This window comes from Juglans regia, chromosome 3, assembly GCF_001411555.2.
Source record: "Juglans regia cultivar Chandler chromosome 3, Walnut 2.0, whole genome shotgun sequence".
NCBI lineage: Eukaryota > Viridiplantae > Streptophyta > Magnoliopsida > Fagales > Juglandaceae > Juglans > Juglans regia.
The window spans coordinates 9,067,269-9,128,216 of NC_049903.1; the positions used below are offsets into that span (position 1 = coordinate 9,067,269).

General features: G+C 36.2%; 7 protein-coding genes across 14 annotated transcripts; 2 read left to right on the forward strand and 5 right to left on the reverse strand.

The window, feature by feature from the left end:
* The first annotated feature begins 31 nt into the window (after window positions 1-31).
* Window positions 32-6,070, forward strand: LOC109008553 (protein STRUBBELIG-RECEPTOR FAMILY 8-like). Of its 3 annotated transcripts, XM_018988689.2 has the most exons (16): window positions 32-390; window positions 790-922; window positions 1,018-1,089; window positions 1,216-1,281; window positions 1,374-1,445; window positions 1,545-1,616; window positions 1,831-1,902; window positions 2,285-2,350; window positions 2,437-2,502; window positions 2,597-2,907; window positions 3,251-3,507; window positions 3,683-3,954; window positions 4,110-4,245; window positions 4,380-4,519; window positions 4,632-4,788; window positions 5,770-6,070. In XM_018988689.2, the coding sequence occupies exons 1-16, from the start codon at window positions 270-272 to the stop codon at window positions 5,920-5,922; spliced, it is 2,166 nt and encodes a 721-aa protein (XP_018844234.1). In that variant the 5' UTR covers window positions 32-269; the 3' UTR covers window positions 5,923-6,070. The 3 variants fall into 3 exon arrangements, with proteins under 3 accessions (XP_018844234.1, XP_018844236.1, XP_035544248.1); XM_018988691.2 differs by lacking the exon at window positions 1,216-1,281; XM_035688355.1 differs by lacking the exon at window positions 32-390 and having other exon boundaries at window positions 790-897.
* A 1,524-nt stretch (window positions 6,071-7,594) lies between these two features.
* LOC109008555 (O-fucosyltransferase 15-like) lies at window positions 7,595-13,885 on the forward strand. Of its 2 annotated transcripts, XM_018988696.2 has the most exons (11): window positions 8,013-8,184; window positions 8,279-8,341; window positions 8,755-8,841; window positions 8,967-9,066; window positions 9,245-9,306; window positions 9,416-9,504; window positions 10,239-10,359; window positions 10,446-10,589; window positions 10,772-11,106; window positions 11,390-11,630; window positions 13,412-13,885. In XM_018988696.2, exons 1-11 carry the CDS (start codon window positions 8,122-8,124, stop codon window positions 13,718-13,720), a joined length of 1,614 nt encoding a protein of 537 aa, XP_018844241.1. In that variant the 5' UTR covers window positions 8,013-8,121; the 3' UTR covers window positions 13,721-13,885. The 2 variants fall into 2 exon arrangements, with proteins under 2 accessions (XP_018844240.1, XP_018844241.1); XM_018988695.2 differs by having other exon boundaries at window positions 7,595-8,341.
* Window positions 13,886-17,634: 3,749 nt separating this feature from the next.
* On the reverse strand, window positions 17,635-24,411 carry LOC109008559 (chromatin remodeling protein EBS). The gene is made up of 5 exons (XM_018988701.2): window positions 24,026-24,411; window positions 23,594-23,936; window positions 22,938-23,006; window positions 22,089-22,227; window positions 17,635-18,008 (listed from the first exon to the last, which is right to left on the reverse strand). The coding sequence occupies exons 1-5, from the start codon at window positions 24,096-24,098 to the stop codon at window positions 17,982-17,984; spliced, it is 651 nt and encodes a 216-aa protein (XP_018844246.1). The 5' UTR covers window positions 24,099-24,411; the 3' UTR covers window positions 17,635-17,981.
* A 998-nt stretch (window positions 24,412-25,409) lies between these two features.
* On the reverse strand, window positions 25,410-30,403 carry LOC109008557 (50S ribosomal protein L4). 2 transcript variants are annotated; one of them, XM_018988698.2, is made up of 9 exons: window positions 30,258-30,403; window positions 29,782-29,938; window positions 29,590-29,651; window positions 29,295-29,421; window positions 28,697-28,845; window positions 28,062-28,169; window positions 27,839-27,958; window positions 25,979-26,152; window positions 25,410-25,828 (listed from the first exon to the last, which is right to left on the reverse strand). In XM_018988698.2, exons 2-9 carry the CDS (start codon window positions 29,891-29,893, stop codon window positions 25,727-25,729), a joined length of 954 nt encoding a protein of 317 aa, XP_018844243.1. In that variant the 5' UTR covers window positions 29,894-29,938; window positions 30,258-30,403; the 3' UTR covers window positions 25,410-25,726. The 2 variants fall into 2 exon arrangements, with proteins under 2 accessions (XP_018844243.1, XP_018844244.1); XM_018988699.2 differs by having other exon boundaries at window positions 29,782-29,969; window positions 30,258-30,387.
* Window positions 30,404-33,636: 3,233 nt separating this feature from the next.
* LOC109008558 (chromatin remodeling protein EBS-like) lies at window positions 33,637-42,370 on the reverse strand. Its single transcript, XM_018988700.2, has 5 exons — window positions 42,034-42,370; window positions 41,603-41,945; window positions 40,885-40,953; window positions 37,787-37,925; window positions 33,637-34,087 (listed from the first exon to the last, which is right to left on the reverse strand). Exons 1-5 carry the CDS (start codon window positions 42,104-42,106, stop codon window positions 34,061-34,063), a joined length of 651 nt encoding a protein of 216 aa, XP_018844245.1. The 5' UTR covers window positions 42,107-42,370; the 3' UTR covers window positions 33,637-34,060.
* Window positions 42,371-43,416: 1,046 nt separating this feature from the next.
* LOC109008560 (50S ribosomal protein L4-like) lies at window positions 43,417-48,850 on the reverse strand. 4 transcript variants are annotated; one of them, XR_004801125.1, is made up of 7 exons: window positions 48,684-48,850; window positions 48,221-48,380; window positions 48,029-48,090; window positions 47,740-47,892; window positions 44,857-44,963; window positions 44,004-44,759; window positions 43,417-43,750 (listed from the first exon to the last, which is right to left on the reverse strand). XR_004801125.1 is itself a non-coding variant. In XM_035688357.1 (7 exons), exons 2-7 carry the CDS (start codon window positions 48,294-48,296, stop codon window positions 43,744-43,746), a joined length of 534 nt encoding a protein of 177 aa, XP_035544250.1. In that variant the 5' UTR covers window positions 48,297-48,380; window positions 48,684-48,850; the 3' UTR covers window positions 43,417-43,743. The 4 variants fall into 4 exon arrangements, 2 of the variants coding, with proteins under 2 accessions (XP_035544250.1, XP_035544249.1); XM_035688357.1 differs by lacking the exon at window positions 47,740-47,892 and having other exon boundaries at window positions 44,004-44,137; window positions 44,640-44,759; window positions 44,829-44,963; XR_004801124.1 differs by having other exon boundaries at window positions 47,740-48,090.
* A 4,082-nt stretch (window positions 48,851-52,932) lies between these two features.
* LOC109008556 (homeobox protein SBH1-like) lies at window positions 52,933-59,882 on the reverse strand. The gene is made up of 4 exons (XM_018988697.2): window positions 58,026-59,882; window positions 57,399-57,642; window positions 53,668-53,912; window positions 52,933-53,512 (listed from the first exon to the last, which is right to left on the reverse strand). The coding sequence occupies exons 1-4, from the start codon at window positions 58,380-58,382 to the stop codon at window positions 53,309-53,311; spliced, it is 1,050 nt and encodes a 349-aa protein (XP_018844242.1). The 5' UTR covers window positions 58,383-59,882; the 3' UTR covers window positions 52,933-53,308.
* Between the last annotated feature and the right edge of the window lie 1,066 nt (window positions 59,883-60,948).

A 60,948-nucleotide genomic window follows, 5' to 3' on the forward strand; every position in this document is an offset into this window, starting at 1 on the left:
CAATTTTTCCTTTAATCTTGTTTGTTCTGTTTCGCCGACACACGTATTCATACTCTCTCTCTCTCTATTCCATAAGCTTCGAATCTCACTCTCTGTCCTTTTCTTAATGTCGATGTCTCTGACCACTTGTCTTGATCTCAGCCTCAACCTCTTCTTCATCTTCTTCTTTGGCAGCAGGACCATGCTGCTCGGTTGTTCTTGCCTGCGCTCGGCCACTCCTAAATCCAACCTTTGATCGAACCGCCCGTGGACACGCTACTCGAACAACGATGGCTAATCAACACGCTGCTCTTCCTGTATCTCTGACTCGCCAACTCCCTGAGTTTGTGTTAATTACGCTGATCTTTGCTGCTCTGCCTCTTGTTCGAGGCGCTACTGACCCTTCTGAGGGTACATTTCATTGTATCTATTTTTACTGTGATCAGTTTGCGTTCACTCCGTATTTATAATTATTGTCAGATTTTTTTTTTTCGAAACTATGAAGCTTTTAAAATGGAAAATATGGATTTAGATGTTGATAAGAGTGACATGAGATCTCAGGAAAACACGAGAAAATAAAAGAAGATGAAGTTGTTAGCTTATTTTTTTATTTAAGAATAATAATTCCGGTCTAATGAGGCCTGATACTTTATTAGCCTTGGTTGAGTTCAGGTTGAAATGGTGAATTTTCAGTGCCATTCAGTTTATTTTGCGATAACTTTCTCAGCTGCCTAATGCATTATTTATCTTATGCGCCCGTCTTTCTTTTTTTTGGTCTAAGTTTGATTGGTTGCTTATTTTGAATTGCAGTTCAACCTCTTCAGGTTCTGTATGCCGCGTTAAACAGTCCTTCTCAGCTAACTAATTGGAAAAGTAGCGGCGGTGATCCGTGCAGCGAGTCATGGAAAGGGATAACTTGTGAGGGCTCAGCTGTTGTTTCTATGTATGAATATCTTTGGAAAATGTCTCTATTTGAACAGAATTTGATGGTTCGATCAGTTTAAATTTAATTAATGGATCCTATTATTGTTGTGACAGCGAGATATCTGAATTGGGACTCAATGGAACAATGGGATACTTGCTTTCGGATCTTAAGTCATTGAGAAAACTGTGAGAATGTTATGATTTATTTTTATATATTGGTTGTGTGGAACTATATTAATTTTTCAGCTATGAGTTGTTAATTTTTTATTTTATTTTATTTTATTTTTTTATTTTATTTTTGGTGTTTGTTAGTGATCTGAGTGACAACAGCATTCATGATACGATCCCATATCAGTTACCGCCAAATCTTACAAGCATGTAAATATCAATGTCTTGCTGATTCTTTCTATAGTTTGAAATCTGTGATTTTGTTATTTTACGCAATACTTTTGGTTGATTGTATTATGCAGAAATCTTGCAGGCAACAACTTAAGTGGGAATCTTCCTTATTCCTTTTCTAGTATGGTTTCTCTAAGTTATTTGTGAGTAGCTTCTTTGGATGTTATGAGGTTTCAATCACTTGGCAATTCAGTTGCAATATGAGGCCTTCTTATTGCTTATTTAAGATTCTATCATTTTAGGAACGTTAGCCGTAATTCGCTTTCCCAGTCAATTGGAGACAATTTTGCTAATCTTGCTGGCCTTGCAACCTTGTAAGATACCTTTCTTCAAAACTTTTTTAATCATACAATATTCAATTAGCTTATCTTTTAGTAGAATTTAGTTGTCAAATGGTGCCTAGTGACTCCATTGTGATGCTAAAACCAAATATTTTTACCCTTTCGAGTTTTGAGTAACCTCTAATACTCGTCCTTATTCTCATATAATTTTCACTAATAGATTATTCCACCTTGCTTGTGAATGCAGGGATCTCTCTTTCAACAACTTTTCTGGAGATCTTCCTAGTTCCTTGAGTTCACTGGCCAATCTCTCTTCTCTGTGAGTATTTTAAAGTGATAATTTTGTTTTGAAAAGCCTTGTGGAAAGAAATGATCGGAGCTTTGAGGACTGCGAGAGGACAATGGAGGGTCTTAGGGCCTTTTCCCTTAGTTTTCTTTCTTTGAATGAATGTTCATGCCTGCAGTATATTTATTTTTCAAGACTTTCTTGATATTTTTCCTTTGTTTGCTGGGTAGATACCCTGTATACTCCCTGTGTACTTGGATAGCATCTTTATAACTTTCTATTAGTAAAATTATTAACTTATCCCAAGAAACAAGCAAGGATCTTTCTATAGGAGTATGTGGGTGCAGTTGGAAGCCTTGTGGAAAATATTGTGCAGTTTGTTTTTAGCTTCTCATGGTCTCTGAACTTGTGGCAGATATCTGCAGAACAATCAATTGAGTGGTTCTCTTAATGTTCTTACGAGCTTGCCTTTGACTTCTCTGTATGTTCCTTTCCTTGTGTTGGGATCTAGGGTTGCATTATCTACCTTAATTCCTCTTTTGTTCTTACATGCTGTCTTTTTTACAGCAATGTTGCAAACAACCATTTCAGTGGATGGCTACCTCCAGAACTTAAAGCGATCCCTAATTTTTTGTAAGTTTTCGTGCATATTGTTTCTTATACCCCAAGCTGTTTTGTAACACAACCTTTTGCAATATTTATAACTTAATTTCTGTAAACAAAACAGATATGGTGGAAATTCATTTGACAATGGTCCTGCCCCCCCTCCGCCACCATATACGCCACCTCCTCCAGGTGGATCAATTACTAATCGCACTCATACTGGGTCAGATGCACCTACCACACGAGGTTCTAATGGTGAATCATCCCATTCTAATAAGGGGTTGACAGTTGGGGCTATAGTTGGCATAATCCTGGGTTCCATAGTCATTGCTTTAGTTCTGCTACTACTTCTTGCCTTTTGCATTCGAAAAAATAAACGGAAGGACGCCGGTGCTAGAACTCCCAGGGGTAGTCTCTCGGTTGGAAGAAGTAATGGTAGCTTCTCTTTCCCTTGTTCTTGTTTCTCCCAAATGCTGTTTTTCCTTTTATTCTTCCATTTACTCACATTTATTGTAGTTGGGAATTTAGATTTTCAAGGGTTATAATTCTATGGAAGTAAACCTACCTAAAGGTCAAGAAACTTAACATCTTTTAGAGGTTTATGAAAATAACAAGTTCATTTTCTACTGATGCGGTTAAGTTAGGTGTTGTAAAAAATTTATGTAGTTTAATCTACTGTACTACGGACACATGAAAGTTATGGAAATGTAAATTTCTCCTCCTTTCAAAATGGTTTAAAATCCATCATTTTAGGTAACGTTGTCCTCTGTTTTTGCAGTAAATACTGAGGTGCAAGAGCAGAGACTAAAAAGCACGGCTGCTGTTACAGATCTGAAGCCCCCACCTGCAGAAAATCTGATGGTTGAGAGGCTACAAGAGAAAAACGGATCTGTGGAGAGAATAAAGTCACCCATCACTGCTACATCATATACTGTTGCCTCTCTCCAAATGGCAACGAATAGCTTTAGTCAAGAATTTCTAGTTGGCGAAGGTTCCCTTGGTCGTGTTTACAAAGCAGAGTTCCCTAATGGAAAGGTGATTTGCCATATTATGGTTTATATATATATAAATCCCTTGTAATATTTTCCTTTGTGTTGTCACAACATCACCCTTTCCCTGGGACCATGGTTAGGATATTTAATCTTCTAGCAGTAACATTGGATTCAGATGATAGCAAATGACTAATTTTTCCTTCCATTTTATCTAATAGGTAATGGCCATTAAGAAGATCGATAGTGCAGCAATTTCATTACAGGAGGAAGATAATTTTCTTGAAGCTGTTTCAAATATTTCACGCTTGAGGCACCCAAGCATTGTCACACTGGCTGGATATTGTGCAGAACATGGACAGCGTCTTCTAGTTTATGAGTATATAGGAAATGGGAATCTGCATGACATGCTCCATTTCGCTGAAGATAGCAGCAGGACCCTGACTTGGAATGCCCGTGTTAGGGTAGCACTTGGCACTGCTCGAGCCTTAGAGTATGTTATATGTGTAATTTTCACACTCTCTCTGTCTCTCTCTCTCTCTCTCCTTTTTGTCTTTGTCTTTCTGAGTGTATGTGTGGTGGAGTATGCATTCCCAAACCCAAACACATGCTCCAATTTCCTTTCTAAACAATAGCTTTGACTGTCAGGTACTTGCATGAAGTTTGCCTGCCATCTGTTGTACATAGAAACTTCAAGTCGGCAAACATTTTACTTGATGAAGAGCTTAATCCCCATTTGTCAGACTGTGGTTTGGCTGCTCCAAATCCAAACACAGAGAGGCAGGTAGATAAACAGAGCTATGTCATGCATGTGGATTGATTAACAAATTTTGTTTTCTTTGTGCATTTTGGTACTTGCATGTAAATGGGTTTTGTCCTGTACTGGCAGATTAATTATCTCTACTTCATGTTTCACAGGTCTCAACTCAGATGGTAGGTTCATTTGGTTATAGCGCACCTGAATTTGCATTGTCAGGGATATACACTGTAAAAAGTGATGTGTACAGTTTTGGAGTGGTGATGTTGGAGCTTTTGACTGGCAGAAAGCCACTGGACAGGTAAAGCTGCTCTACATTACCAAAATGGAATCATTTTGGTAGATTCTTCATTATCTTAGGGCTAATATCTTTGTAAAGTTTTCCACTTACCCCATATTCTTCTGTTGTTTAGTTCAAGAGTGAGATCAGAACAATCACTTGTAAGATGGGCTACTCCCCAACTCCACGATATAGATGCCTTAGCAAAAATGGTTGATCCTGCCCTAGATGGCATATATCCTGCAAAGTCTCTCTCACGCTTTGCTGATATCATTGCCCTCTGTGTTCAGGTAAAATTCTGTACTAATGCTAAAATTTATTTTATGTTGGGCGTAGATTTTGATGAACAAAGGACATTACGTATTTATGGCTTGTTAAAGCAGTTCAATGCTATTTGCTTCACGAAAGTTTATATTTTTGAAGAAGAAAGTTTAAACTTTACTAAGATTGACATGGATATCCTGGTCTTTTGTTCCTTCTATCGACTTGGGTGATCTATTTGGCACTTTTGTTTCATAAATTCCAGCATTCTTAGTTGATTTCATTTCTGTGGATTCTTATCGGATTGTTCCCCCAACATTTTTCACAAAGTCACATAAGAAATTTATTAAAAAAATAAATTTGGTCCAAGACTTTAAGTTCCTGCTGTTCCATGAATCTTTCATTCTTTATAGAATCATGACCAGTGTAAGAACAATATATGTAATATGCCAAACACCATTTATTTTAGAGGTAAAGATATACGGGAGAAGTAATAGTCACACTAAAGGAGGATAGTTTGTTAAAGAATATGATAATCTACTGCTCGATATGTTACCAGCTTTTGAAATTGCAGAATTTCCATTTAGAAAGAAGTTACAACAGCTTTGATACGCTTCTGCATTGCCCAGTTATCAAAACTGTCAGCTATCTTGGTCCTATTTCATTAACTGCCACATGATAGGCTAACCAACTGTGGAAAGCACAAGCCAAGATGCAGGGAACCATTTGAAAAGACCTTAGTTTGTATAATACATAAGTTTAGTTTTCTAGATAGTCGGAAACCACGAGCATTACTATTCATGTTGGAAACCACTATCATGTCTATCTTCATTTTAATTCATGCCAAGGAAACTCCCAACCTCTTTTTTCTTTTTCATTATTTTCAGATATTTCTTCAAAAATGAAAGTTCTCTGGTCAAATTGGCTTCAATTTAGTAGCATAGTTTTGCAAATAATTTGTTCTCATTCTTTAGAACCTTCGATTTACAATTTTTTGGTTTTGTGTATAGCCGGAACCTGAGTTTCGGCCTCCCATGTCTGAGGTTGTGCAAGCATTGGTGAGGTTAGTGCAAAGGGCAAGTGTGGTCAGAAGGCGTTCGAGTGATGAATCTGGTTTTGCATACAAGATACCCGAGCTTGAGGCCATCGACATGCCGTTATAAAAATGGTGCGGCTGTTTTGGGCTTACAAACAGCGTTGAAGTTTTGTATGAAGATCAGATCGGATGTGTAATTATTTCCCCCCAAGCATTTCTTTTATCTCAATTGAAGACTATATTTTGCAAATTAAGAGTGTATATTTAGCTGGAAATGGTGTTACATATTGCGGCATAACATAAATTTTTAACTAATTTGAGAGAATTCATGAAAATAAAGTTTTGGGTTCATTTGAGACTCAGATTAATCTCACTAATGGCAACTATCACCATTTTATTGACAGTATAGAAAATTAACATTGATTTCTCTATGTGTATATGTAAAATTACATCTTGTAGAGATTGATTTTATATATCCAGAAAAACTCTCACGTTGAATTATGTATCTTTGAGCTAAATAATAAAAAAATATTATTATTATATATATTTTTCCTCTTTTTTTTATTTTATATTTTGTAATTAGCACCATTGCAAATTTTATCATTTAAATTTTTTTTTTAAATTCTATCCTTTGGTGGAGAGAGAGAAAGGGGGAGGAGAGAGAACAAAGTAATAAAATAAGATTTAGAGAGTGAACAGTATATCTTCAAATTTATAAAAATACTGTTTATAATTATGTAAATTTTTGGATGTACATAATTTAATATAGCCAATTTAAGGTCATATTATAAAAATATGTAGATGCATATCTTGATGTATAATTATAATCCAATGTCAGTGCTCCGATGCCATTACGTATTGATCAGTTCTTCTATTAAAAGTTGGTGTGAATGTCAATTTTAAACCTTTTTAGTATCACTTTGACCCCAGAGATATCAAAGTGCTGACATGAGTAATGAGAAATCTAGCGAAATACACCATCGTCTAATAGTTTTCATGAGTCCACGGACTAATTTTCGAAAGTTTTATGGAAAAAGGAATGCAGTTTCATCGCTTTTCGGTAGCGAGCCGACCCTCTTTTAGTTCTTATTGCTGCATTAATTTAAAATGACCAAGATAATGGCAAAAGTGCACACATTAATTATGTGATTTCCTGGCATTGTCTCGAAGCAGGTTTTTGCATATTTTTGGATAATCAGATATCACATTTCATTGGGTGGAACCTATACGTTGTAAGTAATACTCCGTTTTTATTATTTTCAAATTCATTTGAGGTCCGCTACCGCGTCGTTTTGTGGTACAACTGAGTCGAATATGTATTTTGGATCTCGTTTGTACGTTGAATTATGAAATGAATTGAATTCTTTTTGGTTAGTAACGAGTTAAGATGATGAAATGAGTTTTATGAGGTTCATCTAAAATGAACTTGGATGTTAAGATAAATTTAAATATATTTATGAGAAATTAAAAAAAATTATGAGTCTCGCGTATAAATACGTGTTAAGTTGAAAAGAGTTATCAATCGTGCGTATAAAGAGATTTTAAATTGAGATGAATTTAATAATTTAAAAATTAAATATTTATATATTAAATTGAGTTTAAAATTAATCTGAAGTGAAACTTCCAAACGGGCCGCAATGTATTTTTATTTTATTTTTTTCATAAAATTTTTTATATTTTTAATTTTAAAAAATAATAATAATATCATTAAAAATATTTATTTAATCACAAATTAAAAAACTAAAAAAAAAAGTACTAGATAGAAATGTTCGGACCAAAATGGACCCAAGCATTTCTCGAGTTCCTGAAGACGAGGATAATGCCAGTACTCGAAAGAGCAGAGACAGAGAGTTCGGTCACGTGAGACGCCTAGAATACAGAGCGTGCGTTGGATCTGAGACAGTACCGGGAGTTTAGTACCGCCGGCGTTCAGTCAGTCACGAAGTCCGACCCTTCCATTTTTGGCAATTCCCACGTTAAATTTCGCACCCCAATCCTCAAATTTTAAAAATTTAAAAAGAAAACAGAATTTCCTTGCCTGGTATACCATGGCCTCAACCCCTACTACCCTCTCAGACACCGCTCTCGAATCCGCCGGTAAAACGAACGAGCAAGAACCGCCTGAGCTTGGCGAGATCGGGGTTTCTGATCGGGCTGAGCTTAACAAGGCCAGGTCCAGCTCGTTCCACGCCCGGTCCAACTCACCCACTTCGAGGAGCCGACAGCACTCGCCCAGTCACTCCCCAAGGTTCGGCCCGAGTCGGTTCTCGAACTCTGACCGTTCCCAAGCGTCATCTTTTTCGGATCTCAAGTTGCTAGGGTTTCTATGGGACCGGAAGCAGCAGTTGAAGGCTCAGCAAAAGGGGAAGAGGAAGGCCGCCAAATCATGGTATAGTAGAAAGCGTGTGAAAGGGCTCGTGGCCCTAATTGGATTGGTGGGTTTGTTTTTCTTGGTGAATTGGATTATGCTTTTGCGATTACAGGATCAAGCTGTTAATTCTAAAGTTGAGAATTCGAGTTCGGTTTCGTTCCCGCAACGTGAAGAGGTTTGTTTTTGTAGAAATGGAAAGTTTTTCGTTATTGTTAGACTTAGTAATGATTCGGAGGTTTGGGATTAATTTGGAGAAGACTCGAATTTTAGCATGTAAGTGACATTTATCCTACATTTTTATAGGAAGAAATATGTATAATGCTAATATTTTTCGATATAATCAATTAATTATTTCTCAGTGCGCATCAATATGAGAAAAATGTAATATGTATGTGCAATTTGTAAGAAAAATCTTTAAATGGTTACTGTTCATTGGCTTCTGGTCGTGTCATCTCGAAACCAGTGTGGTGCAATTTTAATATGGTCGTTTATGGAAGAGAAGACAGAGAAAAAAGATGTGGTTCAACAAATATCAGTGTCATGAGCTTCTTACTTTCCCTTTTGAGTTTTTACTTGAAATATTTGCAGGAAAAATGGAGGAATGGTAAAGGCAAAAGACCACGGAGAGGTATCTACGGCAGGATGTTGGCTTTGGCTGCCCATGCCTTGGCTGAGGTATTTGGATATTATTTTGTATGCTGACTCTAGAAGTCTTAGAAAGCAGATTTTTTTTTTTCTTTTTCTTTTTTAGAGTCAGTTCTTTTGCTTGATTTCATTGGCTTTGTATTATGACCACACAGAGACAGAATAAACCGGAGCCAAAAGACTTGTGGCAGGAGCCATTTGTTCCCGCTTCTGCTTGGAGACCTTGTGCTGAACAACGGAACTGGGAACCCAGTGGTCTCTCTCTCTCTCTCTCTCTGAGTGTGTGTGTGTGTGTTTTGGGGTGTTATATTTACACACACTACAGCTGTGCATGTGCTCGGGCATCTTAAAGTTTATAAAGAACATTGATCTAATGGTTAAACTAAAAGTTCAAGATGGTTCTAACTATGCATTTTTTGTGATACTGTAATAGATGGAAATAATGGATACATTTTGGTAACTGCAAATGGTGGGATGAACCAGCAGCGAGTTGCTGTAAGTAATGCTCTTTACAAAGGAAAGGGACTGTGAAGCTTTGCTTCTAAAGGGCTAATTTATGGTAGAGTGTCTTTCCGTTATCTGACATCTTTCTAATTTGCAACAGGTTTGCAATGCAGTCGTGGTCGCACGATTACTTAATTCAACTCTGCTTGTTCCCAGATTTTTGTACAGTAGTGTATGGAAAGATGAGAGGTGACATGCTTCTTTCTTTCTTTGTTTTTTGTTTGGGTGTTCTTCCTTAACAATCACATAATAATATTTATTTGTTTCTTTGTGCTATAATGAATGTGCTCTCCCATTAGAAAATTGCTGCGTTTGGTGTCTGAATTCAGGGTCTAGAAATATTTTTATAATGCAGTTGTTGGTGTATGCGTCAGAATCATCTTGCAATACAAATACAATGAAGTCACTTGTATTTTCCCACTTAAACTTTATATTTGAGCAATCAACTCCTAAACATAGTTGCAACATTTCTTGCCATTCAACTTTATTTTCCCCGTAAAAAGTATATTTTTAGCCTTAAAAGTTAAAAAAACATGCTTCTCACATTTATCCTATAATTACTTGCTTATTTTTCTTTAATTTTTGAAGGATCATACGATTAGCCTGTGAAAATTAAGACTAAACATAACAGAGATTGAGAAAATTATAGCATATGATCATTTATAAATTAAGATTAAATATGACACAAAATTTTGCTACTGTTTACAATGTTTGAGGATTGATGGCTCAAATGTAAGGTTTAGGGAACATTGCAAATAACCCTATACTTTTAAAGTGGAATTGAAATTTATCCCTGGTTTTATAAGAAGGAATTCAGTATTATTTAGTAAAATCTATTGTTTCTAGATAGGGTGCATCTTTAAAAACATTTTATTTTTGATTTTGATGGAAAAGTGACAATATCAAATTGTATAATTTCATAGTCAATTCAGCGATATCTATCAGGAGGAGCATTTTATTAACTACTTGACTCCTGATATTCGGATAGTGAAGGAACTTCCTAAGGATCTGCAATCATTAGATTTGGAGGCTGTTGGCAGTGTTGTAAGTTCTTTATCCAAATTTTCTGAATGGTCATAATGGATGATTATTAACTCCAGTGTCATGGTGTTGATGAAATACTGTTCCAGGTGACGGATGAAGACATCATGAAAGAGGCCAAACCAAGTTTTTACTTAAAGAAGATTCTCCCTATTCTATTTAAGAATAGAGTCGTACATTTTGTTGGATTTGGGAATCGATTGGCATTTGACCCAATACCATTTCAGTTGCAGGTAAATCACTGGCCCTTGACCTCTAGTCAATTAAAGTTACTGATAGATTATATAAGCAATATTGCTTGTTGAAAAAATATATTACAAAGCAATATTTGTTGGGTTGTCATGCTAACATGGTCTTCCTTAGTTCATTAACCTCTTACCTACTTTGCTTCTCCTAATTGGGGAACTTCATATAGAGACTTCGATGCAGATGTAATTTTCTTGCACTGCAATTTGTTCCAAAAATTCAAGAAACTGGTGCCTTGCTTCTTCAAAGGTTACGCCGGCATGTAGGTCTCCCTGGAGCACTGGATCGTTATCTTATCGGTTCATCTGCAGGATCAAGTAATAATGAAAGCAGTGGCAGTGCTAAGAAAACTTCCAAATATCTAGCTCTGCACCTGAGATTTGAAATTGACATGGTAGCTCATTCTTTATGTGAATTTGGTGGGGGTGAAGAAGAGAGACAAGAGTTGGAAGCATATCGTGAAATCCATTTCCCTGCATTGACACTTCTCAAGAAAACCACAAAGTATGTGCCATGTCATTTTTGCTTTGTATTTATTTCATGTCCGTAATTTGTATGCTAATATTTTGGTGAGCTTTTTTTGCTGTTAACATGTGATTCTATTCGACGGTTGTTCTCTATATTTTGTGAAGTTTCCAGCAACATTTTAAAGACGTAATTTTACTAAGCAAAGAGAACTTTTAAGAAGCAAAAAAAAAAAAGAAAAGAAAAAGATAATTTGAGAAGGAAAGCATTTATCTTCCATCAACTTTTGTTTGTATCTAATCATACTGTTTAATCTTTGCAGGTTACCCTCTCCTGAAGAACTCAGGTTAGAAGGCCTTTGCCCTTTAACACCTGAGGAAGCAATACTTATGCTCGCTGCACTTGGATTCAGACGCAAGACGCATATATTTGTGGCAGGTTCTCAAATATATGGGGGTCAGTCTAGGTTGGGGGCTTTGACCAGCTTGTATCCTAATTTGGTTACTAAAGAAAAGCTGCTTTCATCAGCTGAACTTGAACCATTTGTGAATTTTTCATCTCAGGTAATAATGTTGCTTTTATTATTGTGGCTCTCCAGCTTGAGTGTGCTTACATGCTTAATTTAGTTACTTTCACTCGTTGGTGTTCAATGATGTTATAACTCCTTCAGTCCCGCCATAAATGTCCCCTTTTCCCTTTTTGTTGTCTGTCTCTTTTTAATTGCATCTGTGTATAAGGTTTTTGATGCTCAGGCTTTTGGAAATAGTGATTGAAACTCCATACTGTTGAATAAGTGTGCACATGATCAAGAACTTTTACTTTTTTAAATGAGAGAATTGAGTTCTATTTCTCAAACACTTTGAATTGAACTTTTGATGGGTCTTGTGGAACTAACAAAGGCTTGTTAAATGGAGCTCATAACATCTGAACTGTGGGATCTGCACTTGGAAGATTTTTCAGGAGTAACTACTAAACAATTTGTGGTGGAATCTTAAAATGCCCTCTCAACAAAACGTTGCCAGAGCAAAAATTTGTCTTGGTGTCTCTCTTAGGAATTTTGAGTAGTTGTCACTCCTGAAGAAAACAACACCCCTGTTAGAGGTTCATTTTTCTAACAAAACCAATTTTAAATGGATGCATGAGATATGACATCCTCATCAATTGTTTGATAGATCTGAAACAAATGTCATTGGCAGCTTGTAAAAAAATTAAACATGATCGAGAAGACTTAAATGGTATAAATTCACTTTAAATGCTAAATCTCTCCCAAACCATGACCATCATAGAGAATAATCATATCTCTACATCTTTAATATGGAAAAATATTGTAGTATGCTTTTCTGCAAATATTGTCAAGCATGCTTGCTTTTGCAACATATTCCAGATCTCAACCTAGTTTCATGCAGTGTCTTTAATAGTGATGTTTCTTACTTCATCAGTTATTCTTGACAATTTCATCATTAACAGAATTTTTGGTTTATTTTATGTACCATACAATATTTTTGGGAGGATAAAATAAAGTTATGTTTGGTAGACAAAATGGTTATTCCTATTTTTTGTTTGGTGATAACACATGATGTTCTCACTAGATTAAATCAAATTTCCAAATATTCAAGCGGCCTTTCCCAAAAAAGAAACTGCTCTTTATACTCTTTCACCTAAAAGTTAAAAAAAATATCATGTTGCCATCCCAAAATATCTAAGAGTTTTTTTTCTTATTTATTTTGGTTTGAAAAACACCGAAGGTGATCTTTTGAAAATTTTCATTCCTCTACCCTAAGAATAGGTATTCCTCATGTTTTTTAGACGAATGGGTATTCTTCATTTTTAGCAGCTATTCTTATGAATAACTATTCCTCGTTATAAAAAAACCTACCCTCTATGGAACTGTTACTCCATTCCAAAGATCTGTTCCGTTAAGGGCTTGTTTAGGTAATGAGATAAGATGAGAATTATGTGGATAATGGTGAAATAGTAAAATATTTTATTGGGTTTTGGAAAATAATTTGAGAGAGAAAAAGTTTACTAAAATATTATAAAGTTAAAATATTGTTAGAATATAATTTTTTAATATAATTTTTGTTTTGAAATTTGAAAAATGTGTATTGTTTTTTGTGTTTTGTTTGGAAGTTTGAGAAATTTGTAATGATTAGATGAAAAAATTGAAGATTTGAAATTGAAAAGTGCTTGTATTTGAATAATGTTTGGGAAGGAAATTATGAGAAGTTTTGAAATGAGATGAGATGAGATCATCTCACTTCTCAAATAAGCCCCAAGTCTTTGCCCTTTTTGCAGTCTTATCAACCTCTTCAAGAATAACAAACATACTTCTGCTGCTCTGCAGTTAGCTGCTCTGGACTTCATAGGCTGTACTGCTGCAAATGCATTTGCCATGACTGATTCAGGGAGTCAGTTTTCATCTTTAGTGTCTGGGTATCGAATATACTATGGTGGAGGGAAAATGCCAACAATACGACCAAATAAACGCAGGCTTGCTGACATCTTTTTGAAGAATTCCACCATAGAATGGCGCGTGTTTGAACAGAGAGTGAGGAAGGCAGTTAGACAAACTAAACATGTCCAGGCAAGGCCAAAGGCGAGGAGTGTTTACAGGTTTCCACGGTGTAAAGAGTGTATGTGCAGGACAGATTAACGGGTTTGCTGTAGCTGGAATATTAATACCAACAGTAATACGTGACATTCACTGTTCATTCTTTTGTTATTGATTGTGCAATTGTGACAAAAACATTCAATGTACATCACTTTTTGAAAGCTGAACTGAAAGAACGAGGACATCAGATTAGATTTGGTCATTAAACCTTTAGTAGAAAATTGCCCCCCCTCAACCCCCCAACCAGGAAACTAAAGCAGAATATTTGAATTCATGCTCCTGTTATCCGAGTTTCATTTCCAGAGTAGAGGACATTGATAAATAACTGAAGTTGATCTCAAATTGAAATGTTATAAGAATTTGTTCAGATAGTTACATGATATACAGGTTGCCGTTATAAGCTACTGGGATCATACCCTTCTGCCAGTATAAGCTCTCGGTTAATATCATACCAGTTGGCCGTGGTTGAGATTGCAGGGTGCCATCATTGATGGAGTCCAAAAGGATTATATTGTTTGATGAGTGCAGCTATTCCTGCAATGTAATGTTTTTCCATGCTGATACTGGACGGGTAGTTCAAAATTGTTTCCTACATAGTCAGTCAAATTTCATAAATTCTTATTTCTTAATTATCATAATAAGATTAAGAAAAATGGGAAATCATTGAAGAAGAAGGCAAGCAACTAATGCCATGATTATTATTTTGCATGCGTGCTTGCATTATATTTGGCTGAAGTGGTAAGGGCCTTGGGTTTGGGGTATGCTCTCCTTAAGTTTAAGGTTCAAATCTCTTTTAGTGTAAACAATCTCTAGGGGACATTGAATTGAGAGATTTTCTCTTTGAATTATCCGATGTGTACTTGTAGAAAACTCTTTATCGAGGCCTGTACACTTCTCGGATTAGTGAGGATATTGTTCTTGGACATATGGTGCCAATAAAAAAAAGGATTGATGCTTTGTTGCATAAAATTAAGTACTCATGGAATGCAAATCCAACAACCAGCACAGTGCACTAGACGGTTGCTCCACAGGTTTTGTCCTCGCATTAATTTCTTGTCTAGGAAAACCATCAAAGCGGCTAGCAACTTTTAGCAAAGAAACAATATATGAAGTATTTATTCTTTATTGTCTGGATGTTTATGAAGTACTGGGAATCAGTCTCGACTCTTGCTCCATTGCCGATATCAAATCTGTTAAAAGTTTCCACAGTGAGATAACCAGCCTTATAAACAGCAATTCTACTTCAAAAAAGCAAAAGAAAAACGTTGAAAAATATATTTCCAAATAATTATTTCGTACGATTATGGTGTACTTATTTTTATATTATGTAAGGATTAGCATGATTGCCCGATTCTAGTCCTACAACAGATAATAGATGACAGACCGCACATAGTCCCATTCCTACCTTGTCCATATGAGAAGCCATTGAAGACAACGGGAACTCCAGTATTTGGCTGAACCAATTAATGAGGATATTGATTATAGGACATGATGAAGTTAAAGTGCATGACAGATGGTGAACTTAAAGCATCTTCTCCACGATTCCACCATTTCATGTTCATGGGAAAGTTATTAAGTACTTTTAAAGTACGGATGACGTGCATGCTGTTCAAATTGTTTATAAGCATTTTGAACAACATGCATCTGAAAAGAACCTTGCTTATCATAAAAAAACTTCTCCGTTACAAGAATTAGCTGGGAATCGAGGACCCGTTTTATAATCTCACGAGAAGCCTGAATAATTAGATGTAAAAGCTGATCCACATGTATATATAATAGGATCAAGCGAAGCCTGAGTGAAAGGGGTCGATGCCTGCGTCCATGAAATTACTTAGTTACAATCTCAGTAAGGGAAAAAAAAATACACTAGCCCATAAATTGGATCGAGCCTATCCAGATATTACTAAGGACAAAAAGGGGGACCATGAAGAGATAAGAAGGAACATGAGTGAGACATGAGGGCTGCACATGTCAAGAGAGATAAGGGGACAAGAGAGATAATAGGACTGTAAAGTGGCAGAGGGTCAGAAGAGGAAAGAAGAGTACTCACACAAAGGAGATCTGCCAACTCATGGCAGACTGTCATTTACAGTAAGGGGGTCAGGCAAGCCTATAAAAGGAGAGCCCACACAACATAAAGAGAGAGGTGTTTAGTGATTAGAGCCTGATAAAATAGGGAGATCAGGACGATGAACGGACGGATCAATAGGGAATTAATAGAAATATATTGAGGGAGAGCTACAACTTTCTCTGTACAGTGAGACATGAGGATCTATGAGTGATTGTAAACAGATATATATTATATTGGAGACTTTCCACCACCCCATGGACGTAAGCATATTGCCGAATTACGTAAATCTTGGTGTCATCTATTTTTACTTTCGCAACATTTATTTTCCATTCGCTGCCATGGACATACAAAGCGACACTGTACAGCTGTACCGGAACACTGCCGAAGGCTCCAAATAATTCACCTCACATACCGAGGGTGTGAAGTGGGTCAGGTCCGCAAAACACGTCATCAACAATCTCTGTCTCCATTTCTGTCTGTTTTTTCCTAGATCCATACTCCTGTTAAACCTTGGAAATGAGGAGTGCATGTCGTCGTTAGCTAGCGGCGGGGGGTGGGGTCTTTATCTCTTTGCATAACTAGACCAGGAGCATCTTTCAGTTTTCTAGCCTGAGGTCATCATATATAACCGGAAACTTTTTTCAAAACCTTTAGTTTGTTTTTTCGTTTCTTTCTATGGAAATATGATCATATAAATATACATCATATTCTCATCACATTTTCATCCCGATTATTATATAAAGCGTGACATATTTATCATCATTAAAAGATAATCTTTAATTATCCAATCATCAATCAATAATAATAAATATGTCACGTCTTATCCAGTAAAATAAAAATAAAATAATAGTGTAATATATAAAGTTTTCCTAAATATAATAATTAAAATAAATATATCACTATTCGTCCACGCAGATTAAGAACCATCAAGTTACTAATGAGCCAATGGCTTCTGCTACTGCGTCTTTTTTTTGGGACTTCGTCGTGCCTTGGAGTACCCCAGTTTGTGATTCTCTTCTAAAAAAAAGTTGCTGAAATGACACCTTAAAATGTAGACTGGTGCTGGGCCACAGAAATTTCACACTTTTTTTTTTTTTTTACCGAATACTGTAATTTTTTTTCTAGTTTTTTCAAACATTTTTAAAAATAAAAAAATTTCACAAACTCATTAAAAAATATTTTTTTAATCATTAAATGAAAATAAATAAAAAGAAAATTCGGTACAAAATATCGGTAAAAATCTTCAGTGGATCTATCATTTTTCTAAAATGTATAGAATTATTATTATTATTTATTTATATAGATTTATTTCCAGCGCAACAATCTTCCACGTGTGATAGACTAGTTGGAACATAAATTTTACGAATATTCAATACAAAAAATTGTATTTATCATTATTTTCATCATTTTCTCGATATTTCTTGACTTGACAAGTCATATTAAATAATTGATAAATAAATAAATAAATAAAAATGCTGCTTGTTCCGACAAATGGATCTCAACAATTTTTTTTATTTTTTTTACGGTTAAAAAAATATTTTTAAATGATATTTTGAATTCTTTTTTTTTTAATGTGTAAGAGTGTTAAAAAAAAAGAAATAATACTTGCAGTCGTGAGTATGCAAGCGTCGTGCAATCGCTTTAAAAAAAGTGAATAAATATGAGACCCACATGAAAAGAAATTAATTTTTTAATAGTAGACTCTACTTTTTTTCAAAGTGACTGTACGACGTTTACGCATTCTATGACTGTATGTAGAATTACTGTCATATATAAAGCGTGAGAAGTAGTACTTATGTGACATAACCTCGACTATTTACCAGTGGGATGTTCAAACCTTCCAGGTCATCCCATGCTGGCCAAAAAAGTTAAAAACATAAACGGATGAAGCTCATCTTGGAAAAGTTATCCAACTAAATAGACAATGAGAAAGCTGCTATGATGCAAGCCACAATCCATTACTAGAAGTTCAGAATCTGGCTTCTTTTTCACTTAAATGCTTTCAGTTCAATGTGTTCTTTTAAATCCACAGTTGAACTGAAATCTCATCTTTTTGGGAAGAATGAAAGAAGTCCAGCATTTTAATTTAACCTAGCAGAGATACATATATCTCTGTCAAATACACAAGTTACTAACAGGAGCCAGTCTACGCTGTACATTCCACAAAACAACACTCAAAGAGCCGCTTCCTTGCGCAAATACTTGTCTCCTCCTGCAATCCCTCAATTGTGGTCATCTCCTCCGCCGCTTGGGCTCCACCTGTGAAGGATTAAGAACATCATCAATGAATAAAACTACCAAAGGGTAAAGAAAACATTCTGATGCATCTAGCTGAAATCAATAATAGGACTCATACACTCTAGGACTAGGACTGTATCTAGCATTGCTTTTTTTAAATTACCGATTCCAAAAGAAAAAGTCAATTAATAACTGGGTATTTTCAAATTACTGACTCCAGTGCCTTCAGTTTCCAAATAAACGAAATAACCATATCAACCATGAGACGTTTCCAAATAACACAATTTTTATTTTCTATTTTTCCGGAAAATCCACCAACATCGAGCCTGTTATCACCTTCATTTTTTTTTTATAAGTAGAATGAAATTTTATTGAACGAATGTAATAGGCGAAGCCCATGTACATGGGGAGTATACAAAAGAAAAAACCTAGTTACATTCTATAAAGAAGAAGAATAAAACAGAAAATCATGAGCAGAAGCTCCATCAAGTCCTATAGCAGAAAACCATTGTAATAAAGTAAATACAAAGGATTTCCAGATATCCTCCAAGGTGCGCTCCTTATCGTTAAAGCATCGCTCATTTCTTTTCCACCAAATACACCACATGAGACACAAAGGAAGCATCTTCTACGCCGCAACCACTTGTTTAGAACTACGAAGCCCCATCCAGCACGCAAACAAATCCACGACTGTCCTCAGGCATCACCCAAACCAGTCCGACTCTTCTAAAAACACCATCCCATAATGCCTTTGCCACCTCACAATGCAAAAGTACATGATCCACCGATTCCTCATGCTTCTTACACATAAAACACCACTCCTTAATAACAAAACCCCTCTTTCTCAGATTATCAATCGTCAAAATATTTCCAATTGATGCTGTCCAAATGAAAAATGCAACTTTGGAAGGCACATGAGACCTCCAAATGCACTTCCAAGGAAAATAATCACTGCTGAACAGTCAATACCTTCTAGTAAGACCTTACTGAGAATTTTTTGCTGCCTGTATGCTTCCATATCATTTTATCCCTCTCATCACCCCCAACTCGCCAGAAATAAACGAACCAGAAAAAAATAGACATCTCATCAAGTTCCCAATCCTGTACACCTCTAGTAAAACCAACATCCCACTGCAAAATTCCATTAGAATTTACTGTCAGATCAGCAACAGATGCAAGCCGATTAGATGCTATACGAAAAATAGCAGGGAACACACTACAAAGAGCCCGATCACCACACCAAGTATCAAGCCAAAATCGGACCCTGGTACCCTCACCAACATCAAAATTTGTATGTTTTACAAAGTTCTCCCATCCCTTTCTAATAAATTTCCAAAGACTCACTCCATAGGTCCCCCTAACCTCCTTAGAACCCCCCTCCCCCCCACCCCCACCAACAACTCACAGCCATATTTCCGATCTAAAACCTCCCTCCCACAACGACACCCCTTCCACTTGATACCTCCGCAACCACTTTCCCAACAAAGCCTTGTTAAAACTACTCAAATTCCGAATCCCCAAACCTCCATTTGAAATAGAAGAGCAAACTTTTTTCCAACTAACAAGATGAACCTTCATATCCTCACCCATACCACCCAACAAAAATGTACGAAATAATTTCTCAATCCGTTTTCTCACCTCTACTGGCAATGGCAACAAAGAAAGATAGTAAGTTGGAAGATTAGAAAGAGTACTTTTAATAAGAGTTATTCTACCCCCTTTTGATAAATAAAGCCACTTCCAACCCGCCAACATTTTCTCAATCTTCTCCACTACCCCATCCCAACTAGACTTTGCCTTGAAAGATGCCCACAATTGAAGACCAAGATACTTCAATGGTAAAGCAGCAACTTTACATCCCAACAACTTCGCCAAGCAATTAATACTCTGCACCTCCCCCACAGGAACCATCTCCGACTTACCCAAATTCACCTTCAGACTTGATACAGCTTCAAAATATAATAAAACAGCCCTTAAGGCTTGAATCTGTCCACGATCAGCATCACAAAAAATAATAGTGTCATCTGCAAATAAAATGTGAGAAATAGGAATAAAACCATTATGAGCATTTCCCACCTTAAACCCAGAAAGAAATCCCCCCCCCCCCCCCAGCAGCCTCCACCATGCGGTTCAAAGCTTCCATGATAATAACAAAAAGGTTTTTGAAGGGAGATAATGGATCCCTCTATCTCAAACCGTGAGAAATATGAAAAAAACCACAAGGACTCCCAATAACTAACACTAAAAACCGAGCGGTAGAGACGCAATGTCTAATCCATCCACACCACCTCCCCCCAAATCCACATCTCCCAAGTATGTAAAAAAGAAAATCCCGATTCACATGATCATACGCCTTCTCCATATCCAGCTTACAAATGAAACCTGGAACCCCTTCCCTCAAGTGGCTGTCTAGACATTCATTGGCAATCAAGACATAATCAAGAATTTGCCTACCCCGAACAAAAGCATTTTGAGAGAGAGAGAGAGAGAGAGAGAGAGAGAGAGAGAATGGCAGGCCTGAGTCAGATTTCAGGATTTCTTTTGATAAATATGAAACAGGATATTATAATATTTTAGCATCTAGCTGTCCCAAGCAAATCCATAGTTCAAGATAGTCTAACAAATAAAAACACAGAAAGGTCATAAGAACAAAGCAATATTTTATCACAACCGGTGTGCATGATACTGTAACAGGACTAAATAAACAAGGTGTTTCATATGAGATCTTCCACAAATAATGTGCTGCAGATTTTAGCATGAGTGAGGAAATTCTTAGTTTGACCTAGGATACCAGAAAGGGCATAAAAGTGGAATACTATGTGTGTTTACCAGAGCTAGACAAGCATATAATTAATGCCATTGCTTTCATATTAAAATTTCATGGAAGGTATAAATAGTGTTAAAATTGAATAGAATGACCAAGACAAAAGGAGCTCAAGATTATGAGATTAACAGGGTGACAACAGAAATAAACCCCCCAGAAACATTTACTTGGAATTATATATGATATTAAGAGGCCAAACGATTTTAGTCGGAGAGATGTTTAAGAAGCAGGATTGGGGGACATTTATTTTACCCTAAACATGTTCAGAAGTAAATAGTGGCCTCTATAGAACCACTTTTGTAGTAGCATTTCAATTACCAAATCTGATTCCCTTAACTCTCCAACATAACATCTTCTTGCGTATGACCAAAATGGCATGTAGGATGATGACAAAGGTAATGGGAAAAATGAGAAATCAACACTAGGGATTGCCAGAAAAAAGTTTTAAGGAGTGGAGTACATCAAGGGAGCGTCAAGAGATACAAGAAAGTCATGAATATTCATGCCATTATATCTAATTCTTGGGACGATAGAGCTCTTATTATAAAGGATTTGTCTTAATTTTTTTTTTCCTTTATAAATTGGAATTATAAGGCTGATGCCTAGGAGGGTGGTCGATCTTTTTGGTTGTTGGAGAAGGCCTTCAGGGCAACCCCCAGATGGACTCCATGTGGAAAAAGACTCCTCTATAACTCTTGTGGTGTATTTGGCTTGAAAGGAATGGCTGGAGTTTTAACGACCGGGAAAGCTCTTTAGAAGAATTTAGATTTTTTTTTCTATATCTTATTTCTTTGGGTCTCTGCTATTGTTTTTAATTGGGCTAGTTTTCATGATTTTCTTGAATCCATCTCTAGATTCTAACTTGTAATTAGGTGTTAGCTATTGTATACTTTATGTGTACTTGGGATATGCCTCGTTACTTGATTCAATAAAATTTTATTTTACCTATAAAAAAATATTTTTTTTTCCTTTATAAACAAGAAGAATCTACCTCCAGACCAACTACACCAAACAAGAGATGTCCACCACAGTTCGAGTTTCAGACAATATGCACCTTCCGTTTCAAAAATAAAAACCACGTTTTACTTGAACAGAATATTTCTCAATTACTATTTTCTTTAACCTCTAATACAAAAACCAAAAAAAAAACCATTAGCCCAAAAACATGTGCATTGTGCATCATGCACAAGCTGAGACGAGAAATGAAATGACGTAAACAAAGACACAACATGCATCTACAATTATGTGGAATTAAGAAAAAAAAGTATTCCTCCCACCTTGGCATCAGCAGCTGGTGATGCTGAAAATGTAATCTGGGGTTTTTTAACATCCTCATCAGATGAACATTCAGAACACACAAAGCGATCCAATTTTTTAGCTTCTTCAATGGTCATGCCCACACAAGCAGGATGATACCTATAAGGCAAAGGTAAGTATTGCAATTAGTTTATGAGCAAGTGATTTGAAATTCAAACTCAGCATACAAGAACTCAAGGCACTCCAAATGCAGTGTAACTATGCAACATCAATAGGAATGGATTTTCCATTTTCTACAGAATAAGTTATCATACATCAGTCCAACACTAGCAAACATTAACAGAAGAAAACTAATCTTTCACAACATGCAACTTAGAGCAGTTAATCCAAATAAAAACAAGAGTAAAAAAACAACAGGATGATGACAAAAAGCATAAACAAGACAGAGAGATATAGACATATCTGACAAAAAGAGTACCAGGATAGAACAACTAAACATCTAAGCTTCTGTTAGTGGTGTTTCACTGTTTGCAAAAGGAAACTTTCCTCTTATTTTTACTTAATTTCTTCTTTATGATAGCTGGATTGTAGATTGGTTATCCCATCCATGTGCTGATCATGTCTAACATAAAGCTCTATCATCCATTCTTGTTTTGATAACTAAACATATCTAATTCTTCTAACTCACTAGGGTCACAACCCAACTGCAGAGTAAGTGTACAAAGGATAAGAAGCCTAATTAAGAGAGGATAGGGAACAAAAATTCAAAAAATCTACAAAGGAAGAAAAGTGGGCATCATTTTGGGAGATTGTCCACTCATACGAGGAAAAAAAAAAACATAATAAAATAAGAACCTACATCAACTTACCAATCCTTGCACCCCTCACATTGCACCATGAGGTCATCTGGGTTGTAAGGCATCTCACATTTGCAGTACCTTCAAGAAAAATGCCAATAAAAATCAGAACCCATCAATGTACTTATCCAAATCAATACAAAAATTAAAAGAGAACAAAAAAAAAAAAAAGATTTAAATCAAACCCAAAAGAACAAAAAACCAAGCTCAAACAATCAGAATTGGGGAATGAACGAATAAGCGATTCATGAAAATTTTGAATCAGTTATTTTAGTGTTAATAAAAATATAAAAAATAATATAATGCAATGCAAACATTTAAAATCATGTATAAAATAATTTAAAACATAAATTCATAAACTAGTTTCAATAAGAACATAACTTGAATCTAAATAATTTCAATAAGCATATAATTCATGTATTCGAGCTCAATTATCCTTTTTTTTTTTTTTTTGCCTTCAATATTCTCATGTAAGAAGAAAATAAATACCATTGAGTTATAAGGACATGAGTCATGACAATGGTATCACAATTTAATGCAAAAATACCATTCTTTGAATCAGCTGAATCAATTGATTGAAGTGGTTGAGTGAACGATTAAAAAAAAAAACTCTAAAACCGATTCGCTTTTCGAACGATTCAGTATGAATAAAACCACAAAAAACTCACACGGCCACTCGGTCGGGAGTGAACCCTCCAGTAGCAGCCTTGTACTCAAATCGGCAATAGTAATCCTCAGCCCCAACATTCTCAAGCTTGGTGTAGTTCTTGAAAGAGTGAACGGTGCACTTCCCTTCGATAGTGTGGGCGCTCTGCACGTCATAGTGGTCGGACAAGAAGAGTTCCTTGGCTCCGTGGAACTGTCTCCGCCCTCCGATTGACTCCTCGGGCCGATAGTACCACCTCACCCTCACCTTCACGTTGTTCCGACCATCCATCTCGATCTTTTCTATGCGCGCCACATATGGGGGCTTACCCGTGTCTGATGGTCGCATCAGCACGCAGTCCCCAGCTGCCAAAACCAACCAAAAAGTTAGAAACTTTGAAACCCAACAAACAAAAAAATAACATTTTTTGAAAGGTGGATGTTTTGGGTTTTACCTCTGACAACCTTGTTGGTGCCTCTAATGGTGTAGGAATCTATGTCCCTTTTACCAGGTCTAGTTTTGGCCATTGAGTAGGGTTTGTGCAGGAGAGAAGAGGGTTAAAAATAAAAAGAGGAGTTGAAAATGTAGGGACTGTGAGTCCTGAACAGAAAACAAAATATAAAGATTCAATCCTAGAATGAAAGATTAGTTTTTAGCACCTAAATTTAGGGGGGAGAAGAGAAGTGAAGAGAAACGACAGGGTCTTCTTCAATCTTCATGGAGATGGAGGAGGACAGATCAGCGTGACGATTGACCTGGGAGTAACAGTGACCTTTCTTTATCGGCTCAAGCCTTCAAGGCAGATGTCGTCGTTTGCCGTCCCATTTTCTATCTAAAAGTGTTCTGTGATAGTTTAGACTTTTTTCTTTTGAAATCAATGTTGTTGAGGCGATCATTCTCGCCTTAGTAAAGACAAATTACATAACTAAGAAATTATTTACATCAGTCAACTGCATCCTCAACACATTAAGTGTTGAGTTAAAAAAACAAAACAACCACGATGTGTGAAGAGTGTCTAATGTATAGCCGGGCTCATTTCCTTAATGCACCTAATTGGTAGCTGTATTTATGTTCCACTTAAGTACTTTTGGAGTACAAAAAGCATTACGTCCATTTAATTAACAATTAAAACTAATACTTGAACAATTAATTTTAATTATATAAAATATCAAGTATCGTATCAACAAATAACTAATACTTTCCTATTACATGACAACTGTGGTTCAGGTGAGATCTGAAGTTGTCAAAGCAACGATAGTCGTCGCAGTAGGCTTGGGGTGACTATAAATAACTTTTAAAAGCCACTTATTTTGACAGTTGAGGCGATTTTTCTACTTTACAATTTCTATATACATACATATACATATATGTATGTATAAATAATGATAAGCTGCATACTTCCACTGACAGTAAGACGAAAGGAATATGGGTTTAGTAGAAGAGACTGAGGTCATTCACGGAGAAAATGAATAGAACTCAGTTGTACTCGATTGACTCATGGAATAATGCTAAAGTTTTCAACGTCAAAGACACTCACTCAGATCAAACATACAATGCGTCTCTGATCGCCACGGATCTCTTTCACACCAACCAGACAAGTTTGAACTTGAAATCGTAACAAATATTTCTCAGACACACTTTGACCTTAGCCAGAAGATCCACAAAGCTATTGTCATCTGACCTAAAAGATAACATCAGGCTGCGGTGCAATATTAGGAATGAGGAAGCTCTTTTTCCAAGCCTTCAGGTTTTTATCAGCCATTGTGACCTCAAGTCACTGTTTCTTAACTTCCATGCCCATCACTTGTTCGTATTTCAAATGGTACAGAAAAATATGATTCAAGAAGCCAAAAGTACTTGCACTGCAACAAACTTTTTATAATGTTGGCCAGTGGCACATCAAAAAAACTTGCAGAAGAAAGTGAATTGCCAGCCTTTCATCGTGATTTAGGATAGCAGCCAATTTTCAACTGCAAAATTCTCAGCTGAAGATACAAGGCCAATGCACAAGAAAAACCAACCTATCCACCAATGGATTTCCATATTTTGACAAAAGCAACGCACAAATATGTTCTGAATTCCATTTCTTCTATGAAAGAGAAAATAATTCATATTCTCATCTGAAACTGGAATGTAGCTTGTAAAGTGAAGTGCTTTAACGGTTAATTGGAGTGTGCATCCTCTCAACAATCTTGTTTACTGCCTCCCGGGACATTACCAGTGTGTCATGAAGCAGAATGCTGTAGACATTCAAACCCTGTAAAACATGGGCAATAAGCATCAGCCAGTGGCATTGCCCAATTTAGCTGATTATGTATGATAAATCTTTTTCATCTTGGTAAATTAAGTTGATAATTTTCTTACAACTGATACACGGCAAGGAATAAGGGTCAGAAGAGCAACTTACAATTGATGGCAGTACATTTGCATAATGTAGATTTTGTGTAGCCAACTTCAACTTTTCACCTATGGGGCCGCCATCCACCAGCAGAAGTTTCTTGGTGTTCTCCATTTGCTTAACATAATTCACCAAATTCTTGGTCTTATGTGTTGGAACCTCCAAGTCATCAAATACTAGAAGCTGTACATTTGCCAACTTTTCGAGTTATGTCTCATTAATCAAATAGAACAAAAGATTCCAGTACTTAATACATGAAAGAACATGCCGAAAATATGATTCAGGCACTTTAGTTAAGAAAACTGAAAAAAATGAAAGATCTTCATATGCTCAATAAAGATAATATCATTGATATTCAAGAATAATCATATACGCTAAATTGGTGAAACAAGATTTATCCAACTAAACCAATCAAAGTCAATAAAAGGCTTCTTGGTGGTACTTTTCACATGAGAAAATCAGAAGAATTCCTGAAAATTGACCTTAAAAGAATATATGTGCTACACTTGTGCTTGGGTGGGGGGATTTCAGTAGACACGCTAAATTGGTGTTGGGAAGGGGCTCTTGTATTAAGTTCTGGATGGATACATGGTGTGGGGAAGAGACCCTAAAGGATGCATTTCTAGCAGTTTTCCGAGTGGCATGCAACCAGGAAGCCTCAATAGAGGATCTTATGATTCTATCAGGGGATCAAGTGCAGTGGAATGTCAAGTTTAGTAGAGAGGCACAAGACTGGGAAGTGGATATCTTTGAGGCTTTTTTCAGTTTGGTTTATTTTGTAAAGCCAGACAGACAACAAGCTGATAAGATGTGGTGGACTCCTGCGGTTAAAGGTATTTTCTCAGTTCGATCATACTACAAGCCCCTATCCCAACCTGTTAATATTTCGTTCCCATGGAGGAGACTTTGGCGAAATAAGGCGCCCCCAAAAGCGATTTTCTTTACATGGACTGCAGCGTGGGGGAAGATTCTGACTATCGACAATTTGAGGAAGCGTCGGATAGTTATAGTAGACTGGTGTTGCATGTGCAAGAGATCTAGCGAGTCAGTGGAACATCTCTTGCTACATTGTGAGACAGCTAAAGCCTTGTGGATGGAAGTCTTTAGCCGGATAGAGTTATCTTTTGTTATGCCTGAAACTGTGATAGATCTATTGGCTAGTTGGACACTCCTAAGAGGAGTCCAACAAATCAAGGCGGTGTGGAAAATGATCTCGATCTGTATTATGTGGTGTATATGGCAAGAACGCAATGATCGGACTTTTGAAAACAAGGAGCGGTCTTCGGAGGAACTTAGAACCCTATTTTTCCGTACTTTATGTTTATGGGCCATTGCTCTAGACTTTAATGGCCTGAATTTTCATGACTTTTTAGTTTCTCTTACTTCGACCTAGATAGGTCTTTTCTCTTGTATATCATCTTGTGTACTTGGGTTTTGCCTATCTCTATTTATATAAATCGATTACTTATAAAAAAAAAAAAAAAACTTGTGCTTGGATAAGCAGAATTTGAGCTTCACCAGAGACATTTCCATTTTTTCTGGAGGACATCTCAACCTCATCCCAACTCTGAATGTTTACTCAACTTTTCAAAAGCCACCAGGTGGTAAAGTTCTGAACTGACAAGTGACTCACATTAATCTTCCTAATATCACCCAAGTAATCGCAAATACTACAGCACACAAGCATAGAACCTATTAACCAAACTAGTTAAGGACAGAGACAGAATAAAAGCTGAGGACAGCTCATACTTTCTCCAAGGTCAAAAAGAAATTACCATATGTTGATGTTTTCATAATTAAATTCCAAACTACAACTCTAATCAGTGTAAGCCAGAAACAGAAAATACTCGGAAGGAACAAGAGACATGCCTTTCCTTCTGCTGCACGAGCTGTCAAAGCAATCTTCAGCCCAAGACGACGAACCTTCTTATTCAGCTTAAAAGCATGACTTCGTGGCTTAGGGCCATGCATAGCAGCACCACCCCTAAACTGTACACGCCCATTGAATTCATTACGGTCCATCGAAACACATCTAAATTTCTTAGTAACAATGCAAACCTTCAAATCCATAAGCACTAAGCAGAGTAACTACCTGGGGTCCACGCAATGTTCCATGCCTTGCACGACCAGTACCCTTCTGCCGCCAAGGCTTTCTCCCAGTGCCACTAACCTCGCTAATGGTTTTTGTTGAATGTGTTCCCTGCAGGTCACTCAATCAGCAATAAGTCTTACTGATATCCACATGCACTTCATCCCCATGACTCACAAGAGAGCATTGATAACCTTTTTTCCCTCTTTCAGACAACCATATACAATATTAAGGTCAAAACCCAAAAAAAAGGACAGGTGACAATCTAGAAGAATTTGATCAGTAAACTTCCTGTAATGCAAGAACCCAAAGGCTTGATATCAAAGATATGCCTATTCAAACAGACTTGTCCCCCCCCAAAAAAAAAAGAAAAAAGAAAAAAAAATTAACTGTCGCAACACTAAAGAAAATATTGCCCTTTGAATAAGAATAAAAACTGGAATTCACCGATTGCAACAATTGCAGGACAGAATGCAGCCACACTATTTCTTACACTTATTAAGGTATCACTAAAAAGTATGAGTATTAACCATGGTTTTGTTTTTTCTATTTAATGCTACTTATACTTTTACATTAATACCATTAGTGCCATTATAACCCCATGCCACCAAAACTCGAAAATAATGATCAATAACAACCTGTTGCCGTTTTGCAAGCTGCCATCGCACCACACGATGAACAATATCCTTCCTAATAGGCACATCAAAAACATCGCCAGCCAAAACCATGAAGCCCTTATCTTCATTATGAAAATTTGTTACTGGAATGACCAGGTCCTGATAAAGTCCTACAGCACATTACATTAGTTCATTAAAACATTGTATAGAAACATCAAATTTGATATCAGTAGCAACGCTCAAATTGTTTGCCAAGTTCATCCATTGCCACAAGATAAAATATAAGAAAAAAGGCTAGTAATGGGAAGGAAGTCAAAATAAACATAAAGTAAACAAACATGTTAATTTATCAAACTACCGCAAAAATTTAACAGCTCTGTCCGTCATAAAATGATAACTCTAATTTTTATCTGTTATAAAAAAGTGCACTTTAAAAAAAAACCAAGGTAATTATATGAATTTTAAGTGTCAACCTTCAACAAACTTTGGTGCTTTGCAAGAGAAAAGGGCTATTATCATATCTATTAAAGGTAAACAAACACATGCACACACACATGCTCAACAAGTAGTATGCTTCTTCTAAGCTACGCGTTACTTAATGTTAAGGTCTTCCTCCTACCTATACTACGCTCTGCTGTTACCACAGGCTTTGTAGACAATAAATGAGAGGGAAATGCTCCTTCACCCGATTCAGGAGTCAGAATGGAAGTTGAAAGCCATCTATTTGCAAGGATATGCGATCCAACCTACAGTAATACATACAACATAGGCTTGTAACTAAAACGCCAAAAGTACGGTAAGCAAGCGGAGCCCAACAAATTGGCGTGTTGAATATACGGTTACTGTGTACATTCTATCGGTAGTAGCTTTTGAAAACCAACAGGGAGAGCAAATAAAATGTAATAAGCATTAACCTTTGAAAGACAGGAGGATCCTGAAGAAAATACGTTATCCCCACGAAGATGGCCACACAAATCTGTTAAGATAGGGAAAAATGGACAAATAAAAGAAAAATTAAGATTTATAAAGTCACAAAAGTGACCAAAGTTTGCAATCTAACAAATAATGACCGACAAAGATAAAAAATAGATGCATGTCTCCCTTACAATGATAAGTACGAAATGATCGACATGTGATAGTTGAAGAATCACAGCGGCCAAGTGCATATAGGGACCCATAAAAGGAGCGTAAAAGCTTTCTGGATACTGAAACCGCCATATACTCCAACGAACTAGTAGAGACTCACCCCGAAGTTTATTCCAGCTAAAAAGGAAATAAAAATCTACCTGTTAATCTACAATCCCAAAGATTAGTTTTCCTCGAGCCCAACTATAAAATACATATTTTTAAACCTTGGAATCCAAGAATTTACTTATAGTGCTAAATGTGCACTGAGGCATGGCACGAGAGACACGAAAAAACTGTTTAAAGCGGATTGATTGAGCTTATTTAACGTTATAAACCACACCATTTAGATTGACTTCGAGGAGTTTGAGAAAATTCCGTCGAGAAAATAAAACTATAAAGTAAAATAGAAAAATTCCTGACTACCAAAAGAAGAGGAAAATAGTAAAAGTGGTACCATTTCAACGTCTTGGCTTGGAATATTTCCGTTCAAATTCTCCCGAAGATTGATGGCCGTCGATGCTCCCGCCGAGAGTGTTGAGGGCTGATTAAGGAGGCAAGTGAAAGAGAGCGAGGGATTTCTGCAGAAAACGAAGACCCAGTAAGCACGTCGAGTGGGTGAGGGGCCTCAATACATAAAGCCCATTCCACTTCACTATGGGCTTTATCGAAGATCAGAAAGCCCAAGTAGCCTTTTACATAAGAATCATATCATTTGTTCATGACATAAAAAACAGTTGATCAAGGTATTTTCTTATTTCTAATAATTCATTTGCTGATGACTCGAAAAAACATAAAAGAAAAGGAAAGCAATGAAATATTTAAATTAGATCAATTTTCTCATAAATAATTAATTAATTTTATTATGAAAAAAACATATGTTATATTGTTTTCTGATCTTTTATATATTAGTGACCTCGTTTTCAACAACTCATCTCATCTCAACTCATATCATCTTATCTTATTTAATTATTATATTTTTTTAAATTTTCATATAAAATAAAATAAGTAATTTAATTTTTTTAAATCTTAAAATAAAAATAATATTAAAAAAATATATTTTAATAATATTTTATTTAATTTTAAATTATCTTATCTGTAAAAATAAACGAGACCAAATAATCAGTGTCAGCATTGAAGTTCTCGTATTTTTTGGATTTTTTAATATAATTTGTACCATAATCATATATTTGCATATAATTTGTCAAGAGTCAACAATTTTGGGCCCAGTCATAACAAGGGACAATGCAGAAGGAATCATATTTGGGGGGGCCAGATTTTGATTTGTAGGGCCATTCCAGCATCAAATTCAAGACAGAAAAATCTCCATGCCTTTTTCATCGGCCTGTCCATATCAACAATGATTTTTACAGAAAACCCCAAATAAATCGACTATACGGCCAGCATGCACTTGCAAGTTGCAACACATGAATGCAATGCCATCACACATGCAAGATTCGATGTTTACATGAACAAAGCTGGATTAGCCGAAGCCAATAAAGAGGAATTAAGTACTTTGTAGTTATAACATTCCTGATATGGTTTAGAAGTGTTAATTATACATTACTTTTGCATCCTGTTATGCAGAATTATCATCTTCATAGCATTGTGGGCGAGATGAGATATCCATGGAAAAGGGGTTTGCCCAAGACATTGTTCATGTTACACGGGGGGTACTGGGTAGCATCCATCAGTACGATCGAACTGCATATCTTCAGATCAAGGCTTCCAATGCCGTTTTCTTTGATTGACGAACCAGTTGTTTATAATTTGCTTCTGATCCAGGCCAGTTGATTCAGCTGTTTTTAATTAAGGTCTGCATATTAACTTCGCCAATGGGCATTAATTAACTCGTAGCAATATAATTAATTTCTTGACTAAGAAAACCATCAAAGCTAGCAACTTTTAGCAAACAAACATATGAAGTATCTTTTTTTCTTTTCTTTTTTTGATCTGGATCTTTATGAAGTACGTACTGGGAAACAGTCTCGACTCTTTCTCCTAATTCACCGATATCACACCTGTTAAAGTTTCCACAGTGAGGTAACCAGCCTTATAAACAGCAATTGTACTTCAAAAAAGTTAAAATATATATATATATCGAAATAGTTATTTCGTACGTACAATTATGTAGTGCTTATAATTTATATATTAGGTAAGGATTAATATTGCCCCAGTCAAGTCCTACAACAGATCATAGATGACAGACCGTGCACGTAGTCCCTGTCGTCCATAAGAGATCAAGCCATTGAAGACAACGGGAGGTACTCCAGTTATATTGGGCTGAACCAAGTAGTAAGGATATTGATTATAGTACATGAAGTTGACAAATGGTGGGTGGACTTGAAAGCATCTTAGATCTCCACTATTCCACCACTTGTTTATGGAAAAAATATTAAGTATTTTCAGAATACGGATGACGTGCATTGCTGTTCAAATTGTTTATAAGCATTTTGGACAACATGCATGCATCTGGCATCTTGAATCCATGATCTACTACGTACTTAGCTTCAAGCACCACAATATGACTGCACCAAATTAAATGATTAAACATTTTTCAAGACACAAACACTGTATTAATAATCACAGTCGCTACTGCAAGTTCTCACGCATTAACACACACACACACACACACACACACATATATCTTAAAAGTACGTAGGGTACGTTTTTACCTGACATGGCCAACTGCATCAAATTAGGGTGAGAGGAAGTCCGCCGATGTATTAAGAGTTTCAACCGCTTCAGCCCTATCTGAGAAGAACCTTGCTAGCTTATCATCAAAAAACTTCTCCGTTACAAGAACTAGCTGGGAATCTAGGACCCGTTTTATAATCTCCCGAAAAGCCGGATCAATTATATATTAGATGTAAAAGGATCGATCTCATATATATATATATATATATATATATAGGATCATAAGCCAAGCTTGAGGGGAAGGGGTCGATGCCAATCTCTTTGTCTGCATGTCTGTCCATACTCCTGGTAAACCTTGGAAATGGGGAGTGCATGTTGTCGTCGATCGTCGTCCTCGGCAGCAGTTTGGCTCCTTTATCTCTTTGCATCAACTTCACTCCAGGACCATATTATCTTTCAGTTTTCTAACCGGGAGCTTTTTCAAAAGCTTCAGTTTGTTTTTCTTTTCTTTATATGGAATATATATATATATATGAAAAATTCTCCACTCTCCATGAAAAAAAATAAAAACTATAAATATAAAGTGTGAAAATAAACAGTGACTAATGCATAGAATTCTTATATATACATATATATATATATATATATATATATTTATATATATGCTCATATGAATATAATAAGAAAAATGAATATTTCACTATTCGTCCACGCAAATTAAGAACCATAATGGTTCAAGTTAATAATGAGCCAATCGCTTCTGCTGCCGCTTCTTTTTGATTTGTTGTTAATAAGGCAGTATTTTCACTGCAACTCATCTTGACTTCCCATGCCATGGAGTCCCCCCCGAGTTAATGATTCTCTTCTAAAGTTGCTGAAATTGACCTTATAGAATTAGTTTCTTTTACTTTATTTATTTATTTATTTATACAGATATATCTCCGGGGCAACAATCTTCCACACGTGAGACTTGGAACACAAAATTCACGAATATTCAATACAAAAAATAGTACTTGTCATCATTTTAACCATATTCTCAATACCTCTTTGATGTAACGTTAAATGATGGGTAAACAAGTAACATTGATCTTACTTTCAATCACCCTCTTCAAAATTAAATTTTACCGATTCAACATTTATCACCTCAATATTTATCACATGATCTTATCATATATAAAGTGTGAGAAGTAGTACTTATGTGACATAACCTCAACTATTTACCAGCAGGGATGTTCAGACCTTCCAGCTCATCCCATGCTGGCCAGAAACCATAAACGGATGAACCTCATCTTGGAAAAGTTATCCAACTAAATAGACAATGAGAAAGCTGCTATGATGCAAGCCACAATCCATTACTAGAAGTTCAGAATCTGGCTTCTTTTTCACTTAAATGCTTTCAGTTCAATGTGTTCTTCTACATCCACAGTTGAACTGAAATCTCCTTTTGGGAAGAATGAAAGAAGTCCAGCATTTTAATTTAACCTAGCAGAGCTACATATATCTCTGTCAAATACACAAGTTACTAACAGGAGCCAGTCTACGCTGTACATTCCACAAAACAACACTCAAAGAGCCGCTTCCTCACGCAAATACTTGTCTCCTCCTGCAATCCCTCAATTGTGGTCATCTCCTCCGACGCTTGGGCTCCACCTGTGAAGGATTAAGAACATCATCAATGAATAAAACTACCGAAGGGTAAAGAAAACATTCTGATGCCTCTAGCTAAAATCAATAATAGGACTTACACATTCTAGGACTGTATCTATCTAGCATTGCTTTTTTTAAATTACTGATTCCAATAGAAAAAGTCAATCGATAACGGGGTATTTTCATATTACCGACTCCAGTGCCTTCAGTTTCCAAATAAACAAAATAACCATATCAACCACGAGACGTTTCCAAATAACACAATTTTTATTTTCTATTTTTCTGGAAAATCCACCAACATTGAGCCTGTTCTCGCCTTCATATCATACATATGGTGGATAAAAATACAAATGAGGAGAGAGAGAGAGAGAGAATGGCAGGACTGAGTCAGGTTTTAGGATTTATCTTGATAAATATGAAACAAGATATTATAATATTTTAACATCTAGCTGTCCCAAGCAAATCCATAGTTCAAGATAGTCTAACAAATAAAAACACAGAAAGGTCATAAGAACAAAGCAATATTTTACCACAACCGGTGTGCATGATACTGTAACAGGAAGGCCCCATTTGGATTCAAAATTGATATCAACTCATCTCATCTAATTATTACAATTTTCTCAAATTCCCACACAAAATATAATAAACAATTTAATTTTTTCAAATTTCAAAACAATAATAATATTAAAAACTAATATTCTAACAATATTTAATTCAACTTTCAACTTTCATTTCAACTCATCTTATCTCAACTCACTATCCTAACCTCATCTAAATAAACAAGGGGTTTCATACAAGACCTTCCACAAATAATGTGCAGCAGATTTTAGCATGAGTGAAGAAAATCTTAGCTTGATCTATGACACCAGAAAGAACATAAAAGTGGAATACCACGTGTGTTTACCAGAGTTAGACAAGCATATAATTAATGCCATTGCTTTCATATTAGAGAACTATTACAAACAAAGAGATTACACAAAAGTAAACTCACAAACTGATATAGCTTCATGTGATGCATTAGATCTACTTTACATAAAAAGTAACTTTACATTAAAATGTCATGGAAGGTATTAACAGTGTTATAATTGAATATAATGACCAAGATAAAAGGAGCTCAAGACTATAAGATTAACGGGAAAACAGCGGAAAAAAATCCCCCAGAAACATTTACTTTGAATTATATATGATATTAGGGGGCCAAACGATTTTAGTTAAGTCACAGAGATGTTTAAGAAGCAGGTCGGGGGACATTTATTTTACCCTAAACATGATGTTCACCAGCAAATAGTGGCCTATGTAGCACCACTTTTGCAGTAGCATTTCAACTACGTCTGATCTCCTTGACTCTCCAACATAACATCTTCTTGCATATGTCCAAAATGGCATTTAGGATGATAAAGGCAATGGGAAAAATGAGAAATCAACATCAGGGATTGCCAGATAAAAGTTTGAAGGAGTGGAGTTCATCAAGGGTAGTCTAATATTATATCTTCAAGCAATTCAGATATACAGGTTGTTGAGTAGATGCTTTCCTTCTAAACATGCATTTAACCACTAAAAAATATATAAAATGGCATTGTTCAAAGATTTTTTCTTTCAGAAAAAAGGGCACATGCACCCACTGGCATTGATATTTGGGAAAATATTCGAGATCTACCTCCTATTCCAAAAAGAATATTCTGTCAAATAAGGTGCCTAATTATTATACAAGCATATTTTTTTTCCCTAATTTTCCTTGCCATGGGACCTGCTTGGTAACCGTTATCTAAATTTGCTTCGTATGGGGTATCTATCAAGGAAAAGAACCATTTTCACAAGGTTTGGGTGACTATATGGATCACAAAACTCAAGGTCAAGATAAAAGAAAAGCCTCTGGCATTTTCCCAAACATCAAAGGAGCCGGGTAAACTATTAGTAAGTGATATCTCTTCAAGTCCAAAATTTCATAAGTTTCCAAATTCTCGATACAACCGACAGAAGCTGTCATCAACGAGAACCAGATGGTGATCAAAATACTCTAAGTGACCTAAATCAGTATACAAAAGCAGAATAAAATATAGCTTGGTTGACAATTTTTTAGTATCACTACCATACATGTAATCATTTTTTTTTTATGTAGGGGAATCTCTCCAAGGCAGGGCCCTTCGGACCCACCCCTACAGAGTAAACCCCGGTCCTATGCACCGCACCCTCGGAAGTTTTCCTACACAGAACTGGTTAAATTGTTGGCTTTTCACCAAGGAGTGTGGCCCCAAAGGATTGTTTGCACCCATGAGTTGTTAAACCTTGGACCTTGAAGGAAGTAATACCCCAAGACCAAGGCCTTCATCACTTGGGCCAACCCCTTGGGGTTCATACATGTAATCGTATAAATCTCTAATGCAACTACAGTGGTTACAATGGGATGAAAATATCTATAATGAAAAAGGAGGACAGCTCCCAATAAAATAGGATTTTTTTTTTTTTTTTTTTTATGACGGGGGAACCACTCCACGGCAGAGCCCTTAGGACTCACCAATAAAATAGGATAATAAGACAAACAAAACATACCAACTTAGATTTTCATTAACAGGAAGCCCAGTATCTTTTTAATTGGTTATCAACAGTACTACAGAAGCCTCAACTCCTTGCATTTTCATTTGCAGAAACCGCAACTCAAGAATTGAACATCTATTTTGAATGGAATCTGTAGCCAAGTGAGCATAAATATTTAAAACCTTTAAATACTCCCCAATTTACTTCCAAAACAGGTGCCAGTACTTGTTAACTTATGGTTTGTGTGTTTAGTTTGTTCATATATCTTTTTTTTATCGGTAAAGAAGAATTTTATTGATGAGAGAAGTAAGCATAGTCTAAGTACACGGGACATATATAAGAGCAACACTTATGCTTGACTGTCTAGAAATACAATGTGGTCATGAATATTCATGCCATTATATCTAGTTCTTGGGACAATAGAGCTCTTATTATAAAGGATTTGCCTTTTTTTTTTTTTTTTTCCTTAATAAACTGGAATTATAAGGGTGATTTCTAGGAGGGTGGTGGATCTTTTTGTTTGTTGGAAAGACCTTCCAGGCAACCCCCAAATGGACTCCATGTGGAAAATAATTCCTCTGTCTCATGTGGTGCATTTGGTTTGAAAGGAATGGCAGGAGTTTTAATGACCGGGAATGCTCTTTAGAAGAATTTAGATGCGTCTTTTTCCACATCTTATTTCTTTGGGTCTCTGCTATGTTTTTAATTGGGCTAGTTTTCACGATTTTCTTGAATCCTTCTCTAGATTCTAACTTGTAATTACGTGTTAGCTATTGAATACTTTTTGTGTACTTGGGCTATGCCTCATTAATTGATTCAATAAAATTTTATTTTACCTACAAAAAAACATTTTTTTTTCCTTTATAAAAAAGAAGAATCTACCTCCAGACCAACTACACCAAACAAGAGACGTCCACCATGGTTCCAGTTTCAGACAATATGCACCTTCTCTTTCAAAAATAAAAACCATGTTTTACTTGAACAGAATATTTCTCAATTCACTACTATTTTCTTTGACCTCTAATAATACAAAAACCAAATGAAACCATTAGCCAAAAAGCAGGTGCATTGTGCATCATGCACAAGCTGAGATGAGAAATGTAATGATGTAAACAAAGACACAACATGCATCTACAATTATGTGGAATTAAGAAAACATCCTCCCACCTTGGCATCAGCAGCTGGTGATGTTGAAAATGTAATCTGGGGTTTTTTACCATCCTCATCAGATGAACATTCAGAACACACAAAGCGATCCAATTTTTTAGCTTCTTCAATGGTCGTGCCCACACAAGCAGGATGATACCTATAAGGCAAAGGTAAGTATTGCAATTAGTTTATGAGCAAGTGATTTGAAATTCAAACTCAGCATATCAGAACTCAAGCCACACCAAATGCAGTGTAACTTTGCAACATCAATAGGAATGGATTTTCCATTTTCTACAGAACGAGTTATCATACATCAGTCCAACACTTGCAAACGTTAACAGAAGAAAACTAATCTTTCAGAACATGCAACTTAGAGCATTTAATCTAGGGGTGGCAATATGTGACACAACAAACACGACACGATAAAAGCGGATTTGGGTTTGGGTTTGGGTTTGGCCTTAACGGGTTCGGGTCAAAATGGGTTGACCCGTAAGACATGATTGCTTAACGGGTCACTAACGGGTCAACCCGTTATGACCCGTTAGGAAAATTGAATTTACTTTTATACCCTTAGACCTAAAATTCAAAAAACCCCCAAGACTTAAGTTCCTAATCCATGCCACCCCCCCTCAGTTTTCTTTTTCTCAAATCCTCAACCTGTCTCGACTTCTCAGTGTTCTCACACCGCCCCCTCTGTCTTCGACTTCAGTCTTCAACCCAGTAACTCGTTGCCCACGGCGCCGCCACGCCCATTGCCCACGCAGTAGAGTCACGAGTCCGTAAGTTGTAACGGTCCCACGGCACCAGGCCCACGCCCTGTCGCCCACGGCTCACGAGTCTCTCTTTCTCAAACTCTCATGGTGGCCCAAACCGTCGGCATCCTCCCTCACACAGGCATAGATCCGCGGTGTCCCAACCTCCAAGCCATACAATCCACTGTAAGCCAATTTCTTTTCTTGGGTTTCCACTACAAGTCAATTAGTCTGCACTACTGCAGGAGCCTTTGCAGTAGAGTACTACTGATCTGATAGTATATCATGCTTGACTGGAAATTGTTTTAACTTTTAACCAGTACTGTAGCAAGTGGTTCGTGTCTCTTTAAGAATCAACAACTCCCATTTCTTGTTCTGATAAAAGTTCATTTTAGGGATTTATCTCACACCTTTCTTACCACATTGCAAAACTCATACTGGGTCGATAGAGAAGGAGTACCTTACCTTACAAATTTGAACCATATGCTTTACTTTGATGTCACAAATTGTCTCACCAATCTGGAAAACTTAATTATTGTTTCATCTTAAGAAATTAAGTGATCACCTGCTAGAGTTTTGTTTATATATGTATATAGTTGCTTGTGATTTGAATTACATTCAGAAGATAAATAAAACGAATTATATAATTTGCTTTGAAGCTGTTTGAAACATATGCATGCACTTTGTTATGTTGCAATATCATATTTAGTCATATAACTACCTAATTAACCGATTTGGTGTTAACTTCTTGTCTCATGCTGTGACATTGCTTATGCTGGCGCACAAAGAATTAATATTTAGAGGAGAATCCTATACAAGCTAGGACTCAATGAAAACTGAAAATTATCAACCTTTTATTCTAAAACGGAAAGAAGTTTATTATGAGAAGGGAATTAATATAAATAGGTGGACTATACTGAACAAAGTAGCTATAATAATTGGCATTCATTTTTCCAATTGAATCGTGCATTTTGAGAGAAGTCTTCCCTGATCTGTTTGAGGAGACGATCGAACAAAATAGGAGGACTATACTGAACAAAGTAGCTATATATTGTTGATTTAATGCGGAATTGAAGTTGAGTTTTCTTGTAATAATTTGTAAATGTAAATGTAATAGAGTAATCTGGGACTTGTAATGGAAAAAGTAAATTTACAATATTTGTTTTTGTTGTTTGTTGTCAGATGAGTGAGGCAGCAAGCGAAAATGACGATTTGATTGATTTGGACCCGTTGGACTCGAAAAGTTTTCAAAACGAAGAAGCTAAAGAAAAACGAAGGAAACGGTCAAACGAGTAGAGTTGTTTTGAAATGGTTCCTAATTCTGACAAAAATTATGGCAAGGCACGAGCTAAGTGCAAGATGTGTGGAGCTACTTACTTGGCAGCAAGCAAATATGGAACTAGAAATTTACAATGTGTGTTTTGTTTATTATATTTGGGATTGTAATTTTAATATTATTACAATGTGTGTGTATCATATTTGATACTATTGGGATTTTAATGTTGGTATTTTTCTTATTTAGATTGTAATTTTAGACTTGTAGTTAGTTTTTTATTTTTTATAGATATTGTTTATATTTTAATATTTATATAAAATCAATCAGATCAAACGGGTCACTACCAGGTCTGTTCAACCCATTAACGTAAACGAGTTGAAACGAGTCATATTGTGTCAATCTATTTCGTATTCACTAACGGGTCAAAATGGATCGTGTCGTGTCAACCCGTTATCTTAATGAGTCGTGTTAGGGTTTGAGATTTTGACACAAAACCTTTAACGGGTCGTGTTCGTGTTGACCCATTAAGTATAATATGCATGTCCTGACATTACACGAACACAACCCATTAACACGATTTGACATCCCCTGTTAATCCAAATAAAAACAAAAGCAAAAACACAACAGGGTGATGACAAAAAGCATAAACAAGACAAAGAGATATAGACATATCTGGCAAAAAGAGTACCAGAATAGAACAACTAAACATCTAGGTTTCTATTAGTGGTGTTTCACTATTTGCAAAAGGAAAGTTTCCTCTTACTTTTACTTAATTTCTTCTTTATGATAGCTGGATTGAAGATTGAGTATCCCATCCAAGTGCTGGTCATGTTTAACATAAAGTTCTATCATCCATTCTTGTTTTGATAAGTAAACATATATAATTATTCTAAATCACTAAGGTCACAACCTAACTGCTGAGTAAGATTGCATAAGTGTACAAAGGATAAGACACCTAATTAAGAGAAGATAGGGAACAAAAATTCAAAAACTCTATAAAGGAAGAAAAGTGGGCATCATTTTGGGAGATTGTCCATTCATACGAGGAAAACAAAAACATAATAAAATAAGAACCTACATCAACTTACCAATCCTTGCACCCCTCACATTGCACCATGAGGTCATCTGGGTTGTAAGGCATCTCACATTTGCAGTACCTTCAGGAAAAATGCCAATAAAAATCAGAACCCATCAATGTACTTATCCAAATCAATACAAAAAGTACAAGGAAAACAAAAAAACAGATTTCAGCCAAACCCAAAAGTACAAAAAACCAAGCTCAGAAAATCAGAATCGGGGAATGAACGAGTAAGGCGATGCATGAAAATTTGAATCAGTTATTCTAGTCTCAATAAAAAATATATATAAAAAATAATATAATGCAATGCAAGCATTTAAAATAATGTACAAAAGAATTTAAAACATGAATTCATAAACTAGTTTCTATAAGAACATAATTTGAATCTAAATAATTTCAATAAGCATATAATTCATGTATTTGAGCTCAATTATCCTACTTTTTTGCCTTCAATATTCTCATGTAAGAAGAAAATAAATACCATTGACTTATAAGGACAAGACAAGGGTATTGTTTTGTTCAGTCACAATTTTAGTGCACAAATACCATTCTTTGAATCAGCTAGAATCAATTTTTTTTTTATAAGTAAGAAGTATGTTTCATTGAAATCAGCTAGAATCAATTTGAATCAATTGATTGAAGTGGTTGAGTGAACTACTAAAAAAAAAACTCTAAAACCGATTCGCATTTCGACCGATTCAGTTTGAATTAAACCACAAAAAACTTACACGGCCACTCGGTCGGGAGTGAACCCTCCAGTAGCAGCCTTATACTCAAATCGGCAATAGTAATCCTCAGCCCCAACATTCTCAAGCTTGGTGTAGTTCTTGAACGAGTGAACGGTGCACTTCCCTTCGATAGTGTGGGCGCTCTGCACGTCATAGTGGTCGGACAAGAAGAGTTCCTTGGCTCCGTGGAACTGTCTCCGCCCTCCGATTGACTCCTCGGGCCGATAGTACCACCTCACCCTCACCTTCACGTTGTTCCGACCATCCATCTCGATCTTCTCTATGCGCGCCACATATGGGGGCTTACCCGTGTCCGATGGTCGCATCAGCACGCAGTCCCCAGCTGCCAAAACCAACCAAAAAGTTAAAAACTTTGAAACCCAACAAACAAAAAAGAACATTTTTTGAAAGGTGGATGTTTTGGGTTTTACCTCTGACAACCTTGTTGGTGCCTCTAATGGTGTAGGAATCTATGTCCCTCTTGCCAGGTCTAGTTTTGGCCATTGAGTAGGGTTTGTGCAGGAGAGAAAAGGGTAAAAAACAAAAAGATTCAAAATGTAGGGACCGTGAGTCCGCGAAGAGAAAGCAAAATATAAAGATTCAAACCTGGAATGAAAGATTAGTTTTTAGAACATAAATTTAAGGGGGAGAAGAGAAATAAAGAGAAACGACAGGTCCTCTTCAATCTTCATGGAGATGGAGGAGGACAGAGTGAGCGTGACGCTTGACCTGGGAGTAATAGTGACCTTTCTCTATTGGTTCAAGCCTTCGATGCAGGCGTCGTCGTTTGTCGTCCTATTTTGTTTTTTTTTTTTTTTTTTTTTTTATCAAAAAGCCATTTTATGATAGTTTAGCCTTTTTTCTTTTCAAATCAAGGTTGTTGAGGCGATCATTCTCGCCTTAGTAAATATAAATTATATAACGAATTTTCGACCCAATTGGTAGTTGTATTTACTCTCATATCTGAATAATTAATTAATTAATTACTTTTGGAGTACGAACAAGTAGTACTTCTATCTAATTATCAATTAAAACTAATATCTGGATAATTAATTTAAACTACTTAAAATATCGTGATCAGATACAAATATCGCATCATCTGTAACACTGGATTAATTAATAATTTTCCTATTCCATGACAATAGATGTCCCAAAAGATGTGAAACTTGAAAGTGAGATCTGAACTTGTCAAAGCAACATGGTTATTATCACAGTAGGCCTCGATTGGGATGACTTATTTTGCCAGTTGAGGTGATTTTTCTACTTTACAATTTATATATATGCATATATGTATGTATGTATAAATAAGGATAAGGTGCATACTTCCACAGACAATAAGATGAAAGGATATGGGTTTAGTAGCAGAGACTGCGGCCATTCACGGAGAAAATGGACAGAACTCAGCTTGTACTCGATTGTCTCATGGAATAATGCTAAAGTTTTCAACGCCCAAGACACTCAACTCACTCGCATCAAACATACAATGCGTCTCTGACCGCCATGGATCACTTTCACACCAACCAGACAAGTTTGAACTTGAAACCATAACAAATATTTCTCAGATTGACCCAGCCACACTTTGACCTTAGCCAGAAGATCCACAAAGCAATTGCCATCTGACCTAAAAGATAACATCAGGCTGCGGTGCAATATCACGTATGAGCAAGCTCTTTTTCCAAGCCTTCAGGTTTTTATCAGTCATTGTGACCTGAAGTCACTACCACTTGTTCTTGTTTCAAATTGTACAGAAAAATTTGATTCATGAAGCCGAAAGTACTTACTGAGCCAATGGCACATCAAAAAACTTGAAGAAGAAAGTGAATTCCCTTCCTTTCATCGTGATTTAGGATAGCAGCCAATATTCAACTGCAAAATTCTCAGCTGAAGATACAAGGCCAATGCACAAAAAAAATCAACCTATCCACCGGTGGATTTCCACATTTTGACATAGGCAACGCACAAATATGTTCTGAATTACATTTTTTCTATGAAAGAGAAAATAATTCCTTTTCTCATCTGAAACTGGAATGTAGCTTGTCAAGTGGAGTGATTTAACGGTTAATTGGAGTGTGCATCCTCTCAACAATTTTGCTTACTGCCTCACGGGACAAGTGTGTCGTGAAGCAGGATGCTGTAGACATTCAAACCCTGTAAAAGATGGGCAACAAGCATCAGCCAGCGGCATTACCCAATTGAATTATCTAACTTGGCTCATGGGAAACAAAGCAACCATGTGTTTGGAAGTATTTTTCAAATACTCAATATCAATAGTTGAATATGTATGATAAATCTTTTTCATCTTGGTAAATTGAGTCCCACACTCCCTCCTTAGGACAACAAATTAATTAATTTTCTTACAACTGATACACGGCAAGGAATAAGGGTCAGAAGAGCAACTTACAATTGATGCAGTACATTTGCATAATGTAGATTTTGTGTAGCCAACTTCATCTTTTCACCTATGGGGCCGCCATCCACCAGCAGAAGTTTCTTGGTGTTCTCCATTTGCTTGACATAATTCACCAAATTCTTGGTCTTTATGTGTTGGAAATTATCATAAAGAAATTATCATTGATATTCAAGAATAATCATATACGTTAAATTGGTGAAACAAGATTTATCCAACTAAACCAATCAAAGTCAATAAAAGGCTTCTTGGTGGTACTTTTAAGATGAGAAAAAATCAGAAGAATTCCTGAAAATTGACCATAAAAGAACATATGTGCTACACTTGTATGAATGTTTACTCAACTTTTCAGAAGCCACCAGGTGGTAAAGTTCTGAACTGGCGAGTGACCAACATTAATCTTCCTAATATCACCCAAGTAATCGCAAATACTACAGCACACAAGCATAGAACCTATTAACTAAACTAGTTAAGAACAGAGACAGAATACAAGCTGAGGACAGCTCATACTTTCTCCAAGGTCGAAAAGAAATTACCATATGTTGATGTTTTCATAATTAAATTTCAAACCACAACTCTAATCAGTGTAAGCCAGAAAAAGAAAATATTGGGAAGGGACAAGAGACATGCCTTTCCTTCTGCTGCACGAGCTGTCAAAGCAATCTTCAGCCCAAGTCGACAAACCTTCCTACTCAGCTTAAAAGCATGACTTCGTGACTTAGGGCCATGCATAGTAGCACCACCCCTAAACTGTACACGCCCATTGAATTCATTACAGTCCATTGAAACACATCTAAATTTCTTAGTAACAATGTAAACCTTAAAATCCATAAGCAGAGTAACTAACTGGGGTCCATGCAATGTTCCATGCCTTGCTCGACCAGTACCCTTCTGCCGCCAAGGCTTTCTCCCAGTGCCACTAACCTCGCTAATGGGTTTTGTTGAATGTGTTCCCTGCCGGCCATTCAATCAGCACTAAGTCTTACTGACATCCACATGCACTTCATCCCCACAAGTCACAAGGGAGGATTGATAACCATATATAATATTAAAGTTGAGAAAGCTCGCAAGCATCTAAACATTCTAAACCCAAAAACAAATGATAGGTGACAATCTAGAAGAATTTGATCAGTAAACTTCCTGTAATGCAAGAACCCATTCACTGATTGCAACAATTGCAGGATAGAATGCAGCCACACTATTTCTTACACTTATTAAGGTATCACTAAAAAGTAAAAGTATTAACCATGGTTTTGTTTTTTCTATTTACTGCTATTTATACTTTTACAATAAGTAGAATTTCTTCCATCGCATGGCTAATTCACATAGAAGACACAATGTCATTGAGTCCTTATTGGTAGATGGGAGGATTACAACGAATCCATGAGACCACGGATCACATTACCAATTACTATGCACAACTACTTTTAGTGCAATTTTCTTGGAGACCATGTCTGGATGGCCTTGTTGTTTAGTCAATTGACCAGCAAGAAGCAAGTTGGCTAGAGAGGCCATTTAAGGAGGTGGAGATTCTCAAGGTGGTGAGAAGTATGGCAGGTGACAAAGCTCCAGGTCCGGACGGGTTCGCTATGGCCTTCTTTAAGGCATGTTGGGAGGTAGTTAAAGATAACATCATAAGCTTCTTCCATGAGTTTCATGAATAGGTAAGTTTGAAAAAAAACCTAAATTCTACTTTCATTGCTCTTATCCCAAAGAAGCCGGGGGTGGTGGAGATTAAGGACTTTCATCCTATTAGCTTGGTGAGCGGTGTGTACAAAATCTTTTTGAAGGTATTGGCTAATAGACTGAGTATGGTATTGGAGAAAATCATATCCAAGCCTCAAAATGCATTCATATGAGGTCAACAAATTCTTGACTCGGTGCTCATCGCCAATGAATGCTTGGAGAGTCACATCAAGTCAGGTGAACTGGGGCTAATAGCCAATGAATGCTTGACATGGAGAAGGCCTATGGGTGTGTAAACTGTAATTTTTTGTTACACATGCTTAAGAGATGTGGACTTGGAGCAAGATGGTGTTCTTGGATCAAATTTTGTATCACCACCATATGTTTCGTACATCAATGCTTCAGTAGTTCGAGGGGTTTAATGCAAGGTGATTTCTACCTATCTAGGAAGCTTTTAGTAAAATTATAGCAGGTCTCGTGGAAGGGGGATTTCTATCTACCTTTATTGTTGGGGATGCACGAATTGGCACACTTGAGATGATATTTGCAAATGACACTCTTGTATTCTATAGGGCTAGTCGTAATCACATTCAAGCTTTGTGGGCTTGAAAGTGAATCTTACTAAGTTAGAATTAGTTCCGGTTGGAAATGTTCCAAGTGTTTTGAGCTTGGCCCATATCCTGGGGTGCAAAGTCTCCACTCTGTCAATGAAGTATCTCGATCTTCTATTGGGTGCCTTCCTTTAAGTCGCAGTCCAAAATTGAAAAATTGACACATTTACAAATTTCTTCAATCTTGTGTACAATTGTAGAGCGACTGGAGGAGCAGATAAGATGATGTGGTCACCATCCAAGAAGGGGAACTTTACTGTACAGTGATACTATAAGTCTCTTATGACACTCTAAGGAAATGCCGACTCATTGTATGGATTGTTGTTACATGTGTAAGAAAAGTGGTGGGTCTATGTATAAACTATTATTCCATTGTGATGTAGCCATGAGCTTATGGAACGATATTTTTGCGAGAGTAGGACTCTTTTGGGTAATGCCAAGAAGGGTTGTTGACTTTCTGGCCAGCAGGCAAGGCATCTGGGGTCAAATTGCAGCTATGTGGAAAATGATACCGACTTGCCTATGGTGGTGCATATAAAATGGAGAGGAATGGTGGGAGTTTTAAAGATTGTGAAAGGACAATAGACGAGCTTAAACTTTTTTCCTTCACACTTTATTCCATTGGTCGATTGTAATAGACTTTAATGGCATGAGCGTACATGATTTTCTAGTATCTTTTGACAGTCATGCCTGTGTGTGGCTCTTGTATATGTCCCGTGCACTTGGCTTCAATTATTTTCAATAAAAATCTTATTTTGTGATAAAAAACAATAATACCATTAGTGCCATTATAACCCCATGCCACCAAAACTAAAAAATAATGATCAATAACCATTTGTTGCCGTTTTGCAAGCTGCCATCGCACCACACAATGAACAATATCCTTCCTAATAGGCACGTCAAAAACATCGCCAGCCTAAACCATGAAGCCCTTATCTTCATTATGAAAATTTGTTACTAGAATGACCAGGTCCTGATAAAGTCCTATAGCACGTTACATTACTTCATTAAAACATTTTATAGAGACATCAAATTTGATATCAATAGCAACGCTCAAAGTGTTTGGCAAGTTCATCCATAGCCACAAGATAAAATATAAGAAAAAAGGCAAGAAATGGGAAGGAATTCAAAATAAACATAAAGTAAACAAACATGTGAATTTATCAAACTACCACAAAAATTGAACTACTCTTTCCGTCATAAAATGATGACCTTATAAAAAATTGCATCTTTAAAAAAAACCAAGGTAATTATATGAATTGTAAGTGTCAACCTTCAACAAACTCTGGTGCTTCGCAAGAGAAAAGGGCTATTATCATATCTATTAAAGGTAATCTAGCACATGCATACACATGCTCAACAAGGAGTATGCTTCTCCTAAGCAACACGGTACTTGTAAATGCATGCATGAAATGTTAATGTCTTCCTCCTACCTATAGTACGCTCTGCCGTTGCCACAGGCTTAGTAGACAATAAATTAGAGGGAAATGCTCCTTCACCCAATTCAGAAGTCAGAATGGAAGTTGAAAGCCATCTATTCGCAAGGATAGGTGATCCACCCAACAGTAATACATATAGGCTTGTAACTAAAACGCCAAAAGTACGGTAAGGAAGCGAAGCCCAACAAATTGGCGTGTTGAATATACGGTTACCGTGTACATTCTATCGGTAGTAGCTTGTAAAAACAACAGGGTGAGCAAATAAAATGTAATAAACATGAACCTTTGAAAGAGAAGAGGATCCTGAAGAAAATATGTTCTGCCCATGAAGATGGCCGTACAAATCTGTTAAGATAGGGAAAAATGGACAAATAAAAGAAAAATTAAGATTTATAAAGCCACAAAAGTGACCAAAGTTTGCAATCTAACAAATAATGACCGACAAAGAAAAAAAATAGATACATATCTCCCTTACCATGATAAGTACGAACGAAATGATCGACATGTGATAGTTGACGAATCACAGCGGCCAAGTGCAGATAGGGACCCATGAAAGGAACGTAAAAGCTTTCTGGATACTGAAACCGCCATATACTCTAACGAACTAGTAAAGGCTGCCCCGAAGTTTATTCCAGCTAAAAGGAAACAAAAAGCTACCTGTTAATCTACACTATCTAAGATTAGTTTTCCTCGAGCACAACTGTAAAATACACGTTTTTAAAACTTGGAATCCAAGAATTTACATGCTAACGTGCATTGAGGCGTGGCACGAGAGACACGAAAAAACTGTTTAAGGTGGGTTGATCGGACTTATTTAAACCACCTATTAGATTGACTTCGAGGCGTTTGAGAAAATACCGTCCAGAAAATAAAACTATAAAGTAAAATAGAAAAATTCCTGGCTACCAAAAGAAGAGGAAAATGAGTAAAAGTGGTACAATTCCAAGGTCGCGGCTTGAATATTTCCGTTCAAGTTCTCCCGGAGATAGATGGTCGTCGATGCTCCCGCCGAGTGTTCAGGACTGCGGAGGCAAGAGAAAGAGAGCGAGGGACTCGTGCGGAAAACAAGGACCCATAAGCACGTCGACTAGGTGAGGAGCCTCAAGCCCATTCCACTTTCACTATGGGCTTTGTCTATAAGATCAGAAAGCCTAGTAGCCTTTTTATATAAGAATCATTTGTTCAGGACTTAAAAAACAGTTAAAACTTAAAGGTATTTTATTATCTGCTGCAGGGAAGCCTCGTTTACTTGTACACCCCGCACACCAGGTGATGTGGAGGAGTTTTATTGTAAGAACAAAAAGAAAACAAAGAAACGGAAATGCCCAAAGCGTACAAGTCTTTCTTCCATGCGTTATTTCTCCTTGTCAAAGATTTTTTTTTTTTTTTTTTTAAGAATCTTGCCAAAGTTTTAAATTTTGTTTTGATTGAGATATTGGAACATAATATTTGGGTACTGTGTATTATTTTAGAATAGTCGATATATAGATAAATTATATATATTAAAAAATTATATTCTAAAATAATATCAATACAAATTTTAAAAACATACATTAGGAGTGTCATTTCGTGTTAATGAGTCGTGTCAAGACATGTATATTATATTATATGAGTCAATCCTAATCCGACTTATTAAGCTTACCCTGTCAAAATCTCAAATTTTAACACAACTCATTAACATAACGGGTCGTGTCAACTCATTAATATAATGGATCGTGTCGTATCGTGCCAAAGTTTTAAATTCTGTTTTGATTGAGATATTGGAACATAATATTTGGGTACCATGTATCATTTTAGAATAGTCGATATATGGATAAATTATATATATTAAAAAATTATATTCCAAAATAATATCAATACAAATTTTAAAAACATACATTAGGAGTGTCATTTCGTGTTAAGGGATCGTGTCAAGACATGTATATTATACTATATGGATCAACCCTAACCCGATTCATTAAGCTTATCGTGTCAAAATCTAAAACTCTAACACAACTCATTAACATAATGAGTCGTGTCAATCCATTAATATAACGGGTCGTGTCATGTCAATCCGTTTTGACCCGTTTACATAAATGGGTTGAACAGACCCGAATTAAACCTATTTGACCTAGTTAAGTTTAGCATAATTTTATATAAATGTTAAAATCACAATATTTATAAAAAAATATAAAATTAACTACAAGTTCATAATTACATTTCAAATAATAAAAATATCGAAATTAAAATCTCAACAATTTTATTTTTAGGTATAAGAGTATAATTTTAATTTTAATTTTCTTAACATGTCATAACGGGTTGACCTGTTATCTAGGGTAAAAACAGACCCATTCGGTTCGGTTTTTGGGCAAAACCGATGCCGACCGAAAGTTAATTTGCGGGGGAGAAAACCGGTCGACGGGGAGGAGAAACACCAGCCGAAATTGTAGCTTCATTTCTCTGTCGGTTCACGGTCGGTTTCCGGACCAAGCTTCCTCTAAGAGAGAGAGAGAGAGAGAGAGGATGAGAGCTGGTAAGAACGCGAGAAAGAATACACGAGCAAGAAGACGAAGTTATTTTGAAACGATGCCGTTTGGTTTAAACAAAACGGCATCGTTCTACTTAATTTTTTTTTTAATCGTTATGAATTAAACTACGCCATTTGGTATTAACCAAACGACGTCTTATAAGTTGTGTTTAAAACACAACTAAGGCTTAAAACTACGCCGTTTCACTTAAATTTAAGTGAAATTGCATCGTTTTAAGTATAAAATATATATATAAAAAAAATAGTTTATTTAGTTGGCCGATTCAGCGGTTTGAATCTGGTTCGAACCAGCCGATATCGGTTTTCTATATTAGTTGCTGCACGCCGACCGGTTCTCCACCGGTTTCGATCGGTTCTGAGCTCCGGTGGCCGGTCTGAGTCGGTCTAGGTCGGCTTTTCAGTTTTTTTTACATCCCTACCGTTATCAACATGTTAAGCAATCGTATCTTAATGGGTCAATCTGTTTTGATCTAAACCTGTTAAAGCTAAATCATATCGTGTTCGTGTTGGATTAACGGACCATATCACATATTATCACCCCTAACATATATATCTAAAAAATTTAATAATACTTCTCAATAAAAGATTCCATCTTTTAGGAAAAATAAAGGAATTCAAAATAAAAAAATAACATTTTTTTATGGTTCTCTAGATATATGGCTATCAGGTTTAGAGCTTGAACCGGTACGATGAGACAGCATTTAGGATTGAAAACTTCTCGGTATTAAAATCAATGGCATTCTTGTCAAAAGATCTCTAGGTTATGGCATTGGGAATGTTTCCCGTATGGAAATTTGGGAATTTTTATTCTTTCTGTGCGTGTGATTCATGTGGATGAGGACAATCAAGTACGGGTCAATCCTATAAATATTGTAGTTCCCTGTGTTTGGAAATTGGAATCCTGAAAAGTCTAATATGGTATATAATCCATAATTGATCCATACAAACTTTCTCACTCTAGGCATCTCTGATCATTGTTTACGCCCAAACAGTCCATTGAAGCTGTCTAGCTACTCATCGATATGAACGAGAAGAGAAGTACAGCTTATCGTAGAGACCGTGGAAAGCTTTCTGGGTACTAGGTGGCTTGCTGGAATGTGCCTTCCGTAGAGACAATGGTGCGCAATTTGTGATTGCCTAAGAAAACTTTCCGTCGAACGGCTGAAGGAGGAGTACTGAAGGAGTGAGCTCTGCCTGAGAAAGAAAGGGCTTTATTTGAAATAAGGGTAAAAGTGAATTAAAGAATTTTCGTTTTCTTAGAATCATTTCTTGATGACCCAAAAAAAACAGAAAAGAATACTAGAATAGGAAGCAATCAAATATTTAAATTAGATCAATTTTCTCATAAATAAATAGTTAAACACCTAAGTCCTAACATCCAAAAAGTCTTATAACTGGATATTAATTTAGTTAAACTTTTAATCTTCAGGATCATAATATTTCATCACGTTTTCGAATCCGACAGCTACAATGACCCACTCTATCAATACTGACTCAGTGGTAGCTCTTTCCCTTTTAGCTGCTTCACTCATCTGTCATTATTTAATGACTTAACATCATGTCCATACATAATACCAAGATATTTTAACTCAACATGTAGATCACTCCCTCCGTGACTTGAATTCATAACATTATCCATGCTCTGATATCAATTGTTAAAGACTCAACTATTTATCTAAAAGCTCTAAAACTTTTTGGTACCAATTTAGTTAAACTTTTATCCCTTAACATCATAACATAAATAAATAAATAATTTTATTATGAAAATAGTAATATGTTTCATTTATTTTTCCCGTCTTTTAGATATATTTTTTACGTAAGTTTTGGAAGAAAAATTTAAAATCTTTAATAATCAGTGTCAATATTGAAGTTCTCGAATTTTTGGACTTTTATTATAATCTGTACCATAAATCATAAGGAAAATGATAGAGTTACTACCCTCTTACTATTCATTTACTATTTTTTTTATATTTGAATTTTTTTATAATTTTTTATTTTACTTAATAGTTAATGAAGTGATAAATAGTAAGTTTATATATTATTTTAATTTTTTCTTAATGATTAAGGATGTTAAAAAAATATTTAAAATAAAATGATAAAAAAATAAAAACACTACAAGTAGTAGATGGGTAGTAAATAGGTAGTAAGCCTATCACTACCCTAATCATAAATTTGGATTTATTTATGGGTAGTGATAGGCTTACAACCTATCTACTACCTATCTACTACTTGTAGTGTTTTTATTTTTTTATTTTATTTTTAACATCCTTAATCATTAATAAAAAATTAAAAAAATATATAAATTTACTAATTATCACTTCCTTAACTATTAAATAAAATAAAAAATTATAAAAAAAATCAAATATAAAAAAAATAATAAATAAGTAGTAAGAGGATAATAATCCTATCATTTTCCTTTATTTTTTTAAAGATTCAACAATTTTGGGCCCAGTACTAACAAGGGACAGAGCTGAAAGTACGGCTATTCCAGATTCTAAACAGAAAAATCTCCATACCTTTTTCAATTTCATCGGTCTGTCCATATTAACAATGATCTTACAGAAAACCCCAAATAAATCTATTATACAAGCATACATGCACTTGCAACGCAAAGCAATGCCATGCCATGCCATGCCATCACACATGCAAGTCTCGATATTACTTTACATGGACAAAGCTGGATAAGCCGGAGCCAATAAAGAGGAATTAAGTACTTTGTAGTTATAACATTCCTGATCCTAAACAAGCAAAGTCCATTTCAGACCTGACAGTGAAGATCGAAGCTTAATTAGTACAACATGCATTTAGATTAGCTTAATAATGCTATACATTCTTTCTGGTTTTAGTTTCAATCACTCTCAAATGGAACGAACTCCAGCGTTAATTTAAACCCAACAAAGAGAACCTGATTTAAATAGCCAACATGCTTATCGAATACACATGATGGCATTACATGACATCAACGACATGGTTTAGAAGTGCAACCATATTTAATTATACAATATTTTTGCATCATGTTATGCAGAATTATCATCTTCATAGCATTGTGGGCGAGATATCCATGGAAAAGGGGTTGCCCAAGACATTGTCCATGTAATACTGGGGGTGGGCAGCATCCATCACTACGAACTGCATATCTTCAGAAGGCTTCCAATGCCGTTTTCTTTGATTGATGAACCAGTTGTTTATTTGCTTCTGATCCAGGCCAGTTGATTCAGCTAGAGCCAGCTTCTGTGACTCCTGTTAACAAACAAAGAAAGTGGAACGCATAAAGATGATCAAAGCCCAATTAAACATTACAATGCAGTCTGAAGAATATTATATATATTTTTCAATTAAGGTGTGCATATTAACTTCGCCAATGAGCATTAAGTAACTTGTATCAATATAATTACCGATGGGTAAGGCCATTTGTAATGCCTGCTCCACCAATCCAGCAACTGTTGCCTAGCTTCTTTTGGTAGTTTCCCTTTCTTCCTCTTCTTCATGAACTCCTGTTTCAGACTGCCTAAATATCCACTGTATTTGCGCAAAAGCTGACCTTTCAGCTCTCGGTCCTCCGCCTGCGGATCAATCAAGTTGTTATTCAAATCAACCTCTTCTTCAGATGATCCACTCCTATCCACAGCCTCTCCACCCCCTTGGGAAAAAAAAAACGAAAACAAAAAACCAGTGAGCAGCTCGACATGAAAGTAGATTTTCACAACAATCTGCCGCTAGCTGTACAATCTCAAGCATCAGAAGCAGCTCTGTAACGTTTAATTAATATTGCTTTGTAAATCAATAAAAAGCAATGAATTCATAAATTCCATGGCAATGAGGAGAATTACTTGTTCTCCCTTCCAACTCGCATATTTTCCAGTTCTAACAAGTTCATATGAACTAACAATAAAATATATCAGCCTATATATGACTATCAGTAGAATTGTGTCAGTACACACAGGCACCAACCCTAAGTTTGGTCATCTGAATGAAAATTCTATAATTCCACTATAAATTAATGTTCCAAAATACAGTTTCCTATGGCTCAGGAAATCTTTCCAGACCCCCAAATGTCTTTTTCTACAATCCCACCTAAGTTGGGGAAAACTGGGTCATACTCAATCCATGTAGACCTACTTCATCTATATATTATAAATAATCCTATCGCATCTTTTTTTTTTTTTTTCAAGTCCAAATCTTGCTTTCCCATAACTTTTCACCATGACATCCATGATAGGACAACTGCAAACTCATTTCTTCCTGATGCCCCCCATTCACCAGTTTCTCTATACCTTTCTACATCACAAGAATTTCTTGCTTGATAAAAAAATATGGCCTATTAGGATTTAAAAGTTTAGTTAAATTAACAAGCCATAATTAATAGTTATAGAACAATAACTTTGTGTGCATACAAGGTGAAAGACTTCAGGAAAGGAGATGATATCTTGAAACAGATAATCGTGTACCATGAAATGTTATCAAAGCAATAGGAAATGAGTGTTTTGAGACTTCTACACAAATGGAATTAATTTTCTGAATAAGTTAGATGGATTAGGAAATAGGAAGGAAAGAAAGTAAACCACATCAATCGTCTAATAAAGAATTGTTGTACTAACTGAAATTGAGCACTACTTGTATCAGATTGGAGTAACTACCTCCATGACATGCTTCCAAATCATATATAATTAAAGATAGTATCAAGTAAATCAGAAAATGGAGAAAGGATCCTAAGTTCAGCTAAAATTTCACATTTGGAACGAGTGATGTCTTGAGAAAAGGGATTATTTGGTCAATGGGCTGAGGGCATGCAGAAGTGTTGTCCAGAACCGTGGATTGTACCTGGAGATCTGCATGATCCAATAAAAAATCTGAAGGTCATTTTTCCTACCTTTGGAAAATAGCGTGTACCTAATAAGAAACGCCCAAAATTATATATTGATACAAGTACAAATCTTTTATTATAAGTTCTTTTGAGGACCCGTATGGCGTACCCCCACCACACGAATCAGGTCAATGATCAGTTGTCTGCAATGAAAAATGGCCCTAGAAATTGTTGTCACCAAATGGTTCAAACCTTAGGGCTTGGCGCGAGCATGCCCCAAAGGCCAGGGTCCTTACCACTTGAGTCACAAGTACATACATATATGTATATATAATCACCACAGGCAGGAGTTTTTCTGAAGTATATGACTTTACTTGACCTCATCCATGCCCCTATGCATTTAGCTTCACCGTATCCTTTAACAGAATACATGCATTAATCTGTAAGTATTCATTCAACGATTTACACACATACTCTCACTGCCAAGTGCATGCATGCACCATGAATATTAGAATTATAGACTCAACCTGGCAAGCTCAAAAAACAAGATAAAAACTGAAAGAAATGTGATAAATATAACGTCGGTAAATGGCTTAGTAAGCAACACAACGTAAAGCATTAGGGGCATCATACTAAGGGCAGGCTGACAAGGATGTGCCTATTTAAAGATATGAACAGAAGTTCTTGGTTAAAAAAAGAGCATTAACATTGCTAGTATGCATCGCTAGCACAGAGTCGCACGGTCAGCTGTCGAGGAAACTGGCACCAATCATTCTATTTTAATATCATATAAATAGCTAGGCACTTCATTCAGCAATTCAGCCTGTGTGAATCTAAAAACATTTTGTGTGATGATTATAATAATACATTGGACAACCACTAGTTTGATTAAATTAGTGCTTTTAACAATAACAACAAAAAAAAAAAAAAATGTTTGAATACCATGGAAGTATTCAACAGTTATTTGTGCACATATCTTCTTCATCTCATTTTTTATGTTAGAATGCGCACAAAATATGTATCCATATTTATAGAGAAATTACATTGAGATCAGATAAAGTAAATATTATAAAAATAAAAATAAAATAATATCATAATTATGAATATCAAATTAAAATAATATCAAATCAAATTCCTAATCATGATTTGATATTTTTTCCAACAGTCTGTACTGCTCTCCCTTGGAAACCCCATCCACTCACATACTAGAAACGGCTTCCTATCTCTAAATAGATCTGACAGCATTTTGCATACTACATGGTTTAAAGTTTCAGACCCAATTGTCCTTCTGCCACGGGATTGATCTTCATGAGCACCAAGATAAAAAGAAACCCTATTTCTACCAATCTTAAAATCAACCCTAAAAAAATGACTAGACGTACGTATCAAAACATATCACTCAAATGGGAACATTACACGTAATTAATTATCAGAATTTAGCAATTAAAGAATTTGGCGCACGTTAATAACTAGGTATATATGCAAAATGCAGACACTAGTTTTTTTTTTTTTTTTGAAATAATGCAGACACCAGCAAGTTTAATAAAATTAACGTCGTAAAAAAAAATCTTCCACGTATTAAACCGTTATCATTGCACGTATATATCCCTGCCTCTAAACTTCGTACTCTCCCTTCGAGACCTCATCCACGGTATCAAACCAGACGTCCAGGATGTAGTTTTCAAAAGGTTTTTCAACCAAACAAGCGCATGGACGCTGCACGTATATTAGTTCTTCCGATGATGTCTCGTGCCAGAACGTTCCTGAGAGAAAACCCTGGACAAGCTATTGTCACAAATTATCATGTCTCTTAACATCAGCTGAAAATATGTCAAGATCAACCAATAGAAGCTGAAAAGTTAGAAGAAACAAACCAAGCGCATTTACTTCAGAAAAACCTAGAAGAAAATGAAACAAGTAGTGTTTACCACTCTATGCATGATCTGCAGCTAGAAATAACATGGTTTTAAATGGATACCCTAGCCATCGTCTCAAAAAACAAAGCTGTCCAAACATGCAAAAGATTATCGAACAATTCAAAAATAAAAGAGACGAGCCCTAAAAAGATTAATTAAAAAGGGGGAAATAAAAGCAGCCACTTTGCGAAACAAGATCTTTTTCGTATTGTTAACCGATATTATTAACTAAAACTACAAGTTGGCATACACAATTAATACATCATGCATGGCTGGTTACTAAAATAAGGCAAATCCAAGAAATAAATAATAAAGGTACGAAGAAATGATCTAGGAAGTTTGTGATATATATATATATATATATAGAGAGAGAGAGAGAGAGAGAGTAATCAAGAGATCAAAGCACCAGAATCTGAAGAAGAAACTGTGAGGGCTTTGAACTGGCACTCGGTCCTTTGGAGGAAAAGCATGGCTTCCTTGAAGGGTTTTGAAAGCTCTTGCTCGTACTTTGTCAGCATCTCACAGTAGGCTTCCATGAACTGATCCAGCGCCGGATCTTCACCGATGCAGCCCGTACCTGTCTGGCCCATTGTGGCCGCTGAAACACACGTTTCTTCTAGTCGTGCCACCACCTCAGGAGGCGCTCCGACCTGTTTTGTGCAAAACCTCATAAGAAAACTTGTTGGGAGTCGGGAAAATGGGCAAAATTTAACAGATGTTAGGGCCCATTTAAAGGGTCTTGACTTCACTTTCTCTTTTTTACCGGGGAGTAAACATGATAATAAAAGATTATGGAAGGACTTCGATGTTATGCTTATGCATATTATAATTTTCAGATCCAAGCTTGGGTGAAAAAGTGCCCAAAGACAAACGAATGCCGATCATTTTCAGGCACTGGATTATAGGGATTTGTATGTTTAATTTCAACAAAGAAGAGAGAAACAATGAGCATGCGCTAAAGGGAAGGAGAGGATTGTCTCTTTGAGTTGATGGGTGTTGGAAGTTCGAATTAAAAAATTTAGCTCTTTTTTACCTTTTGGCAATTGACATAGGCAGTCAAGAGCCGTTGGTAGTGAGGATGAGCCATGATCTTAACCTTCTCGGCGGAACTGCTGCTCTGGATGTTGCCGTTGTTGTTCTCCATGAAATAACAGCCAGTGTTGCTATTATTGTTCTGGTCATGAAAAACGAAAGAGGAGATGTTACTGCGGTTTTGATTTTGATCGTGATTGTTGGTGGGAGGTATAGGGAGGAGTAGACTATTAGTGTCTGCATTAGGATGATGATGACTATGAGAAGTCATTAGAGGCATCATCATCACTGGACATAAGCCATAGTTGTTTTCTCCAAAAGCCATCATACAAGAAGTGCCATTAGAACCACTCTCCATTATCTCTTTCTCCTCGCACTTTCTTATTCTAACCTAGTTCACTTGGATTTTCTATACGTCACAAACCCTCTCTCTCTCTCTCTCTACGCAATCTTTTTGCTATAAAGAAAACTGTCTCTCCGGGCTCTCCCGGGTTTTTTGCTACAACTTTCAGGCTTTTTACTGGAAATCCTAAGTAGTGATAGTGGTAGTAGTCAGTTATTGAAGTAGTAGTGGTTTTCTCTCTTAGGGTGGACTGGTATGGCAAAGGCTGCTCAGATTTCCTTTGGAATTTGGGTGTTCATCTTTATGCTCGTTAAAAGCATTAACTCTCTCTCTCTCTCTCTGAGGCACATAAACACAGACGCTCTCTCTATGTAAAGCTTCTATGAATGGAGTGGAAGAGAGAGATTCATCTGGCACAGAGCGCACACGGACTGGGCTGCAGATAGAGAGACAAAGCGCTTAAACAAGAAGGGGCAGTGGCTCATGTAAATGCCTAGAGGCACAGGTGCAAAGCTTTACCTTCCCAATGAAAACTCTTCCCTCTTTTCTTGCACTGTCACTGACGCACTGCCATTACTGGCAAAACTAGAATAAGAGAGAGAGAGAAAAATATTTCGTAGAGAGAGAAAGAGAACGATCAAATCGAGGAAGAGCCGAGAGATCGCCTACTAGGAGTGACGGATGGAGGAAGGCAAAGGATTTTGGGGCACGGAATCACTCTCTATATCTCTCGACACTGTACCCTATCTTTCTTGCAACTATACTGGTGCTTGATAGCAATCTGTCCACTCATTTAATATTCGCTTGCTTATTGTCCTCTTCTTCCTCCCAAACCCAAACCTCTCTCTCCAGTTCTCTTTTAAATTTTTAATATTTAGGATAGGAAGCGTTGCAGCCGTTGCTGCCAAGGCCGGATGTAATCAGCAACACGACGTCGCAGTACTCTTCTTTGAAAGTCAAAAAAACCCTAAAATAAAATAAAATAAAAGAATTACCCTTATCCCTAAGTTGAATTTGGTCAGATAAAATCTTTTCCAAGTTTATACTCTCTCCCATCTCTCGGTCTCTACCCTAATTAGTATTATTTGTCTGGGCTGTGATCCCATCTAATCCATAGTTATTTGCATTGAAAAAAGTGAGTCTGCAGCGAAAGAAAAAGCAGGTAAAGTTTATAAGTGGGACAGTCCGAATGTCTCTTCCCCTCTCTCTCTCACTAGCTACCCTCTACATCTTATAGGGTTACTCGATCTCGAAAGTCGTAGAGCTGTACGCGTAGTAGCTCGGGCTCCCCACCTCCTGCGAAAACTCGTGCGAAACAGCTCCAATCAATGGTGAACCTTTCCCTCCGTTACAGTACCCGCACGCTCTCCTAACCTAAAACACTCTTGCATTAAGCAATTTTACATCTCAAGTGTGGGTACTGCAGAAGATAATTCCACAGTACAGTTTCATCTTCCTTCAAAAAAGAAAATGAGAGGGGGAGAGAGAAGGGGGAGGGGAGAGATCCAGCTCCGCGCGTCTGCTACCAGCTGTAGATGCACCTCTAATATGATGTCGGCCGAGGAAACGCCCAATTACGCAGCAGATATTTAGGTCACATGAGGAAACTATAATATTCTTATGGCTCGTATATCTTCACTCGATCGGGGAAACCACGCATTGGATATGATCCGATACAAGGCATGTACATGCTGGTATTCTTATCCGGGGACGTCATATTCTGTGCCTTGCTTTTCGCTCGGGAATCAAATACTTGGTTTAACTAAAATTGTAATTAATAACATGCATATAACCTAAAATTCGTGGAATTTGTTGGCATGGACTTTGGTGCCTTTGCACGTGTGGGACAAAAGTGATAATATATGACACGATATGTAAATTTAATACGAACACGATTCAAAATTAATGGATTTAGATTTGATGTTAACGGATTCGAATTAAAACGGATTAATCCGTTAAGACGACTTAAAATTTATTTCAAAATTAAAATTTTATTATTATTAAGTTGTAATATTGGTCTTTCTCAATATGTATATATTTTTATTGTTTTTATTGTTGGATTGTAATTTTAGACCTATACTCATATTTGTTATTGCATGATTTGTAATATTGATTTTATTATATGATAACATTTGAGAAATATTAATATATATTTTTTAAGATATTATGGTTATTAATAAATATAAATTTTAACTTTTATATGAAATTATGTTAATCAAGTCAAATTAATTATGCGTTTTAATTCAACCTATTTACATTAAACAAACGGGTTTAAATGAGTCGTATCGTGTTAACATATTTTTAATTAATTATTAAATAAGTCAAAACAGGTTGATCCGTTAAGACACGATTCATTAGCATGTCACTAACGGATCAACTCTATTTAACCCGTTAGTGACTCATTTAGACCCATTAAATTTTTTACTCCAAAGTTATAATTATATCTTTTTTAACCTAAAAATAAAAATACACTAACCCTATTTCGTATTTCTTAATTCTCTCTCTTAATTCTTAGTTGAGTCAGTTCTTACGAGTCAAGACTGTCTCTCACACTTCTTCTGGATTGTAATTTTGGTATTTT

What these genes read in the sequence shown, in the direction of transcription:
- LOC109008556 (XM_018988697.2), bottom strand. Translation starts at nt 58,382, where the DNA reads ATGGAGAGTGGTTCTAATGGCACTTCTTGTATGATGGCTTTTGGAGAA. An exon ending in AGTTTCTTCTTCAGATTCTG is followed by an intron (nt 53,913 to 57,398) that starts GTGCTTTGATCT and finishes TTTTTTCCCAAG; the next exon opens with GGGGTGGAGAGGCTGTGGAT. An exon ending in ACAAATGGCCTTACCCATCG is followed by an intron (nt 53,513 to 53,667) that starts GTAATTATATTG and finishes GTTTGTTAACAG; the next exon opens with GAGTCACAGAAGCTGGCTCT.
- LOC109008559 (XM_018988701.2), bottom strand. Translation starts at nt 24,098, where the DNA reads ATGGCCAAAACTAGACCTGGTAAAAGGGACATAGATTCCTACACCATT. An exon ending in CACCAACAAGGTTGTCAGAG is followed by an intron (nt 23,937 to 24,025) that starts GTAAAACCCAAA and finishes TGGTTTTGGCAG; the next exon opens with CTGGGGACTGCGTGCTGATG. An exon ending in ACTCCCGACCGAGTGGCCGT is followed by an intron (nt 23,007 to 23,593) that starts GTGAGTTTTTTG and finishes TTTTTCTTGAAG; the next exon opens with GTACTGCAAATGTGAGATGC.
- LOC109008558 (XM_018988700.2), bottom strand. Translation starts at nt 42,106, where the DNA reads ATGGCCAAAACTAGACCTGGCAAGAGGGACATAGATTCCTACACCATT. An exon ending in ACTCCCGACCGAGTGGCCGT is followed by an intron (nt 40,954 to 41,602) that starts GTAAGTTTTTTG and finishes TTTTTCCTGAAG; the next exon opens with GTACTGCAAATGTGAGATGC. An exon ending in CACCAGCTGCTGATGCCAAG is followed by an intron (nt 34,088 to 37,786) that starts GTGGGAGGATGT and finishes AATCCTTCACAG; the next exon opens with GTGGAGCCCAAGCGTCGGAG.
- LOC109008555 (XM_018988695.2), top strand. Translation starts at nt 7,844, where the DNA reads ATGGCCTCAACCCCTACTACCCTCTCAGACACCGCTCTCGAATCCGCC. An exon ending in CTGCCCATGCCTTGGCTGAG is followed by an intron (nt 8,842 to 8,966) that starts GTATTTGGATAT and finishes ATGACCACACAG; the next exon opens with AGACAGAATAAACCGGAGCC. An exon ending in CAATACCATTTCAGTTGCAG is followed by an intron (nt 10,590 to 10,771) that starts GTAAATCACTGG and finishes AACTTCATATAG; the next exon opens with AGACTTCGATGCAGATGTAA.
- LOC109008560 (XM_035688356.1), bottom strand. Translation starts at nt 48,296, where the DNA reads ATGGGTCCCTATCTGCACTTGGCCGCTGTGATTCGTCAACTATCACAT. An exon ending in TTTCGTTCGTACTTATCATG is followed by an intron (nt 48,091 to 48,220) that starts GTAAGGGAGATA and finishes CTATCTTAACAG; the next exon opens with ATTTGTACGGCCATCTTCAT. An exon ending in GATCCTCTTCTCTTTCAAAG is followed by an intron (nt 44,964 to 48,028) that starts GTTCATGTTTAT and finishes AATGGCCGGCAG; the next exon opens with GGAACACATTCAACAAAACC.
- LOC109008553 (XM_018988689.2), top strand. Translation starts at nt 270, where the DNA reads ATGGCTAATCAACACGCTGCTCTTCCTGTATCTCTGACTCGCCAACTC. An exon ending in CTGGCCAATCTCTCTTCTCT is followed by an intron (nt 1,903 to 2,284) that starts GTGAGTATTTTA and finishes AACTTGTGGCAG; the next exon opens with ATATCTGCAGAACAATCAAT. An exon ending in AGCTTGCCTTTGACTTCTCT is followed by an intron (nt 2,351 to 2,436) that starts GTATGTTCCTTT and finishes TCTTTTTTACAG; the next exon opens with CAATGTTGCAAACAACCATT.
- LOC109008557 (XM_018988698.2), bottom strand. Translation starts at nt 29,893, where the DNA reads ATGGCGGTTTCAGTATCCAGAAAGCTTTTACGCTCCTTTTATGGGTCC. An exon ending in ATCATTTCGTACTTATCATT is followed by an intron (nt 29,652 to 29,781) that starts GTAAGGGAGACA and finishes CTATCTTAACAG; the next exon opens with ATTTGTGTGGCCATCTTCGT. An exon ending in AACAGCAGAGCGTAGTATAG is followed by an intron (nt 28,846 to 29,294) that starts GTAGGAGGAAGA and finishes AATGTGCTGTAG; the next exon opens with GACTTTATCAGGACCTGGTC.